This window comes from Carassius auratus, chromosome 1 (genome assembly GCF_003368295.1).
Source record: "Carassius auratus strain Wakin chromosome 1, ASM336829v1, whole genome shotgun sequence".
NCBI lineage: Eukaryota > Metazoa > Chordata > Actinopteri > Cypriniformes > Cyprinidae > Carassius > Carassius auratus.
This window is the reverse complement of record NC_039243.1, coordinates 16935400-17007488: the sequence shown is the minus strand read 5'-3', so window position 1 is coordinate 17007488 and position 72089 is coordinate 16935400. Positions and strand designations below refer to the sequence as shown.

Genomic DNA, 72089 nt, shown 5'->3' with positions numbered 1-72089 from the left:
TAGAATATCCAACTTTTAGTGTAACAAAGTTACACATACCCACCATGAAGAAACGTGCAGCCATCCTCACAATAGGTAGAACACCTGACACTAAGTTAAGGTTCATGACACACTAGCTGCACCTGACATCCTAGCTCAATAGTAGTTGTAACCCATGCTAGGAAAACCCACAGCAGCCTTGTTTTGTTTTGTTCTTCTTCTACCTATCCTTCTCCTTCCCCTCTTTCCTGAGTAGGTGAAATGCCTAGACACCCTGCGAGGGTCGAAGGTCTGATATTAGGATTGACTCGCAACACCTAATATCCGCCAGCCACTCTAAACTGAATGGAAGCCAGAGAGCTCCATGCATGATAGGTCAATTCATTGAATTGAAAATGAAATTACTAGAAAACTAATGGTAAACATGTAAAGTAAGACAACCTAGAAGAACCAAACAAAGTTAACCACAAATTTGATTGATGAATCAAAATAAAAACAATTTCCAAGACGATCTAAACTATCCTCAATGTGCTAAACTACATTGACTAATTGAACTTAACCACGTGTACCTAAATAACCTGATGCCTGCACCAGTACAGTAACTGTCATGGAGGTGTTGTCTTGCTGTTTGCTGTGTTTGTCTGCTTCTTCTGCCTTTGTTTCTCCAGCGATCGACGATGTCTTCACCTAAACACCTCGCCGATCGAAAGGGGGATATATGTAGCAGAAATGAGTCAAATCAGACAAATCAAAGAGTCTATCAGAGCTGTGTGCATTGAAACATGAGCTGAATTCCTCAGGAAGTCATAAATCAGTTCTAGTGCCACAAGAACCAAGCAAGATAACCAACCAACCAACTTGTTCACACAACAGCTTTCAACATTAACACCAATAGAACAATTATTGACAATTTTAATTCGAAGAAGAGATTGTCAAATTTATTGTTCGTGATTGGAATGCAACGCTGGACATCACATGTAAACCCAGGAGATCAAGTTAAATACTTGCATTGACTTTCCCCCCCAGCCAGTGAAACCAGACTGAAATTCCTAAGGGGGAAGGGCTTTAAACCTTTGTCTTCACAGAAAAGTCCTTTGCCAGAGAATGGCAAAGAAACCCTTTTTATACATTATATATGGACCAGAATGAACTCAAAAAAGACTTATGAATGAATCATTCCATTGCTTAACTCCATATTCATTTACGTGTAACCCACACATTTGACTATCATGTATAATCACTTATTGTGTATGTCTTTTGATAACTATAGGATACATAGTCATGTCTAGTATTGAAATAATCGCATTTTCTTGCTTGATATTGTCCTGACAATCATTTATTTGTAAAATATATCATAATCATGTTATAGGAATCATGTCCAAAATTAGACCCTGTGAGGCAAGAACCACATGCTTGGTAAGATAAACAAATGATTTATGATACCCACCCCAAGAACATATCTGATTGGTCAAGGCAACATTTGAGGGGTGGCCAACAGGAAAGTTTAAATACTTTGGATACGATTAAATTTTTGCTTTTAGTTCTAGTCTAGCTGCTGCTATTAGCCATGTCGGCTTTTAGTCTAGCATTGCTTGTGCTATCAGTCATGCGGGCTTTTAGTCTGCTTTTAGTTCCAGCCTTGCTCGTGCTATCAGTCATGCCTGCTCTTAGCTTTTAGCTTGTAGCTTTGCTACCTAGCTTTAGCTATAAGCATCTAGCCATGCGGTTAGTCGTCATTGTTCTTTGAGCGCGGTTCCAGCGTGCCTGCCTACTGCTTCTATGCCACAATGAGAAGGAACACAACCTAGTCTCGTCAAACTTTATTTATTTTCTTTTCCGTTTGAGTTTCGTGTTCTGAGTTAAGTTTTGTAACGTCGAGTCTCCGACGCCTGACCTCGGATGCCCGTTCAACTTCAACCAGCGCCCACGACTCTGCACTTTCAGTCAACGCCCAACAACCACGGGCTTCCCAAGACGTCACTTCACTACTGAACTTCCAGCCAATCAGCGACACCGGGATACCCCTTTCAACGGGAGTTCCTTTCACAGGAAACTAAGGCAACGTATCCCCAGATATTTGTTGTGCTGGTGTATCTAGTATAATTTTAGTCACATTGAGGAACTCAATGCAAGGGCTAATTACGTGATTGATGGTTGTTCATGTCTATGCAATTTAACGTATTGCTGTAAACTTGGGATTCCATATTTCCATTCTCTTAAACTCATCTTTCCCTAACTTTCGACCTTCCTGCAACTTGTGTGAATGTGTGTGTGCGTGCGTTTATGTGTCTTAGATTTATCTAATAAAGCCTTATTCATATTGAAAAGAGAAGTATCTTGTGTTTTGTGCTTACAAGTTAATGTCTTAAACTGCCGATCTTGTTACTGTGCTAATTGATAGTGGTTTCACTATAGTTTGGATATTAGTATCCAGCGCAGATTTGATGTTAAACGGCTCGTTCACTGAACCGCAGGCGCGTCTCCGTGAACAGCCGTGAAACAGTGATTCTGTTCAAATTCCCTTTAAAATCTTAAATGATTCCCTTTGAGCTAAATTGACCTGTTTCCCTTACAGAAGAATGGAATCTACACTAATATTTGTCTGTTTCTCTCTTGTTCCGAGGTCACCGTGGCCACCAGATTCAGTCTGTATCCAGATCAGAGGGTCACTGCAGTCACCCGGATCCAGTACGTATCCAGACATGATGGTGGATCAGCACCTAAAAAGGACCTCTACTCCCCTGAAAGACAGCGGAGACCAGGACAACTAGAGCCCCAGATACAGTTCCCCTGTAAATACCTTGTCCCAGAGGACCACCAGGACAAGACCACAGGAAACAGATGACTCTTCTGCACAATCTGACTTTGCTGCAGCCTGGAATTGAACTACTGGTTTCATCTGGTCAGAGGAGAACTGGCCCTCCAACTGAGCCTAGTTTCTCCCAAGGTTTTTTTCTCCATTCTGTCACCGATGGAGTTTCGGTTCCTTGCCACTGTCGCCTCTGGCTTGCTTAGTTGCTTAGATATCATTGACTTGATTGCAAATAAATGCACAGACACTATTTAAACTGAACAGAGATGACATAACTGAATTCAATGATGAACTGCCTTTAACTACCATTTTGCATTATTGAGACACTGTTTTCTAAATGAATGTTGTTCAGTGCTTTGACGCAATGTATTTTGTTTAAAGCGCTATATAAATAAAGGTGATTGATTGATTGATTGATTGATGGTCAACAGGAGCCTGACTCGACTCTGGATAGTCAACAGGAACCTGACTCGACTCTGGATAGTCAACTGGAACCTGACTCAACTCTGGAGGGTCAACTGGAACCTGACTCAACTCTGTAGGGTCAACGGGAATATGACTCAACTCTGGAGGGTCAACCAGAACCTGACTCAACTCTGGAGGGTCAACGGGAACCTGACTCAACTCTGGAGGGTCAACGGGAATATGACTCGACTCTGGAAGGTCAACCGGAACCTGACTCAACTCTGGAGAGTCAACGGGAACCTGACTCAACTCAGGAAAGCCCACTGTAGCTGCCATCCTCTGCAGTGGCTCCGGGCTGGTGGCCACCTTGTGCAGTGGCGCTGGGTTGGTGGCCATCTTGTACTGTGGTGCTGGCTCAGCAGACGTGATGTGAACAGTCTCTGGATCGGCAGACGTGACGTGAACACTCCTGGGAATCTCTAGGATCTTTGACAGCATGAAGAAATAATCCACCGTGGCGCTGGGCTGGTGATCACTTTGTGCTTTGGCACTGTGCTAGCGTCAATCTTGCCTCGTGGCGCTGGGCTGACGGCCATCTTGTGCAGTGTTGCTGGACCTGCGGCCATCATGGGCAGTGGTGCTGGGCCAGCGGCCATTCTGGGCAGTGGCTCTGGGCTGGCGGCCATCTTGTGCTGTGGTGCTGGGCTGGCGTCCATCTTGCCTCGTGGCACTGAGCTGGCGGCCATCTTGTGCTGTGGTGTTGGGTTGGCTTCCATCTTGCCTTGTGGTGCTGGGTTGGCGGCCATCCAGTGCAATGGTGCTGGGTCGGCGGCCATTCTGCGCTGCGGCGCTGGGCTGGCGGCCAGCTTGTGCAGCGGCACTGGACTGTCAGCCATCTTGTGCAGCGGCGCTGGCTCGGAAGACTTGCGCCTCCTTTCCCCTCTCCGTCCACAATGGTGTGACGGCGGTTCCCATCCGAACTCAGGGTCGACGGGGGGCCATATTGGAGAGTGATGCCAGACCTCTTCTCGACCACTCACTCCTGAGCGACCTCCCCTGGTCCCACGAAACACGACCAGGCGAGTACCCTCGAAACCATTCCTCACCTGCTCTGTGAATGGGGAGGAAATATGAATAGACATATCTCATGGATCTCTTTTTGATGGAGTCCTTCTGTGTCAAATCGTGTACCAGAGAGACACAGGAGATAGTAGATCCAATCGCAAGTATTTATTGATGGGTAATCCAATTCTTGGTCGAACAAACAGAGGTCAAAGCCAAACAGACAGTCCAAAAATAAACAAACAAATAAACAAGAAGGGAACAGGAAAATGAACTCGGAATACGAGAGGTTAGGGTCAATCTCGGGAGACGAGAAGATGAAGGGGCATCTCGGATGACGAGAAGGCTGATAACACGAAGGGTAAAGACTCCATACAAATGAGCCAGTTCTACAGCAACGTGAGTCAGAGGAGTCTGAAGGTCTGAGATGAATTTGGTGGAACATTAAAGTTCTACTCGGTGCCAATTACTTTCATAATAAATAATAATAATGTTTAAATATATGTTGGCTTTCTCAAACCCAACAAAGAAGACTAAGAAAAGAAACATCAACCAATTTAGTATGTGATAAAACTAATATTCCTAATTTAATTCATAAATTTAACTTCATTAATTTTCACAATTATTTATTAATGTCACACACACCTACAGTGCCTTTTGACTTAAAAGACGAGAGTGGTAAATGTTACAGACATATTATCATGGAACTGTTCAGTCTATTTTTTGTTTTTATTTCCACTTCACTTTTATCCATGGAGACAGAACTATTTGCACCATATTTATCAGTGGCACAATATTCATACAATACTGTAACCTAAAAATAATTTAAAGGGGTAACTTGCAAGTCACAGCAGTATGAATTATGTGCCAAATTACCAAATTTTATGGTAATTAATGGTGAGTGGTGGTTTCAGACATTACTCAATAGACTCTTATTCTGTCTGAAAGAATGAAAAGACAGAGCTGAATGCGGAGCGATTCGACCAATCAGATGAGAGTGTTCCAGCGCCGCCCACAAGTGCGAATGAAATATTGAAGCCAAATCCATTTGTAAACCTCAAAAAAAAAAAAAAGAGAAATCGAGCCAAAATCTAATTTTCCGTTTGTCAAACTAAACAGAAAAATGAATAAAAGAGCCATTTTTCCATTTCTTGTTATTGCATTCTAAATAAGAAATGAAATGATCAAAACGTACATGGACCTGGTCCGTGTATCTTTTGGTCATTCGATTTTCTATTTAAAAATAAATAAAGATAAATGAGAAACGGTTTGATTTTCGTTTTTTCGTTTTGTTTAAGAAACGGAAAACGAAAATTTAGCTGGATTTTTCGTATTTTTGTTTGTGGGTAAAAAATGAGATTATTCTTTAATATTTGTTTGAATGTGTGGGCGGCGCTGAAACGCCCCTTAATCAGGGTAAATCAGGGTATCTTCCGTCCATTCCAAATCCGTTTCAAATTAAAAAACAGAAAACGAAAAACTCAAGAGGATTCAAGTGAGAGAACATGAATTAAATAACCAGAAATGGAAAAATGGCTCGTTTATTCGTTATTCCATCTAGGTTAACAAACGGAAAATGAGTTTTTGACTTGATTTCTCATTTTGTCGTTTTGGGTTTAAAAAACGGCTTATGGCTTCAATATTTCATTCGAACTTGTGGGCGGAGCTGAAACGCTCCTTTCATCTGATTGGTCGGATCGCTCCGCCTACAACTTCTTCTTACATTCTTTCAGAATAAGAGTCTTATAAGAGTAGTGTCTGAAACCACCGCTCACTGTTAATTAACATAATATTTGAGTCAGATGTTGCTGCGCACATAATTCGTGCTGCTGTGACTTGCAAGTCACGCCTTTAAATTATTTCTAGGTTATAGTATTGTATGAATATTGTCCCACTGTAAATACAGTGCAAATAGTTTTGTCTCCTTGGATAAAAGTGAAGAGGAAATAAAAGACTGAACAGTTCCATGATAATATGTCTGTAACATTTACCACTCTCATCTTTTAAGTCAAAAGGCACTAGGTAGGTGTGTGTGACATTAATAATTAATTGTGGAAATTAATATAGTTAAATTTATGAAATAAATTAGTAATATTCGTTTTATTACATACTAAATTGAATGGTTTTTCTTTTAGTCTTCTTTGTTGGCCTTGAGAAAGCCAACATATATTTGAACATTATTATCATTTATTATGAGAGTAATTGACAAGGACTAAAATTTTAATGTTTCACCAAATTTCCTTCTCAAAAAATCCTAGTGACTTTCATTATCTGAGCAATGAAGGTCTTACACTTAATGTCCACTAGAGGGGGAGACAGGATTTCTATTTACGTAAAATGGCAAATAAATACATTAATTTCATGTGTACTACCATGAATATGCCATATCTGTGTACAAGAATAAACTTCACACTTCAAGCTGTACTTTAAAACTTCCCATTCTGGCTTTTTCAACCTACCTCCAAATGTATTTTAATATATTTTTTATTCACACTGGTTTATGCATTTAATGTTTGTCCATCTAGAACTTTTATTTTTCATGAGCTGTACATTTTAAGATGTACTCAGTGTTGATAAATCACATGCACTGAATGTAAATGGATGGCTAAACTTAGCTAAACTTGTCCAGTGTCCTGCAAAGTTTAGCTACCCCAAATAAGCACACCTAAGCTAAGCAAGGTCTTCAGGATCAGTAGCAATGTCCAAGCAAGTGTGTTGGAACTGAACTCTGCAGAACATGGTTCTCCCGGTTCAGGACTGGGTTTTAAATCTATAAATGAATTTGTACAGTTGGGTGTCTGCATGCAGAGGTGTACTTCAGTAAGTACAATGTAAACTGTAATCTATAAAGACAAATCTTCAGATAAGCATTAAGGCCACTGCCTTGAGGTCTCCATCCATTGGTCAAAACAGACCTCGCACCCCACCACACTCCTGCTAGCTGTCAACATTAATTGCGGCTGGTGCCAAATAAAAATTATTATGTATCCCTTGTGCATTGTTCAAATTCACTACCCTTTCGTTATGTTCGGGATGAAAACATTCACTCAATTAAACTGCTATAAGCATTAGATAAACATTTTTTCCCCTAATTTATTGTTGGTGGATGTTTTTTTTTTCACTGACTTCCATTATAATTACATTTTTGATTGCAAAGCCATGAAACATAATCATGCATTCTTGATTGTTTGTGGTTTTCCCTGTTGGGAAGAGGTAAAATTTGTTATTTTTTTTTTACAGTTGATCACTAGGTGGGACCATCAACCCTTTAGATAGGCCTGTGCAAAAAAAAGCTTAGTTTCTGACTTGTATATAGAGTTATGTGGAGTATAACAGCAAATTATATTGTGTGTATGTGTGTAGGAGAGAGAGAGAGAGAGAGAGAGAGAGAGAGAGAGAGAGAGACTTTTGCGCACTTATCTTGATGTATTTGAGAAAATCTAAATGTACACCTCAGCTCTCAGAACTACATGGGGTAAACAAAAGTGTATTTATGCACCTGCTGCCTTTTAATGGTGGTGATAAGTATAGACTAAACAAAAACAGTACATGGATTTAAACACTTGCATGCCATCCTTCTGGTCATTTGATGGTGAGAAGAGCAGCAAGCAATACGAGAAAGGGCTTGACTTGAACCAGAGTTTTAGAAATGATTATGCAGCTTGACCCCTCCAGCGAGTTGCTGCTTATTTGAAGTTGGTATTGCATTTTGGTCCATAATCAATTATGTTCAAAGTAGTTTTTTTATAAGATTTAAAGGTTTTAAACTGGCTTCACCATCAAGAAAAGACAAGTATTTCACACATAGGCCCTCCGTTCTTTTCACCATCAAAAGTCAGCAGGTGCATAAACACACTTCTTTTTTTTATTGTTTAGTCCATGTAGTTCTGAGAGCATGAGGTGCATATTTGGATTTTTTCAGATACATCAAGGTAAGTAAACAAAGGTCTCTCCCACACTCTCTCTCTCTCTCTCAAACACACACACACACACACACACACACACACACTATAATTTGCTGTTAAACTCCATATAACTCTATATACAGGCCAGAAACTAAGCCTTTTTTTGCACAGGCCTAAAGGGTTAATGGTCCCACCTAGTGATCAACTGTAAAAATAACAAATGTTACCTCTTCCCAACAGGGGAAACCACCAACAATCAAGAGTGCATGATTATATGGTGTCATGGCTTTGCAATCAAAAAATGTCGTTATAATGGAAGTCAATGGGACAAAAACAGCCACCAACAATAAATCAGGGAGAAAAAATTAAAATCTAATGCTGCACAAAACTAACAATACATCAAATTTAATCTACAGTTACTAATCTTTGACATGCCCAAGACTGTCATAAAAGGTAAAAAAAAAATATCCAGTCCACAATTACTTTTTATATTGAAAATATGTCATTTTGTGTGTGTTTTTTCTTCCCAAATCAGTGACATAATTTATGAACTTGGTAATTAAAGAGTTAAAATCTTGGATTTTCTTTTTAAACATTTGGTAGTTTTGATCAGGACTGAGGGTGATTAATAGATTTATGCAAAAAAAAAAATCTTTATCTGAGACATTTTTACAGCATTTTAATTTAGTGGGTGTTTTCATCCCAAACATAACAAAAGGGTAGTGAATTTACCCACAGTATACTGTTGAGTTTTTGAAAAATTTCAAGCATTTTCCCAAAATAAGTGTAAAAATAAGATTTGTCACCAATCATTCCATTAGCTGCAACACAGAGAAAGTTGTGGCCAAAATAAGACTCAACTTTACCCCCTAGTGGACGAAAACGTCCCCAACAACGCATATGGGGTACTATGTAACAGCAAGTCATTTGTGCAAGTACATTTGACTTGCAGTTTTTCCAAAACTTAATCATTTTTATTTGGTACCAGCTGCAGTAGTTAATGTTGTTTTATATTATACAGCTATCATTGAGCTAAGGTATACCCCCCTACCACCCCATCTATCATTGAAGAACCTGTGTTACACATATATGGCATATTCATGGTAGTACACATGAAATTAATGTATTTATCTGTCATTTAAACTTACATAAACAGAAATCCTGTCTCCTCCTCTAGTGGACCTTAAGTGTAAGACCTTCATCGCTCAGATAATGAAAGTCACTAGGATTTTTTGAGAAGGAAAAAGTCTGACCAGTTACAGCAACGAGTCAAACGAGTCTGAAGATCTGAGCTGAATTTGGTGAAACAATAAAATTTTAGTCGTTGTCAAGGCCAACAAAGAAGACTAAAAGAGAAACATCATTCAATTTTGTCTGTAATAAAACTAATAATTCTAATTTATTTAATAAATTTAACTATATTAATTTCCACAATTAATTATTAATGTCACACACACCTACCTAGTGCCATTAGACTTAAAAGATGAGAGTGGTAAATGTTACAGACATATTATCATGGAAATGTTCAGTCTATTATTGATTTTTATCTCCACTTCACTTTTATCCCAGGAGACAGAACTATTTGCACTGTATTTACAGTGGGACAATATTCATACAATACTATAACCTAGAAATAATTTAAAGGGGTGACTTGCAAGTCGCAACAACGCGAATTATGTGTCTACATCTGGTTTCAGATATTGCTCTTGTAAGACTCTTATTCTGAAAGACTGAGGAGCCCGAGTAGAAGGCGGATCGATCCGACCAATCAGATGAAAGAAGCGTTTCAGCTCCGCCCACAAGTGCGAATGAAATATTGAAGCCATAAGCCGTTTTTTAAACCCAAAACGACAAAATGAGAAATCAAGTCAAAAACTCATTTTCCGTTTGTTAACCTAGATGGAATAACGAATAAACGAGCCATTTTTCCATTTCTCGTTATTTAATTCATGTTATCTCACTTGAATCCTCTTGAGTTTTTCGTTTTCTGTTTTTTAATTTGAAACGGATTTGGAATGGACGGAAGATACCCTGATTCAGTTATCTGTTAAACTCCATATAACTCTATATACAGGCCAGAAACTAAGCCTTTTTTTGCCCAGGCCTAAAGGGTTAATGGTCCCACCTAGTGATCAACTGTAAAAATAACAAATGTTACCTCTTCCCAACAGGGGAAACCACCAACAATCAAGAGTGCATGATTATATGGTGTCATGGCTTTGCAATCAAAAAATGTCGTTATAATGGAAGTCAATGGGACAAAAACAGCCACCAACAATAAATCAGGGAGAAAAAATTAAAATCTAATGCTGCACAAAACTAACAATACATCAAATTTAATCTACAGTTACTAATCTTTGACATGCCCAAGACTGTCATAAAAGGTAAAAAAAAAAATCCAGTCCACAATTACTTTTTATATTGAAAATATGTCATTTTGTGTGTGTTTTTTCTTCCCAAATCAGTGACATAATTTATGAACTTGGTAATTAAAGAGTTAAAATCTTGGATTTTCTTTTTAAACATTTGGTAGTTTTGATCAGGACTGAGGGTGATTAATAGATTTATGCAAAAAAAAAATCTTTATCTGAGACATTTTTACAGCATTTTAATTTAGTGGGTGTTTTCATCCCAAACATAACAAAAGGGTAGTGAATTTACCCACAGTATACTGTTGAGTTTTTGAAAAATTTCAAGCATTTTCCCAAAATAAGTGTAAAAATAAGATTTGTCACCAATCATTCCATTAGCTGCAACACAGAGAAAGTTGTGGCCAAAATAAGACTCAACTTTACCCCCTAGTGGACGAAAACGTCCCCAACAACGCATATGGGGTACTATGTAACAGCAAGTCATTTGTGCAAGTACATTTGACTTGCAGTTTTTCCAAAACTTAATCATTTTTATTTGGTACCAGCTGCAGTAGTTAATGTTGTTTTATATTATACAGCTATCATTGAGCTAAGGTATACCCCCCTACCACCCCATCTATCATTGAAGAACCTGTGTTACACATATATGGCATATTCATGGTAGTACACATGAAATTAATGTATTTATCTGTCATTTAAACTTACATAAACAGAAATCCTGTCTCCTCCTCTAGTGGACCTTAAGTGTAAGACCTTCATCGCTCAGATAATGAAAGTCACTAGGATTTTTTGAGAAGGAAAAAGTCTGACCAGTTACAGCAACGAGTCAAACGAGTCTGAAGATCTGAGCTGAATTTGGTGAAACAATAAAATTTTAGTCGTTGTCAAGGCCAACAAAGAAGACTAAAAGAGAAACATCATTCAATTTTGTCTGTAATAAAACTAATAATTCTAATTTATTTAATAAATTTAACTATATTAATTTCCACAATTAATTATTAATGTCACACACAGCTACCTAGTGCCATTAGACTTAAAAGATGAGAGTGGTAAATGTTACAGACATATTATCATGGAAATGTTCAGTCTATTATTGATTTTTATTTCCACTTCACTTTTATCCCAGGAGACAGAACTATTTGCACTGTATTTACAGTGGGACAATATTCATACAATACTATAACCTAGAAATAATTTAAAGGGGTGACTTGCAAGTCGCAACAACGCGAATTATGTGTCTACATCTGGTTTCAGATATTGCTCTTGTAAGACTCTTATTCTGAAAGACTGAGGAGACCAAGTTGAAGGCGGAGCGATCCGACCAATCAGATGAAAGGAGCGTTTCAGCTCCGCCCACAAGTGCGAATGAAATATTCAAGCCATAAGCCGTTTTTTAAACCCAAAACGACAAAACGAGAAATCAAGTCAAAAACTCATTTTCCGTTTGTTAACGTAGATGGAATAACGAATAAACGAGCCATTTTTCCATTTCTCGTTATTTAATTCATGTTCTCTCACTTGAATCCTCTTGAGTTTTTCGTTTTTTTGTTTTTTAATTTGAAACGGATTTGGAATGGACGGAAGATACCCTGATTCCCCTTTCATCCGTTTTGTACTGCATGCACAAGCAGCAACTGCAAGCTCAGTTTATTTTCACCAGGAGAGAAGCGGCAGACAGCAGAGTTTATTAATCCTGCGAATTCTTTGCTAGTGGTGCTTGTAAATTAAAATAAGTTAAGTTTTCCCCGTAATTAGTCTTCTTTAAATGTTTTAATTATAGGCTATAGGCTACTTAGAATTATGAACTGAATTCACGAATTCCAGATAATGAGTTCAGACTGGAAACACTGCACCTCTGGTTGATTTCATTTGAATTACATAGGCCTAAATATAAAATTATTGTTATTATTATTCTATTTAAATGGCTTATTTTAAAAGTAGGCATGTCCAGCTAGACATGGTTCGTCTGATGCATGAGCCTGGTTCAATTCTGACGTTTCAGAAAGAAGTTAATGTAGACCGAGATGGCAGAAAGCACATCCTGTTGAGTTTTGTAAGGTTTTCATGTTATTCAGGGTGTCTTACGACCCAAACTGACGTAGCTGAAGCTCTTTCCTCTTGTTATCGGGATGGAAGCTGTGGATCGGGATCCGCCGATCGGAGAAGTGCAGCAGACTACACTCTACAAGATAAAGCTTCAGTTGCTGTTGTTTGTATAGCAAATGAAAACATGTTAGGCTGTGAGGTTTTTCTTAAGCAGGCATAGAATAAAATTAGAAGGCTAAATAAAATCTGCACATTTCATGTCATTGTAGATCTTACAGTAAAATTCAAATGTCATTGAATAAATTAATTTCTGTTTGGTCAAAAAAAAATAAAAATAAAAATAAAAATATATATATATATATATATATATATATATATAGCTCTTATGGAGATTAAGTCTCGGTCCGCCTACAACAGGAGACCCACTGCCTGTTTGAATAGAGCTCTGGAGCGCACGCCGCCCTGGCGATTTATGTACGAGACCACAGACATGTTGTCGGTTTGAATCAGTACATGTTTCCGCTCCAATTTTGACTTAAAGGCTTGCAGGGATATTAGGACACCGCTTCCATTATTCCAAACGGTTTATGTGCCACCTTCTCTGTGACTCTGACCACAGGCCCAGACGCACTGCTCCCCAGTCTAGATTCGCAGAGAAAAGAACTCCTGGGCTGAACATATCCGGGCTGTTCCACGGTCTCAGAGTGCTGACGCAACTGTGAATGACCGTATGTGCTTGTGGACCGAAGACCACGTCCTCGGCGGAACTCGAGTTACAGCCAAAACTGTAGTGGCCGCAATGTAGCAGACCCAGATGGCACACCGAAGAAGCTGCCGCCATCATGAAATGCTCTAGAGAGAGATGGGCTCGCATCGCCATCGAGTCCAAACATATTCCCAGATATGTTACAGTCTGACTTGTAAAAACACGCTCTTCTGCATATTCACACGCAGTCCCAGCGTATCCAAACGGCGAAGCATTGTTTCCACGTGACTGAAAGCACATCTCTTGAATGGGCTAAAATCAGCCAATCGTCCAGATAATTCAACATGCACATTCCGCTCGATCTGAGGGGAAATTTCGCTCTAACGCTCTCTCTCGAGCAGACTGAGAACTTCCTGTCGCAGAACAGGACGGTTTTGGGGCAAAGTCAGTGACGGGACCACGCCATTGAAGCTGGGAGGTCTGTGTTTGAATTGGAGAGAATATCCGTCGTGAATTATTCCCAGTATCCACGGTGAAACGCCCGGGATAGCCCTCTTACCGTCCATGAGATGACACCGCGGACACGTTACCTCTACAGCCACTGATGGCTTATTTTGATCAGGGCCCTGCCCCCGCGAGGCTGGAAGCATTGGCGGGAGGGCGGGCGCGTCGCGTAATGGTGTGACATTCTTGTACCATCGAGAGGCCATTATAATCATGGACTGTGGCTCTGCGCTGTTTGAGACAGGACGAGTGACACAATGTTGGGTGTAAGAATTTGTATACATGCTTCTATAGTACAATTTTTACTCACAAAAACATCATATAAACACATATAGCAATCATCACCCATAGTGATGTGGGAGACATGATGCATGTGTCTTTGTGGTGTTGGCATTCTCGCTCCTTCGCGAGGCCATTATAATCATAGATTGTGGCTCTGCACTGTTCTGAGACAGGTCGAGTGACACAGTGATGAGTGTAAGAGGAAGTAAAGCTCTTTCGTTGATTGTATAATGCTTTTATTGTGGAACTCACACAAACAGCATTTAAACAGACATAGCAATCGTCACCCGAAGAAAAATGGGGGACATGATGCATCTGAACATGGAGGGTGACACCGTGTTTATGTGGTGTTGGCACTCTCGCTAGGCCATTATAATCATGGGTTGTGGTTTAGCGCTGCTATGAGACAGGGCAAGTGACACAGTGTTGAGTGTAAGAGAAGAAAAGCTCTTTTGTTGATTGTGTACATGCTTCTATTGTGGAACTCACACAAACGGCATTTAAACACACATAGCAATCGTCGCCCGAAGGAAATGGGGGACATGATGCATTTGAACATGGCGCTTGGGGGCAGGGCCTCCCACGCACTCACTCTTTCACCGTCAGGGAGACGGCTCGATGGCGTGCTGGCTCTCTCCGGGTGCGGGGTCCTCAACTGACCCTGACGTTTCCTTCCAGGCTCTTACCATTGCTGGTTTCGGCCGAAACGAGTGTCCGGTTCAGAGCGGGGTGCCACTGTGGGCTATTTAGCTGGTTTTAGAGCCTGACGAGGTGCATAAGAACCTCGCAGAAGAAGACTGGAGTGAGCGGCGGGGCATCACGTGGCTCATCGCCTTGGCGCGCTTTCTGCATCTCTGAGAAAAGCTCCATGACGTCATCAATGAGGCCGGAGGGAGCAACTGGAACGTTTAGGGGCGTCTTATGGTCCGCGTCTTTCAGGACAGCTAGGGTAAGCCATAGGTGCCTGTAAGGACGACCATGAGCCCCATGAAACGGCTGAGCAGAGCGCTAGTAGCCATCAGCGCGAGATCATTTGCCGCGCGCAGATCCCTGATGACGTCAGCGCTACTGTGCCGCCGTCTGCCTGAAACACCTTGAGTATTGCCCTGGCATGAAGAACAGAAGCGGTCTTCCCACAGAAGTATAGGCTTTGTTCGTCTAAGGGCCGTAAACTGCACGGCTTGGAAGGCAGGCTGTGGTCTGAACCAAATGCAGAGGGAGACGGGCACAGGTGTCCGGTAACGGTCTCCTCGACGGGGGGAGGGTTTCAGCCCCATCCTCGTGCGTGAACATGGCCTGCGTAGCAGAGTGGGTGCGCGCCGATTGGGGTGCAGCCCACGACTTCACCATGAGCTCTTGCACGGCTCAATGCTGTCTGGTAGCAGCTTGACTGGAGGAGCCACGAGTCCAGTTACCTTTCACAGGCTCGTCAGGTGCGTTGTAAGTGAGACCCAGCTCCGTGACGGCCTTTCCGATGACCCTGATGAGCTCCTCCTGGGCATATCAAAGGCAGCAAAGGATACATCTATGCTGCCTTCAAAAATCGGCCAGATGAAGGCATCTCAGGAGACAGGAAGTGAAGCTAACATTGAATTCGGACGTGCCTTAATGCCTCACGGCCTTGGAATGCGTCCTCCGAAGGCAGCATTTTTCAGTTTTCGGATGCAGCCACAGACAGGTTGGTCACGTGACCCGGACGTAATAGTAAATATGGCCTATCAAAATAAAAGCCAAGCTTTTAGAACGGTCATAATCATAGATATACATAATAAAGGCCTAATGTATATATATGGTCATAATATGCAGCGCTAACGTTATACCAGAGTAACGTTAGAAGAAAAATCATTTAATAAATAGCCTTATATAAACCTGGACCGGAATAAATATGTTAGCAACAGTAGTTTATTACAGCTATTTAATATCGTGCCTATCCAGACATCACCAGTCACGTTTAATGAGCGCATTGTTTGGCTCAATACAGTTGGTAATATAGGTTAACCTAAGAACTTATTGTGTGTGCAGAGTTGTTACTGTTAGCGCTATATTATATAATTAAATTTATATTCAATGTGGTTTCCACCGTAATGGATAACTGTTCCCCCTTTCTACCAGCAGGTGGCAGTATTTAAATGACTGACTGTATGGTGTCTTTGGTAACTGTTTTAAATCAAGATTACTGATACAGATGTATTTATTGTTGTTCATTTTATTTTGTTTTTATTTGCCTAGTTATCATCATCATCATCATCATTCACCCAGCCCAGAGTTAAACCTGCTTCTGTTTTAACCTTTTTTTATAAAAAAACAAAAAACAAACTATCAAAACATACACGGACCCCGAAGACTCCCTCTGCTGTCGGTCAGAATTATAGCATTTGTCGTGCTGATTTGCAGCAGTATGACATGAGAGCATACGATTTGCTTTCCGGCAGTGTGCCATTGCTGGAGGAAGATGCGGAGGAAGATGTCTGAATCTCATGCCGAGGCGGGAAACGAGATGCCGAATAACAAAAAACAGAAATTAAGCAGTGATGAAAACAGCAACCCTGATCTGTCTGGAGACGACAATGTACGTTAATCGTGCACCGAATGTGTTTAATATGTGTATTTTTGCAGCTTTTCACGAATGAAGTTTCTCTTTGTCTCTCATAGCGTGTTTCTTATTAGCGTTAAATTATCTTTCGTTTACGCTGCTCAGTGTTTTTCATCATGATTTTAATGGACATTTAACATGCCCTGTGTTGTTATGTTATTAAACACACAGACGTGATTGTGTCATTGTTAAGAAGAAAGACCAGAATAATCTGACTACCTTCAATTAGTGTAGGTTTCATGATTGATGATGATTAAAACCAATAATAATAATAATATAAAGCATGACAGGTTTCTGTTAAGAGTTTATGTGAATACATTTGTTTCGGCCTCCATCGTGTGATCTGCTCTGGATCAGTCTATAAATTAAAAGTGTTTATTAAATTCTGCTCACATCGACTAAAGCGTGTTAATTCATAGTTTAACAATCGAATGTTTTCGATTTATCAGGATGATGCTGTCAGCATTGAAAGTGGCACCAACATGGAGCGACCCGACACTCCCACAAATACAGCCAATGCCCCGGGCAGGAAGAGCTGGGGCAAAGGCAAGTGGAAGTCCAAGAAATGCAAATATTCCTTCAAGTGTGTCAACAGTCTGAGGGTAAGAACAGAGCTTGTCTTATTATTGGGAGATGTGAGGGTCTGTAGTGCTTATTTTGGAAAAAGTGTAACAGCTAACTTTGATTACGTGAGGCACTTCATACAATCATACAATGTCCTCTGGTCTCCTTCCCTGCATACCACCAAAGCAGCGGCATTAACATTAGCCATTAACACTTCTTTTTGGCTTAAGCTTGCAGGCTTGCCTTTCTGTGGCTTTGGTAAGAAAGCCTGTGGTGTTTGTGTAGTGAATACTTGTGATGGCACTTTGATAGAGTTTTTTGTGATGTACAGGAGGATCATGGGCAGCCTTTATTTGGAGTGCAGTTTAACTGGCACAGTAAAGAGGGAGACCCACTGGTGTTTGCAACCGTTGGAAGCAACAGAGTGAGTGAAACTCAAGACTGTTAATGTTATTCATTAAACACTGTTTCTGCAGACTCCTTCATGGTGGGTGTATCTTGTTCTTGCAGGTCACTTTATATGAGTGTCATTCTCAAGGAGAGATTCGTCTCCTGCAGTCATATGTAGATGCTGATGTATCCTTTTCAGACACAGAGAATAAACTCGTTAAATGGTTGGGTTTTATCTTTGAGCAATGTCATTCTGCCTCTTTAAATCTGCCGCTGCAGATTTGGGCCAGTGTCTTTTGTTATTCCTTTGATTGTTGCACTGCCTAGGCAGATGAAAACTTCTACACTTGTGCTTGGACCTTCGACACGGGCACAAGTCACCCGCTGCTGGCTGTGGCGGGGTCACGCGGCATCATTCGCATCATCAACCACATCACCATGCAGTGTGTCAAAGTGAGTTTTGGAAGTTGCCACAACGAATTGAATGTCAATGCATATTGAATTGCTATTATTTGAAACAACCTTACCTGCATTAGTGTGCGACTGCTGCTACTCCAAACAAGTTTATGCAGATTTTTTCATTTTATCTGCAGCATTATGTCGGCCATGGAAATGCAATCAATGAACTCAAATTTCATCCAAGGGATCCAAACCTTTTGCTGTCAGTTAGTAAAGGTAATGACCTTAAAACCAACACATACACATCGTTTAGAGCATGTTATTTCATAATTTGCTGTATGTTTGTCAGATCATGCACTGCGCCTTTGGAACATTCAGACAGACACTCTGGTGGCCATCTTTGGAGGTGTTGAAGGCCATCGTGATGAGGTCTTGAGTGCGGTGAGTTTAATGAGGCTTTGGCTGGTTGATGTTAAACTTAATTCATGGAGTATCATTGGTATTCTTGATCAGATTCACTTTTGTCACACTGCAGTTTGATTGTAATCATTATAGTTATTGTCTAATTCTAATAAATACTTCTGCTCATGCACAATTTCTCAAACTGGGGTTCATGAGTACAAAAAAGTAAATTGTCACATATTGCTGGACTTTAGATTTAGCAATCCTCCTATGCGTTTAGCCCCCCCCCCCCCATAGAATAATATATATATATATATATATATATATATATATATATACAGAATCTGAATTAAAATGTGTTTGATTTAAGCCTATATAAATATATAAATAAATAAATGGAAAACAAAAACAACGAAAAGAAACTGCTGGCTGACCCCTAGAGGGGTGGGGAAAACGTCTGTGGTCATTACCGCCCACAACTATACCGCCCATCACATTAGGCAGATGAAAAGTGTCTTTTTGTCACAAAATGTTTCTGTTGTGTTTTTAGGATTTTGACCTTCTTGGTGAGAAGATCATGTCCTGTGGGATGGATCATTCCTTGAAACTGTGGAGAATCAACTCTGAGAGGATGCAGAAAGCAATACGTGGTTCATATGAGTATAACCCCAGCAAAACCAACCGGTGAGTCCTCACTATTGCTCTTCATTGGGTTGTTCAGCAGTCTGTGTGTTTAGTATGTGGATTTAACAAGTCCTTTCACCATACATTTTTAGGCCTTTTGTGTCTCAGAAGATTCATTTCCCAGACTTTTCTACACGAGATATTCACAGGAACTATGTGGACTGTGTCCGCTGGCTTGGTGATTTGATTCTTTCAAAGGTACTTTTAGTAACACAAGAGCCAAAAACAGTAGTCATTATTAGTTACTCCGCAATAATGCTTATCATTTGTTAACTCACCATCATTCTTTTTCGGTCATATTTCAGTCATGTGAAAATGCTATTGTGTGTTGGAAACCTGGGAAAATGGAAGACGATATTGACCACATCAAACCGAATGAGTCTAATGTGACCATTCTGGGCCGCTTTGATTACAGTCAGTGTGACATTTGGTACATGCGTTTCTCGATGGACTTCTGGCAGAAGGTATGAGGTTCTTGATAGACATTCATTGTTTCATTGTGCACTAACGAACAATGTCATTAAATAGCATTAGTAAGAACATCTTATGTTAGCACAAGAATGAAGAGTGTGTATCTTTAATTTTCTCAGATGTTAGCTCTTGGAAATCAAGTCGGGAAGCTCTATGTTTGGGATCTGGAAGTAGAAGATCCTCATAAAGCAAAGTAATAATACATGTTTGTCGGGCATTTGTGCTTGAACTATCCACAACACCATATACAGCTTAATTTACCAGCATTGTACTTTTTAAATTCTGCCTTCTGTTTTGCATTCAGGTGTACCACACTTACCCTCCCTAAATGCACGTCGGCCATCAGGCAGACCAGTTTCAGCAGGGACAGCAGTATTCTTATCGCAGTGTGTGACGACGCATCGATCTGGCGCTGGGACCGACTGCGCTGATTTTTTTCATGTCATTGATTGTTGAAATTATTGATCAACGGGTTCTGTAGTCTTTGCTTTTGCCTTTTTCTGGATTTTGCTTTTGTCTTTTTTCCTTGCCATTCTCTTGTCTGACTTTAATAAAATCTATTTTTCTAATCTATTCCTTTCTCCCTTTTAAATTGTTGTGAAATTGTTTACATAAACCCAACACTTTTTCACATCAGATTTTTAAAGGGGACCTATTATGCAAAATTAACTTTTATAAGTTGTTTGAACACAGATGTGTATCCACAGTGTGTGTGAACAACCAGCCTATAATGGTTCTGGTAAAAATCCACCAATTTCTTTTTTTATTATCTCCATAAATCATATTCTCTCCAAATGAACGGTTCCAGTTTTACCCATAACTGTGCGTTCACACTGCCAGTGTCGAGTGTAAAAAAATCGCTCTGACCGCCCTGCTCACAATGCTGCAGAAGGATTAATGAGTGCTCTGACGTAGATCGAATGCTTATCTTGTATTTAAAGTGGCCGCAAAGCAAACAAACTTGTTAAACTTGTGCAGACTAACCACAATGAGGGTAACATTAAAAAGTCAACCTCATTAAATATTGTTGTGGATGAAGTATTAAGGTCCATTACCTAATAACCCTTTTGAAAATTAACCATGGTTTTACTACAAATAAAAACAAAAACCATGGTAACCACAAATTAACCATTGTTTTGCTATATTAACCATAGTTTAACCACTGTATTTGTAGTAAATATGTGGTTATACAAATAGTAGTCAACATGCCAAAAAACCATGGGTTGCTACAGTTTTAAATTATTTGTAAGGAAATGTATAAAGCACTATAAAAATACTCTGATGCAAGTAAAAGTCCTGCATAGAAAATGTTACTTGGTTAAATATAATCAAGTATAAACTACTTAATGTACGTATAAAGGAAATTTGTTAAAAAGTAAACTGGGACTACTGTAGACTAGTATTATAGTAGTAGTATATCATTAGATTATTCTTCTTCTATTGTTACCCAGCCAACACACCCACGCAGTGGCGGCTCCAGACAATTTTGATTGGGGGGGCAATGGGGGGTCCTGGTCATTTCAAGGGGGGTCTCATGAAAACCAACAAAAAATACAGTGCACCAACTAATAAGTAATAACTGCATATTACTGCTACTAAACAACAAAAACAACACAGCACATCAACTACTTTGTTTATAATTAATTAATCAATTGCAGTTTGCAAACAATATGCTCAAACTTTAAAGGGTTGGACCTAATCAATAAGTCCACCTTAAATATAGATACAAAACATAAAAAACTGATACACTGGAATATAGTGATTCATATTATTATTACTGTTGTAGTTGTTGTTGCCTAAAATCGAACACCTTTGCAATGTAAACAAATGACAGGCTACATTTGTTATTCATATCCTTCACACTGCACTTGGATGTCAGGTATATTATGCATTTTTTTATTGCCATTGATATTTTTTACATTTATTTCCAGAGAGATATTATTGAGTTTACAGGCTAATGTGGTCTTGCTGTTGTAAACACTGTTGCTATTGTAGAAAAAAAATAATATTTGCGTCACATTTAAAATGTAATTATATTTTAATTCATTTCTGAATAGTTTTTATTTTTAATTATAATGATAATTCAGAGAATGAGAAAATCTGAATAAGCCTTACCAGTGTTGTGATAATTATTTTTAAGGCACTCTATTTGTTAAAAAATAAATAAGTAACGTTAGTTTAATATAATAATAGTGTAGTCAAATAACATAAAAAAGACCAGACCCCTCGATGTCTGTGAAACTTTTCTCCCTCAAACAGCACTCTAGCGTTACTTCTACACACAGCAACATATCTGCATGTTCTCACATCACATCGTTCTTGTAAAATAACAATAAGTAAATAAACATCAAAATCACTTCGCTGAGAATGAAACACCACTTACCAGCTGCCGCTGTGTTGAAAATATCCTTTAGCAATTAAAAAATGCGCGTCGGATGAGGTCGTCGTAAGGTGAAAGGTCATCATGTTGGTCATTTTATTTACAGCCAAATTATTATTAATAAATTGTACTAATATTATGATTGGGCGTGGGCAGGCATTCACAAAAGGGAATGTTATTACAAAAAAAATCGAGGAGATTTTGCTTTGACAAAAGGGCACTTAAGGGGCAAAGAAGCAGGTGCTCAAGTGAACCGGTTCTTTCGGACAGTTCGATCAAATAAAACTAGTTGGGGAAAAAAAACGGTTCACCGGTTGTTTTGCGCTCGATGTAATGTCATTCGCGACGACTGCCCTTCTTTCAAGCCTTCGATTTACCTGCGCTCATAACACTAGCACAGAATCAGTTCAGAATCAATCATAAAAATAATCAGTTCAGGCGAGCTGTGAGTCAGTCTGCTTCACGCTGAATCACACATGCGCAGTATCACCAGCTCCTCGGTTCTCGAATCGGACGCGTCTGTCAGAAACGATTCTCGTTCAGTGTAAGAATAAATGTAGAATAATTATTATTTATTATTATTCTGCGTAGTTTGAAGATATTTTTATTATATTTATCCCGGATATATATATATATATATATATATATATATATATATATATATATATATATATATATATATATAAAATCAGGAAGAGGGTGGGGGGTCAAATGGGGGGTCAAGGCCGGTGCACCCACGTGGGGCCCAAAGGGGTTGCACCTGAGCTCATATCTGGGGCCCACCTGGGACCCCAGATATGAAGGGTTAATGATGTGGCCCAGATCGTACTTATCTACGTCTCTTATGGGTCACAATTGATATATATATGGGCTACCATATTTTTTGGTTTGGGTTTCTTATTTTACAGAAAACCCCCAAATACAAACATTCCATGTAATCCACTAAACGGTAAATTCAAGTCAAGTCACCTTTATTTATATAGCGCAGTGATCCTCAAATCTGGCTCGGGAGATCCACTTTCCTGCGAAGTTTAGTTCTAACCCTAATCAAACACGCATGAGTTTGCTAATCAGTGTCTTCAGGATCATCAGAAAATCGTAGGCAGGTGTGTTTAATTGGAGTCGGAGCTAAACTCTGCAGGAAACTGGATCTCGCGAGCAAGATTTGAGGATCACTGATATAGCGCTTTAAACAAAATACATTGCATCAAAGCAACTGAACAACATTCATTAGGAAAACAGCGTGTCAATAATGCAAAATGACAGTTAAAGGCAGTTCATCTTTGAATTCAGTGACGTCATCTCTGTTCAGTTTAAATAGTGGCTGTGCATTTATTTGCAATCAAGACAAGTGACCCCAACTAAGCAAGCCAGAGGCGACAACGGCAAGGAACCATTGGTGACAGAATGCAGAAAAAAAAAACCTTGGGAGAAACCATGCTCAGTTGGGGGGCCAGTTCTCCTCTGACCAGACAAAACCAGTAGTTCAATTCCAGGCTGAAGCAAAGTCAGATTGTGCAGAAGAATCATCTGTTTCCTGTGGTCTTGTCCTGGTGGTCATCTGAGACAAGTTCTTTAGAGGGGATCTGTATCTCTAGTTGTCCTGGTCTCCGCTGTCTTTCAGGGATGTAGAGGTCTTTCTAGGTGCTGATCCACCATCTGGTCTGGATACGTACTGGATCCGGGTGACTGCAGTGACCCTCTGATCTGGATACAGACTGGATCTGGTGGCTGCGGTGACCTCGGAATAAGAGAGAAACAGACTAATATTAGCGTAGATGCCATTCTTCTAATGATGTAGCAAGTACATCGGGTGGTATGGGAAGTGTTCCCGGTTCACCTAATTAATACAGCCTAAAAATCCTTTAATGGATTTTGATATTAAAAGCATATGTTATGTGTCAGCCAGGTTAAAGAGATGGGTCTTTAATCCTAATTTAAACTGCAAGAGTGTGTCTTTCTCCCGAACAATATTAGGTAGGTTATTCCAGAGTTTAGGCACCAAATAGGAAAAGGATCTGCTGCCCACAGTTGATTTTGATATTCTAGGTATTATCAAATTGCCTGAGTTTTGAGAACATAGGGGACGTAGAGGATTATAATGTAAAAGGAGCTCATTCAAATACTGAGGAGCTAAACCATTCAGGGCTTTAGAAGTAATAAGCAATATTTTGAAATCTATACGATGTTTGATAGTGAGCCAGTGCAGTGTTGACAGGACTGGGCTAATATGGTCATACTTCCTGGTTCTAGTAAGAACTCTTGCTGCTGCATTTTGGACTAGCTGTAGTATGTTTACTAAGCGTGCAGAACAACCACCCAATAAAGCATTACAATAATCTAACCTTGAGGTCATAAATGCATGGATTAACATTCCTGCATTTGACATTGAGAACATAGGCTGTAATTTAGATATATTTTTGAGATGGAAAAATGCAGTTTTACAAGTGCTAGAAACCTGGCTTTCTAAGGAAAGATTGCGATCAAATAGCACACCTAGCATCCTAACATTTGACGAAGAATTGACAGAGCAGCAATCAAGTCTTAGACAGTGTTTCTAGGTTATTACGAACAGTTTTTAGGTCCTATAATTAATAACTCTGTTTTTTCAGAATTTAGCAGTAAGAAATTACTCGTCATCCAGTTTGTTTTATATCGACTATGCATTCCATTAGTTTTTCATTGGTGCATTTCACCGGGCCGTGAAGAAATATAGAGCCGAGTATCATCAGCATAACAGTGTAAGCTAACACCATGTTTCCTGATGATATCTCCCAAGGGTAACATACAAAGCGTGAAGAGTAGCGGCCCTAGTTCTGAGCCTTGAGGTACTCCATACTGCGATCAATATGATACATCTTCATTAACTGCTACGAACTGATGGCGGTCACATAAGTATGATTTAAACCATGATAATGCACTTCCATTAACACCAACAAAGTGTTCAAGTTGATGCAAAAGAATGTTGTGGTCAATTGTGTCAAACGCAGCACTAAGATCCAATAAAACAAATAGAGAGTAACAATCACGATCAGATGATAGGAGCAGGGATGGGTAGTATTTCAGATACATGTATTTAAAATACGTATTTGCAATACAAAATACTATTTTGTATTTTGTTTTTTAAAGCCTTTGGAAAAATCAAATGTAATTTGTATTTAAATACATTTAAAACGAGTATTTTTGTATTTTCAACATTCATCCACGTGACCCGCAGTACAACCCAGCCTTGGATCGGCAACTTTTCTGGAATAAAGTGAGGATGTGCTACTTGTTGATTAAAGTAGCTTGTCAAATGTGTTTGAATCATTAACGTTACTGCATGTTAGGGATAGACCAACGCTACTTTTGCTTCATCGAAGGGTAACGCCCCTTTTTGGGGGAAAACAAACGGATTCCTGATACAGAACTCGCTCCAGGGACCTTTTGTTTTTCAGTGTTTCTGATGTGTACAGGCCTGTCAGACACAATTACAAACAGATATTGTATAATATTTATAATGTTTAGTCCTAGCCTGCGAATATTTCAAACTTAAAATCAGTTAACAGCCAAGGTAGCATGCCTAACGAGAGCTAACTTTAATCACGCTACTAGCAGCTTCGTATTTCTAACTACAACAAAACTGTCAATAGCTTAAATAAAGTGAAATATGATTCAAGTAAACCACCATGTAAACCAGACATGGCCTCATCGTCTAGTTTATCATACTGTGAGTGTGTTAATGACAAAAATAGGCTACTTGGTGATTCCACGAGATAATGGTAACGTTAGATGTCCATATTTGGCCACTGCATGGGGTTATTAATCCAGTTTTCGACAATTTCAAAGGGAAACCTCTGTAAACACCGTATCCAGTAGCTTCTTTAAATACCTCTCACGGTCCTCGGCCCGCAAAGAGAGTGTGTATGTATCTGCCATTTTTGCTATCAAGAAATTAGAGCGAGTTCTGGGGGTATTCCAGAAAGCAGGTTATGTGACATACCTGGGTATGTTTAAGAGTAAGTAAGCGGATAACCTCAAATTTCGGTTCCAAAAACGGAGGTTACTTTCAGGGTATGTTAGTAGTCATAGCAACTCACTCTCTGAACTTAACCTGCTCCAGAGCAGGTTATGTTCCAGGGTTAGATCACTTCAGCGAGCCTTCAGTGGGCGTGACAGAACATTATATAATATTACAAAACATTATATAATATTACAATATGTAATATAGCCTATTATATATATATATATATATATATATATATATATATATATATATATATATATATATATATATATATATATGATATGTTAATGAGGAAGCGCTAATATAAGTAATAAATAAGGTAATATATTATTCTAATATGATTATTTCTTTTATTGGCATATATAAGAGTTATCTATAAATTATGTATTAAGACGTATACATAAATTATAAAACACAATGACAAGGTCATGTTAAACTTATATATATTTTATTTATTACATGTAATATCTCACACATGGAGTGGTATTTTCTATAATTTCTAAATTCTAAATCAAAATACATATCTGATATGACTTAATGTATAATTAGCATAAAACAAACAATATAATTTACATTCTCAAGGATTAAAGATTAAATGGAAATAAAAATAAAAATGATTGCACATCCATCAATTAGTTGGCGATATGCACTAAGAATGTAAACAACTAATGAACAAAAGAAGAAGAAAGAAACAGCTTGGTGCGCTTTTTCTTAGCGTCCGTTTCTATAGTGACTCGTCGATTCGTCACTCTGTTGAGAATGTCTTGAGTCTTAACCAGGAACATACTCTGAGTTGAATGAACTTACTCCCGGTAGCGTTTTTGGAACCACATACCTCGAGTAAGCAAGGTTTGGGGTTAATCAACCGAGAGTTCAGGGTTTAGTTCACGGTAAGTTAACCCTGCTTTCTGGAATACACCCCTGTATCAGGGGAATCCGTTTGTTTTCCCCCAAAAAAGGGCGTTAACCTTCGATGACGCAAAAGTAGCATTGGTCTATGGGTGATATCATATGACAATATCATAGATTCGTAGCAATGGTATAAATTGTGAATCGATGGAACTTTTTCTAAATCTTTTACATAGGACTTTCCGCTTTCTCTTAAGCTTTGTGCAGTTGAAGCCTTGTTTATACTTTCCCAATTCGCACAGCTCTACCCATGAACCTGCTTACTGAGTGCGCTCCTCAGTAAACCTACAAGGCTTTAATGCTTGACGTGCTCTCCGTTGTATTATTCTGTGAAACGACAGAAGGCGACTCTGAGTAATTGTTCTCCAAACCACGAAAAAGCAGCGATGAGAGGAAGTAGTTTGCCGAATAATTTGTCAAACATCTCTTATACTATGTCAAACACTCGTCTCATGAGAAGTTTGTGAATAAATGGATTTCTTCACATGTAAACTGATTAGGTTGGGAGTCATTTTGACAACAAGTAAAAAAGTTTTTTTGTACACTTCTTAAGCCCTAACCAAATAATCAAGGTAAAACCAGTAAACTTGAAATTGTGACTTGTGACATTAGAACAAAACATATTTATATGATAACATATGTATAACACTAAATTGAACAATACTGTGTTATATATGTTTTTTAATTCATTAAGTATTTTATTTCAATTAACGAATGTATTAAACACCTACCACTACTTTATTCATTATTTCTGCTATGCAGGCTCATTTTGTAAATGTAATAATTTTAAATTTTACAAACATGGTGCTTTATGAAAGTGTAACTGGAAACATTTCCAAATTGTGATTGTGTTTACCCATCTATGCAAATGTTTGTTTATGTAGAGATTGTATAATTAGGTTAATCATTGTCTGTCTACATCAGTTTAGTGTAGTGATTGTGTGCATTTGTGAGGACAATGATGAAAGATACACTACACTTTTTTTATTTTTTTTAGTTTTATTGTTCACCAAAAAAATTGTGCCAAATGATTTCTAATTAAAAAAAATATTTTAGCTAAACTTTATATTTTCTAATTATGTATATGGAAACAAATAAACTTTACATTAAACAAATATAAAAGTTACTATACTACTTGCGTAAAAAAAAAAAAAAAAAGCATCAAAAGAGTTTGAAATTCAGTTTTTGCTGTGGTATCAAAACTGATATTGATAATTGTGAAACCATGCCATATATTGTTACTGTAAAGTGAAATTAAGATTTTGGTCATATCACCCATCAAATTTCCACCAACTAGTTCAACTGGGCAGGTTATCAGCAATATTGGATGACAAATACTTTAAGATTGTGAAACAATCAGAACTGGGCCACACTGGAACGCCAGTCTGTCACATTGGCTTTTAATGATGTTGATAAAACATAATAAAAGTTAGTTTTTGTAGTTTTTTTTATTTCTTACACTGCAGGGGAAGGAAAGAGGTATATAAAATTAAAACGAAAGTTTCTAAGCAGTTGCACACATCTAAATGCTTTTTGGCATTCAGAATAGGCCCAGATAGATTTCAGCCTAATAGGAATACCTGCACTGAATCTTCAATTTCACATGTATTTTGTGTATTTTCAAAATACAAAACACTGTATTTGTATTTAAATACATTTTTCCACACAGTATTTTGTATTTGTATTTAAATACATTTTTCCACACAGTATTTTGTATTTGTATTTTAAATACGTTTCCATGTATTTATGCCCATCTCTGGATAGGAGCAGGTAAATTTGTAACTGTAATGGTATTCAATGAACAGAAATCAGTAGTTCATGCTTTACTTTATTAAGCAATGTTTAATTTAAGCATGACTATTAGGACTTGTACATTTACAACTTAAAACACATTTGTTAAAAAAAATAAAAATAAAAAAATTTGTCATTAATCACTCACCCTCATGTTGTTCCAAACTCGTAAGACCTTCTTTCACCTTCAGAACACAAATTAAGATAGTTTTGATTAAATCAGAGAGCTCTCTGACAACTGTAGTCACATAGACTATTTTAAGGATGTTTTTATTAACGTTCTAGGATTTGAAAATGTTAGGTAAATTGCGGTCTATGAGAGTTGTCTGTCAGAGAGCTCTCGGATTTCATAAAAAAAAAAAAAGAAACCTTAAATTGTGTTCTGAGGGTGAACAAAAGGTCTTGCGGGTTTGGAACATCATAAGAGTGAGATATTAATGACAGAATTAAAATTTTGGGGTGAAATAGCCCTTTAAAACTCCTGAAAAACGTTTTGGTAAAACTTGTATTGTTTTTATATGCATATCTGAAATCTCTAAAATACAGGTTTTTCACAAAACATTAGTGCAGCTCCTCACAATCAGGGTATCTTCCGTCCATTCCAAATCCGTTTCAAATTAAAAAACAGAAAACGAAAAACTCAAGAGGATTCAAGTGAGAGAACATGAATTCAATAACGAGAAATGGAAAAATGGCTCGTTTATTCGTTATTCCATCTAGGTAAACAAACGGAAAATTAGTTTTTGACTTCTCATTTTGTCGTTTGGGGTTTAAAAAACGGTTTATGGCTTCAATATTTCATACGCACTTGTGGGCGGAGCTGAAACGCTCCTTTCATCTGATTGGTCGAATCGCTCCGCCTTCAACTCGATCTTACATTCTTTCAGAATAAGAGTCTTATAAGAGTAGTGTCTGAAACCACCGCTCACTGTTAATTAACATAATATTTGAGTCAGATGTTGATGCGCACATAATTCGTGCTGCTGTGACTTGCAAGTCACGCCTTTAAATTATTTCTAGGTTATAGTATTGTATGAATATTGTCCCACTGTAAATACAGTGCAAATAGTTTTGTCTCCTTGGATAAAAGTGAAGTGGAAATAAAAATCAATAATAGACTGAACAGTTCCATGATAATATGTCTGTAACATTTACCACTCTCGTCTTTTAAGTCTAAAGGCACTAGGTAGGTGTGTGTGACATTAATAATTAATTGGGAAAATTAATATAGTTAAATTTATGAAATAAAGTAGTAATATTAGTTTTATTCCATACTAAATTGAATGATATTATTCTTTTAGTCTTCTTTGTTGGCCTTGAGAAAGCCGACATATATTTGAACATTATTATCATTTATTATGAGAGTAATTGACAACGACTAAAATTGTATTGTTTCACCAAATTCAGCTCAGATCTTCAGACTCGTTTGACTCGTCGCTGTAACTGGTCAGACTTTGTCCTTCTCAAAAAATCCTAGTGACTTTCATTATCTGAACAATGAAGGTCTTACACTTAAGGTCCACTAGAGGGGGAGACAGGATTTCTGTTTATGTAAGTTTAAATGACAGATAAATACATGAATTTCATGTGTAACACAGGTTCTTCAATGATAGATGGTGTGGTAGGGGGGTATGCCTTAGCTCAATGATAGCTGTATAATATAAAACAACATTAACTACTGCAGCTGGTGCCAAATAAAAGTTTTGGAAAACTGCAAGTCAAATGTACTTGCACAAATGACTTGCTGTTACATAGTACCCCATATGCGTTGTTGGGGACGTTTTCGTCCACTAGGGGTTAAAGTTGAGTCTTTTGGCCACAACTTTCTCTGTGTTGCAGCTAATGGAATGATTGGTGACAAATCTTATTTTGACACTTATTTTGGGAAAATGCTTGACATGTTTCAAAAACTCAACAGTATACTGTGGGTAAATTCACTACCCTTTTGTTATGTTCGGGATGAAAACACCCACTAAATTAAAATGCTGTAAAAATGTCTCAGATAAAGATTTTTTTATTTTGTTTTGCATAAATCTATTAATCACCCTCAGTCCTGATCAAAACTACCAAATGTTTAAAAAGGAAACCCAAGATTTTAACTCTTTAATTACCAAGTTCATAAATGATGTCACTGATTTGGGAAGAAACACACAAAATGACATATTTCCAATATAAAAAGTAATTGTGGACTGGATATTTTTTTTACCTTTTATGACAGTCTTGGGCATGTCAAAGATTAGTAACTGTAGATTGGCTTTGATGTATTGTTAGTTTTTGTGCAGCATTAGATTAATTTTTTCTCCCTCATTTATTGTTGGTGGCTGTTTTTGCCCCATTGACTTCCATTATAACGACATTTTTTGATGCTAAGCCATGACACCATATAATCATGCACTCTTGATTGTTGGTGGTTTTCCCTGTTGGGAAGAGGTAACATTTGTTATTTTTACAGTTGATCACTAGGTGGGACCATTAACCCTTTAGATGGGCCAGTGCAAAAAAAAGGCTTAGTTTCTGGCCTGTATATGGAGTTATATGGAGTTTAACAGCAAATTATAGTGTGTGTGTGTGTGTGTGTTTGAGAGAGAGAGAGAGAGAGAGAAAGAGAGAGAGAGAGGGTGAGCGAGACCTTTGTGCACTTACCTTGATGTATCTGAAAAAACCAACAGGGAAAACCACAAACAATCAAGAATGCATGATTATGTGTCATGGCTTTGCAATCAAAAATGTAATTATAATGGAAGTCAGTGAAAAAAACATCCACCAACAATAAATTAGGGGAATTATTTTTTTTTTTTATCTAATGCTTACAGCAGTTTAATTGAGTGAATGTTTTCATCCCAAACATAACGAAAGGGTAGTGAATTTGAACAATGCACAAGGGATACATAATAATTTTTATTTGGCACCAGCCGCAGTTAATGTTGAAAGCTAGCAGGAGTGTGGTGGGGTGCGAGGTCTGTTTTGACCAATGGATGGAAACCTCAAAGCAATGGCCTAAATGCTTATCTGAAGAATTTGTCTTTATAGATTACAGTTTACATTGTACTTACTGAAGTACACCTCTGCATGCAGACACCCAACTGTACAAATTCATTTATAGATTTAAAACTCAGTCCTGAACCGGGAGAACCATGTTCTGCAGAGTTCAGTTCCAACACACTTACTTGGACATTGCTACTGATCCTGAAGACCTTGCTTAGCTTAGGTGTGTTTATTTGGGGTAGCTAAACTTTGCAGGACACTGGCCATCTAGGAGGAGGACTGAGAGTCCTGACATTAGCATTTACATTCAGTGCATGTGATTTATCAACACCGAGTACATCTTAAAATGTACAGCTCATAAAAAATAAAAGATCTAGATGGACAAACATTAAATGCATAAACCAGTGTGAATAAAAAATAAACCTTAAAATAAATTTGGAGGTAGGTTGAAAAAGCCAAAATGGGAAGTTTTAAGTACAGCTTGAAGTGTGAAGTTTATTCGTGTACACAGATATGGCATATTCATGGTAGTACACATGAAATTCATGTATTTATTTGCCATTTTACGTAAATAGAAATCCTGTCTCCCCCTCTAGTGGACATTTAGTGTAAGACCTTCATTGCTCAGATAATGAAAGTCACTAGGATTTTTTGAGAAGGAAATTTGGTGAAACATTAAAATTTTAATCGTTGTCAATTACTCTCATAATAAATGATAATAATGTTCAAATATATGTCGGCTTTCTCAAGGCCAACAAAGAAGACTAAAAGAAAAACCATTCAATTTAGTATGGAATAAAACTAATATTACAAATTTATTTAATAAATTTAACTATATTAATTTTCCCAATTAATTATTAATGTCACACACACCTACCTAGTGCCTTTTGACTTAAAAGATGAGAGTGGTAAATGTTACAGACATATTATCATGGAACTGTTCAGTCTATTATTGATTTTTATTTCCACTTCACTTTTATGCAAGGAGACAGGTTCGCATTGTATTTACAGTGTATTAATATTCATAGAATACTATAACCTAGAAATAATTTAAAGGCGTGACTTGCAAGTCACAGCAGCACGAATTATGTGCGCAGCAACATCTGACTCAAATATTATGTTAATTAACAGTGAGCGGTGGTTTCAGACACTACTCTTATAAGACTCTTATTCTGAAAGAATGTAAGATCGAGTTGAAGGCGGAGCGATTCGACCAATCAGATGAAAGGAGCGTTTCAGCTCCGCCCACAAGTGCGTATGAAATATTGAAGCCATAAACCGTTTTTTAAACCCCAAACGACAAAATGAGAAATCAAGTCAAAAACTCATTTTCCGTTTGTTAACCTAGATGGAATAACGAATAAACGAGCCATTTTTCCATTTCTCATTATTGAATTCATGTTCTCTCACTTGAATCCTCTTGAGTTTTTCGTTTTCTGATTTTTAATTGGAAACGGATTTGGAATGGACGGAAGATACCCTGATTCCTCACTCACCCAAGGCCCTTTGAAGAAAAAAAAAAAACAATCATTGTGCCACTTTTTTTATTCCCTTTTTTCACAGTTCAAACAGATGTGTCAAGTTACCCTTTGGTGCCCCACATCAGGTCGATATGGATCAGGGGTTTCCTGGAACACTCCCAGCACTGCACATACAGGCTGTGCAAAATGTACATTTGACAAACTTTTTATACTTTTGAAGTAATTTCCAGTCAGTGTTAATTTCGTTGACTAAATATTTTCGTCATTATTTTCGTCACGAATATATTTTTGCGGACGAAAACGAAACGAAAACTAAAAAAGAAGGCACTGATGGAGACTAAAACTATGACTAAATTGATTGACATTATCGTCAACGAATAAAGGACGAGACGAAAATAGACTGTGACGAAAATCAAATCAGCAGACGGGAGAGATGCGAGGAATGAACAAAAGAACCGGCAAAATGGAACAGGCGAGACTGCATGAGAGAAGAGAACCAATCAGAGCCTGACTTATTGAGACGTGAAGCGAAGGTTTTCAGTTTTTAAATGAGCTCCCGGGAAGTCGGCATTTGAAGAGGTGATGTCTAAAAGAGCGACAAAATGTCCACAGCTCACTTCACGTTTGACGACGAACAAAACAAAACAAACTGTAAAGCACGCGGAGAGCTCATTCGTGGCAAGAACACAACCAATTTGAAAAGACATTTACAGACGAGCCACCTGGACATTTTCTCAAATATAATTTCACAACAATGTTCTTTTGTTTATTGAGCTAAGCAAAATTGGAAGACTGCAATGCGTAGATGTTGCAGCATTAAATATTACGAACTGAAAAGTACTGTAAAATAGCCCCTTCTTCAAGTTAGATGAGAGCACAATACTAATACGTAATATGATACATACATTTGATTAATACTAATGTTTAGTATATTTTATAATGTTCTACTTGTTGACAATATCACAAATGTTTCTATATTAGTCATGTAAAACGTGAATGTTCACATCCTATCATTATACATACTAATCTAGCAATATTGTAGTATTTAAAACATACAATATTGCTAGACAAATGAATACCTTATAAAATCTTGTTACTTTTTTTATCCACCCAACTTATTAAATAGTTACTTTAAATGTATGCACTTATTGTTCAGCTCAGCTGTAAGCTTTAAGGTCCTGGACTTAACTTTATTTTTCTTTTATTGATGGTCAATTGGCAGCTAGTTATTGTTTTACATTATCATGACAGTGTTTGTTGCTGCATAGAAGCTTTTGAATCGAAATAAAGACACAGTTGTGTTGAAATAAAGTTGAATTTGTGTTTTATATATTTAGGTTAAGTTTGTTTCCTATACCAGCTGTAAAAAATTGTCTAGTAAATCTGTTATTGATTTTAGTCTTATTTTAGTCGACTAAAATACCAAGCAATTTTAGTCGACTAAAATAAGACTAAAATTAAAACAAATCAGATGACTAAAACTTGACTAAAACTAAAAAGAATTATAGTCAAAAGACTAAGACTAAAACTAAATTAAAATTTCGTGTCAAAATTAACACTGTTTCCAGTGAGAAATTGGTATTGTACTAATTAAATATTCACTTTGTCACCAATGATTTCTCTCTTTTGTTGTAGATCATTAAACTATTACCTCATTAGTTTGTCCAAAAACAGTTTTGTGAGGTACCTTATGAGGTCACACTGCACAATCTTCAAAGTACCGTATTTTCTGGACTAAAAGGTTGCACTTTTTTTTTTTTTCATAGTTTGGCTGTCCTGTGACTCATAGTCAGGGGCGACTTATCAAAATTAATTTGACATGAACCCAGAAAAATGAACCAAGAGAAAACATTACCATCTACAGCCGCCCTCTCGCCGTGAAAAATACGGTAGTCAGATCACAGCTTTTTCAGACTGCATGACTATCTGGGGTATCGTTCAGACACTGTTCAGTCTGCATGCTGGACAGGGGGTTACATATTGCATGACTTTTCAATAGGAACAAAATTGCTGACAACTCTGTCCTTTCTACAAACTATGTTTCACAACAAAACACGTCAGAAGTGTCAAGGAAATAACAAGATCACGACTGTGTGACCTGAGTTCTCATGTGAGACCAAATAGTCTGTGCACTGATTTGTGAAAAGTATAAAAAGAAAAAAAAACATGATAATTAAGTGATAGTCTCTCTATTTTCACTCGGGTGAACGAGCACCGATATGCCTATGATGACAGGCATTTGCAATTTTGCCGAACCTGTCGGAGACTGTCGATCGGCCCTAAAATTGTGTAGTATGAACTCTGCATTAGTGTAAACACTGCCATGTTGTTGCCTGATAGGGCAGTGAGGCAACAAGTCAGTTTTCAGGTGCAGCCTTTGTATGTCTCCCTAATCGAATACACACAATTCATTTTATTAGCTCATAAGTACAAACTGTAAGACTGGAAGTAGATGTGTAGTGCTGTGGGTTCCCAGGACAAGTTTAAAAACCCATGATAAATGTAGCCATGACAAAACTAAGTGAACAGATCATGTCCCCTCCCGGTCACTGTATGTAATAGCACACAAATGGTAAAACATTTTAGAATCATTCTTGTCTTTTTAAATTTTGTATTCCCGTTAAATCTTAATTCATATCTTAAGACTTTTACCTATCTTGCTCTCCAACACGTGCCCTTGCAGTATATGATTTCCTCCCGTCCCTGGCAATTATTAGACACTTTGACACTGCTTTTTCTGCCTATCTTCTGGTAATTGGGTTTGTAAGGGCACTTTTTCAAGCTACCTGTAAAATACATAAAGAGCATTAAAGTGAGATTAAATTACATATTTGAGCTCTTGCAACAAAGGAGTTCTCAACTTTGACATTTTTCAGGAAATACAATAGCAGTATCGAATTTAATTCTGTCACACACAAATGGTTTCGGTTTATTTTTGTGTGTGACTGCCTTCGTATATTTTCGGATAAACTCAATCGTGACATGTGCAAGGGCTCACGAATTTCTGACCAACCGCCTTAACTGAGATGTTTGTTAAACACTATGCTTTGAAAACAATCTTTCTCATTAAGATTTTCATATTTGAATATATTGTATGAAATTATTAAGTTCTTACCTTGAATATAATGACATTAAAAATCACAGAGAAATTACAGCAGAATGACGAAGAGTGATGGCGCCTGGATTCAGGAGGAGGGGTGGGGGATGGGATAAAGGGAGAAAAGAGCACAGAAAAATTAGTCTAGATGGAAATGGGGTCCACGCGCACCCCCCGGCTTTTTTTATGCCACCTGATTTTTTTAAATCCTTAAAGGCAGGGTAGGTAAAAAATTTATAAACAACTTTCTTCCAAATTCGTTTAAACTTTCTATATATATCAATGCATAATTAAAATGTAAGTACTCTGATAAAAAGAGTATAAAAATCGAGTGACTCGAGTTTAATCTGTATTAAACACAGCTCATTATTTCCATTCGGGACGAAACATAGGATAGGCTTAGGCGACTGTCACTCTCTCGCAACCATGGCAACCACACTTTTGCCACACATGACCTGCCCACTTTCGCGCGTACGTTTGATTTGAGGAATTCAAGAGGCACGGATCCTAGGAATACCAAAACAATTGTAGAGAAACAGCAAGCAAAATTCACAGTACCGGCCTATGCAGTTAGTGAAGGCAAACCAGGCAAAAAAAGGAAGACAGTAACAGTACAAGAAAAGGCAATGAACAAAAATCTTTGGATAAACAAAGAAATAAAACGTGAGTTAATATCGGTGTGGCTTTCCAGCGATGCGAGAACTGAGGGAACTCAAGGGGCTGAAAAGTGACTCCTTGATGGCTCTATTTCTGCTGGACAGGTAAATATTTATTTTTGTATTTTGATCATACATATTTTTTTTTTTTTTTTTTTCATGAAGCATGTGTCATTAGCACACGTAGCTGCATAATATAGCTAACATAACATTACTTAGCGAGCCGTAGTAGAGACGATAAATAATCTATAGGCCTAGCTCAAGATGATAGCTATAGCGTGGCTTTGGAAGGAGCCCAGAAGGGAGGGGGTGGAGTGAATGGAAATAATGAGCTGTCTTTAAAACAGTTGTGAGAGGTCTACAGACACTCGATTTTTATACTTTCTTTTTCAGAGTACTTACATTTTAATTATGTATTGATATATAAATAAAGTTTAAACAAATTTTGAAAAAAAGTTTTTTATATATTTTTTACCTACCCTGCCTTTAAAGTGTCTATTTTCATAATCTGCCAGGTGCCAAGCTGAAATAATGTCCCAAAGGGTTCTTTTTTAACCCTTTGCTGCACCCGACCGGAACCCGAAAAATAAAATTATATAGAAAGTGGCATAACATTAGAAGTAAACAACATACAGAGACAAATGAACACATTTTCCCATACAATTCTGACGCCAGGAATTTAATGGAATGGTTATTTTTGACATTTGACAACATATTGACCTTATTTCTGGACAAAAATAGCAAAAAATGGCCAAAGATGTGTAGAGGATCAACTATTTTTTTTCGTTTTCTCAAGCGCATAGGGTGATTTTTTTTCCACAACATATTATTTCTTTATCATTCAAGTGTCTATTTTAAGATTAAATTGGGTATCAAGCTGAAATAATGTCCAAAATGCTTATTTCAACCCGTTGCACCAAATTGTTATTTGTCATGTTTTATAACATCTTGACCATCTGTGGTCAAAAAGAGCAAAAAAAAGTTCATTTGACAGTGTTTTTATTATACTTGGCAGTCTGAAATAGGATTTATTTTAACCTTTTACTTCACCTATCCTGAACCTGAAGATATTTAAAATAGTTTTAATTTTTAAGTTAACAAAACAAAGCAAATTAACTTAAATTTTAATAAATAAATAACTACAGAAAAAAAATCCAAAAAGGTCCAAAAAGTTGACTGAGCATAAACTGTAAGTTTTTGAATTTTGGGGCTTTGCATTTGGCAGTTGATGGTCGTCGGTTCATACCAGCAGATCGCCATCTCCCACTGCTCTCTCTTTTGGAAAAATTTCAGTAAGTATTGGAAACTATAATTAAAATATACCTTTGTAGTCATAACTTAAAGTGATTTTTCAACAGTTTTTACTATAGTAGCTTAGTTGGTAGCTACTAGCTAAAGTTTTTTTTTTTTTTTTTTTTTCAGGCTCAATACTTCATACATACTTACCGAGGGGAAAATTAAACATTGTAACACAGCTGAAGTGCCTCCAAAGAGGATTCGTTCCCCAACACGTATTTTACATGTCTCAACTCTTTCTGAGTATGGTAATTTTACAACACTCAACACATGCAGGTGGGGAGGGCAAGCAAGAAGCCATCATATCTACACAGTATATGAGATATGAGACTCTGTGAAGACGTTAGTTCACCATACCACATGAGGGATATTTGTGAACAGGTTCCATTGAAATTAGAGGACTTGTCTTTGGATACAATTGGCTATCACCAATACTGCTAAAAAAGCTTTACAGGGAAAATACACTCACCTAAAGTATTATTAGGAACACCATACTAACACTGTGTTTGACCCCCTTTCGTATTCAGAACTGCCTTAATTATACGTGGCATTGATTCAACAAGGTGCTGAAAGCCTTCTTTAGAGATGTTGGCCCATATTGATAGGATAGCATCTTGCATTTGATGGAGATTTGTGGGATTCACATCCAGGGCACGAAGCTCCCGTTCCATCACATACCAAAGATTGGGTTGATATCTGGTGACTGTGGGGGCCATTTTAGTACAGTGATCTCGTTTTCAAGAAACCAATTTGAAATTATTCAAGCTTTGTGACATGGTGTATTATCCTTCTGAAAGTAGCCATCAGAGGATGGGTACATGGTGGTCATAAAGGGATGGACATGGTCAGAAACAATGCTCAGGTAGGCCGTGGCATTTAAACGATGCCCAACTGGCACTAAACGGCCTAAAGTGTGCCAAGAAAACATCCCCCACACCATTACACCACCACCACCAGCCTGCACAGTGGTAACAAGGCATGATGGATCCATGTTCTCATTCTGTTTACGTCAAATTCTGACTCTACAATCTGAAAGTCTCAACAGAAATCTAGACTCATCAGACCAGGCAACATTTTTCCAGTCTTCAACTGTCCAATTTTGGTGAGCTCATGCAAATTGTAGCCTCTTTTCCTATTTGTAGTGGAGATGAGTGGTACCTGGTGGGGTCTTCTGCTGTTGTAGCCCATCCGCCTCGAGGTTGTGCATATTGTGGCTTCACAAATGCTTTGGTGCATACCTCGGTTGTAACGAGTGGTTATTTCAGTCAAAGTTGCTCTTCTATCAGCTTGAATCAGTCAGCCCATTCTCCTCTGACTTCTAGCATCAAAAAGGCATTTTCGCCCACAGGACTGCCACATACTGGATGTTTTTCCCTTTTCACACCATTCTTTGTAAACCCTAGAAATGGTTGCCCGTGAAAATCCAAGTAACTGAGCAGATTGTGAAATACTCAGACCGGCCCGCCTGGCACCAATAACCATGCCACGCTCAAAATTGCTTAAATCACCTTTCTTTCCCATTCTGACATTCAGTTTGGAGTTCAGGAGATTGTAATGACAAGGACCACACCCCTAAATGCATTGAAACAACTGCCATGTGATTGGTTGATTAGATAATTGCATTAATGAGAAATTGAACAGGTGTACCTAATAATCCTTTAGGTGAATGTAGATTGTTTACAAGTGTCAAAGGCTTCTATATCTGGTGAATCATTATCATTGAAAAGGGACTCTGCACCATGTCAAATCACTGTCAGTTCAATCTGAAGGAACTGCAAGAAGGTGTTCCTCTTTGTTTCCCAATCAGTGCATTTTCTGTGACAAAGTAAACTCCAAATTCAAGGGCAAAACTGAAGAGCTTACAAAGTTTCAGAGTTGGAAACACAAGGAACCAGGCTTGAAAGTTATTGAACCTAGGGCACAGGAATTAAAGAAAGAGGCTTTTTATCACAAGGTGCAGGGCAAGGACCTATTTGTAATGGAAGCTAAGTATCATCCATCATGCAGAAACAACTTCAACACAGAGTACCAAACCCATGAGCGTGGAAGGGAGAGAGTAGAAAAGGCAGCAGACAACACTGACAGCCTGCAGGCCCAGAAGATAGCAGCACATAACAAGCCATATTGTGTGGTAAAGGATTAAATTCTTAGGAATGTGACTGAATGCAAAGAGGTTGTCCAGCTAAGATCCATCTGCAACTTGTACATGAAGACATTGGAAAATCAAGGTTTTCCTAATCCTGAATATCGCAGTGAGAAATTGACAAGACGGTTACAGGGAGACAAAGAAATCTCTCATGAACTCACATTCTCCAAGGTGCAACAACATGAATGTATTAAGTCGAATCTCATATACAGCTCAGCATTACTGTAGTTGAAGCAGTTGGATGTGCATACAAACTTGGAACAGCTGACCAACTTCAAGAAGCAGCACTCACCCTCCACCCTCCAAAGAGTCAAATGAAGCTACCATCGACACCTCTATCGAAGCAAATAGGTGAGTTATAAGTTAACTTACTGCTTTCGAGGTCCTAGATTGTCAATGCTGAACTCTTTTTGATACAGGCATTTGATTTTGATATTTACTAAAGCAATTTTCTGTCTTTCTAGCTCACATCCATCCTTTCACATCTAGGACACTCAGAAACATATGACTTCAGTATGAAACTTGAAACAGCAATGACAGAAAAGACAGAAAGACAGAAAAAATTGCTTTAGTAAATATCAAAATCAAATACCTGTATCAAAAAGAGTCTGTGTCTTCTCGCACTTTTCGCCAACAAGTGTCCCAGTCACCAATGAGCTCGGAAATTGTACAAGATGCTCTGGAAGAAGCATGTCCATCTTCACAGCATCTAGCTCCTGTGCTGTCGAGGGCCATGGTAGCTCCTTTGGCTCTTTGAATGCCTTTATAATGTGAGAATGGAGGGTGGGTGCTGCTTCTTGAAGTTGGTCAGCTGTTCCAAGTTTGTATGCACATCCAACTGCTTCAACTACAGTAATGCTGAGCTGTATATGAGGTTAGACTTAATACACCCATGTTCTTGCACCTTGGAGAATGTGAGTTCATGAGAGATGTCTTTAGCCCTATTCGGACGGGACTAGTTTTACAGGGGGTCGTTAGAGAAATCTGCGTTTCACAGACGTACTTGGTGATTTTAATCCCGTCCGAATCTGCCACGTCTGTGTTTTTCTCACACAACCTCTGTGATAATTCCAGAGCAAATTACCTACCGTTTTTCAGCAAACTCAGTGATCCTCTGAGAAAACTAATCCCGTCCGAATGCGAATGTCTGTGATTGCCGGTGATATTTTATTTCACAACGCGTTTCCTTGTGTGTTTTGGCCAACGTGATTACCGTAGATGCTCTTGTAGTACTCCTGTAAGTAACAAGACAATGAAGAGAAGAACGCATTTGTGATGGCTTCTCGTCTTTGCATTTACTACGAATCTCAATAAGCAATGCATATTACAACTGCTCAAGACACTTCATTGTCAATACACATCTGACGTTTCCATGCCTGAATATTAACTTTACAACCTTAACATTTTGCATATTCAGCATTTACAATTGCCAACGTGACACTCTAATTGATCATTTATATATATTACACTTCCACTAAACTTTACAATTTATCTAAAATAATAACATGAGAATGATAATGTAAAACATATTCAGAATCTAATCCATCTTCTCAGTAAAGAACATACACTCTGTTTGTTATCTGATGCATTACATTGAATGACGAGACATATGAAATTAGCTCATTTACATTCACTCAACTGTAATGCTTAACACAGTTTACAGACATCACTGCCGAATAAATGACCACGTATGTAAATTAAGAGATAATTTATAACATGGAACAATATTATCTCTTATATATTCAAATATTATGTATACTTTACAGTTATAAGGGACTTTCGCGCTAATCGCGGGGCACTTATGCTAACCATGTGCTCAACATGACGAACTCATGACTCACTATTCAAATAACTAAACAGCTGCGTTAAACACACACACAACTCGTTCGTATTATTAACAATGTTTATGCTTAAATCGAAAATGTGTTTTGCATTATACTTTGCAGTTACCTGTAAGTAACAAGACAATGAAGAGAAGAACGCATTTGTGATGGCTTCTCGTCTTTGCATTTACTACGAATGAGCATCACTGGCGCGCAGGCTGCTATGAGATGCGTGCGATGACGTCATCACACTGGTAGGCTATGCCAAGCGAAAATAATCAATTTATAAATGCATAAACACTCTTTCTTTTTAAACATAAAGTACAATAAAACATTTAAACCATATTTAAAACAATTTGAAAATTAGCATCACACTAAAAAAAATGTACAAACACAAACTGCCTGTACTCACTATTACACTCTCCCCTACAGGATAAGATGTCGTCCCGACATCTACCAATGCCCTTCTCAATCGAGCTCAATCAATAATGCTTTCTGTTAAACAAAGTTCTTTTTTTTCTTTTAGTCCATATAAATCAATTGGTGAATGTCATATATTGACAAGAATCTCAAAGTTCAGCAACAATAGTCCATTTGGGGGGATTGTTGTTAGGAATTGACAAAAAAAAAGAATATCTCTTTTACGCTAAACAAAAACAGTCCATTTAAACAGGGGTCACCAATCTAAAGCTTAGAAGAGCTTAACGTGGCTGTGTTCAGAGTCCTAAAACAGTCCATGTTCCCTAAATATCCATATCTGCTTTGCTGTTCACTAGAGTTCACTATTGATTGTCCATTGTTCATATTATGTTTCCCAGCTCATCAGTGTGCATATTAGAGAGGCAGTTCATAGCTGATCAAATGTTCCAGTATGTGTGACCACATATCAACAGTCCATATTGTTTCACCCCAAAGGTAATTGGTAGTATAACCAAAACAGTAGATCACTTAAAGATATGGTAGATTAAAGTTAGTAGCAAAAAGGTGGGGCTTGGTGATAATAAAAGGGTATTGTTGACCAAGTGTTTGGGACTCTGAAATCCTGATAGTAGTCGCCACTCATGCTCTGCACATTGCGACATACTGGTGTCCCAAAGGTGTCGTAAGTGAACGTTTTTGGGGGCCGTCGCATTCTCGTTGTTAACTTGGAACTGTTTTGTTCTCCTGAGTCCATGTTTCTCTGTTCTTGTATTGCAGGTGCTCCTCTCTCAACTAACTCTATTTCTTCAGACTCAATAGTTGATCTGACCTCTTGAGCCTCCTGTCTGTCTCTCGTGTCACTGACTTGTCTCTGTTCTCTAAGCTCAGTTTCCAATTCATCTTGGGTTAACTGTGGATGTTGTTCACGAGCTAGATCATGGTTACCTACTGATGATTCAGGGAAGTCTGACTCCCTTGATAACACATCTCTATTTGTCCCATGTTGTCCATCAGTCCTTTTGTCTCTTTGTTGGCATTCCACTCTGAAGCTGTACTCATCTTCCTCACTTTCACTGTTGGCCTCTGGCACATACTCTCTGTTTCTTCCAAACTGACCCCTCTTTTTCCTCTGTTGGTTAGGTGCGGCTTGCTTTTCCTCTGCAATGGCTGGCTGTAAATAATCACATGGTAGAAGTAGATTTCTATGTAAGACTCTTGACCTCCCTTTCCCCTGCTCAGGTTTCACCTCATAAATAGGGACATCCTCCATGGCTTGACGGATTACAACGTGTACTTCGTCCTCCCAGTAGTTCCTTAGCTTTCCAGGACCTCCCCGTGGGGTGAGATTTTTCACCAGGACACGGCTTCCAGGGTACAGGTCAGCACATCTTACTTTGTGGTCATAGTTCCGCTTGTTCCTTTCAGCAGACTTTTCTGCATGGTCCCGTGCGATCTCATAAGCCTCTTGCATTCCCTTTGTCCATCGTTCTACATACTCTCGCTGACTAGTGGTGCCGCGGCCCTGGTCAAGTCCGAACAAAGCATCAACGGGGAGTCTTGGGGACCGACCAAACAACAGGTAAAATGGCGAGAAACCGGTAACCTCACATTTAGTGCAGTTGTATGCGAAGACTAGTTTGTTAAGTGCCTCCTTCCAATTGGATTTACCTTTCTCCGTCAGAGTCTTGAGCATCTGTAGTATCGTTCGATTAAACCTTTCCACCTGGCCATTTCCTTGGGGATGGTAAGGGGTTGTTCTTGATGCTGTTATACCACTGTACTTCCTTAGTTGGTCAAACAACTGGTTCTCAAATTCTCCACCTTGGTTGTGGTGTATCCTCGAAGGGAATCCGAACTTGAGGGCAAAATCATTGAACAATCGGTCTGCCACCGTTTTGCCGGACTTTGATGTGGTAGCATAGGCTTGAACAAATCGAGTAAAGTGATCGATGACGACGAGAATGTACTCATATCCACCTTTGCACTTTTCCAGATGGAGAAAATCAATTGAGACCAGCTCAAACGGGTAAGTTGTCTTGATGCTCTTTAGCGGTGCTCGTATCTCCCTAGATGGTTTTTTTTGCTTAATGCACGGACACGCCCTTAGGACATAATGCTCAACTTCCTTTTGCATCTGTGGCCAGAAAAAACGGTCTCTAATAAGGCTTGTTGTCCTATCCAACCCTTGGTGGCCCATCTTATCGTGTAGTTCCCGCAAGACGATGTGCTTGAACTTGGCCGGTAACACAAGCTGAGTTCGCTGTGACGTTTTACGGTACAGTATGCCATGTTCATCTAACTGTAACTTGTCCCATTCTCGGATTAAACCTCTAAGCTTTGGTTCGACTGCCCGCCACTGTTTTGAACCTGGCCGCGACCCAGACTGTAAGTGCTCGACGATCACCTTGATGTCCTTGTCGTCACTCTGTGCCTGTCAAATCTCCTCTTTTGACAATAAAGTTGGTGATACTTCATCTGTGTCTCTCCCTGCCATTACGTCCTCGCATTTGACAGTCATGTTGGGGCCCAGCTCATCCTGGATTTCAACAGCTTGTATCATTGCTCCGATGCAACTTGATGGAAGCTCCTCTGTGTACTTTTCCATCACAGTCTCTACATCCAACGGTATCCTAGACAATGTGTCTGCATCCACATTCTCTCTTCCTGGCCGGTAGCGAATTGTGAAGTGGAAATCCGCTAATTCACCGACCCACCGGCACCCAGTTGCATTGAGTTTTGCAGATGAGAGTACATAGGTCAAGGGATTATTATCGCTGTACACAGTGAAAGTTGGGGCGTAATACAAATAGTCCCTGAATTTTTCAGTTACAGCCCACTTTAGGGCGAGAAATTCCAACTTCCCACTGTGAAGATGGTAGTTCTTCTCGGCTGCTGTCAATGTCCTGGACCCGTAAGCAATCACCCTCAACTTTCCACCTTGGCGTTGGTATAGAACAGCTCCCAGGCCTTGATTTGATGCATCCGTATGCAGGATGAATGGTTCAGAGAACTCTGGAAACCCTAACACAGGCGGTTTAACCAAACACTCAATCAATTTCTCCAAGACTTCTTGGTGGTCCGTTGTCCATTCAATTTGCTGGTTTGATGGCACCACAGAACCTTTCTTGCTCCTTTCTGGCCTTTTCTTTGCCTTTGCTGGACTTTCCCCATCATTGACTTTGCCCTTCAAAAGGTTATACAGCGGACTGGCAGTTCTTGAAAAATCCTTTATGTACCGACGGTAGTAGCTGAGCAAGCCCAAGATCTTACGTAGCTCACCTACATTGCTTGGTCGCTTATCCTTCAAAGCTGTTACAGCAGCGGTGTCGGCTGGGTCCATGCGACTACCCTCTGCAGACACAATTCTGCCCAAGTATCTCACTTCGTTCTTGAACATGTCGCATTTCCGTGGCTTTAATTTAATCCCATGGGTACATAATTGCCTCAGAACTCTCCTCACTGCCTCCACTTGGTCATCGAATGATTTTGTGAAGACCAAGACATCGTCCAGATATGGCACACAGATCTCGTCTCTCATTCCCTCCAAACATTTCTCCATGAAACGCTGGAACGCTGCTGGAGCATTCATAAGGCCAAAAGGAATGCGAATCCATTCATATAAACCCCATGGAGTTGTGAATGCTGTTAGTGGCCTGCTCTCTGGGGTCATGAAGCCTTGGTGATATGCTTTCCCTTGGTCAAGCAGAGAGAACCAAGAATTGCCTCCCAGGCCATCTAAGACATCTTGCACTCGAGGAATCGGCTGGCGGTCTGGTACTGTCTTCCGATTCAGGTCCCTGTAATCTATACACAGTCTGAGGCTGCCATCCTTTTTCCGGACACACACAATTGGCGAAGAATAAGAGGAGTTGGACTTCTCTACCCACCCTTGAGCTATTAAGTCCTGTAGGTAGTCTTTCATCTCCTGGTACAAGGGCCTTGGCACTGAATTGTATGTCCGAGCTACTGGTGTATTGTCATTCAAGGAGAGACTCATTTGAAGTCCCTTTGCACAACCAATGTCGTCGTCGGATTTTGAGAAAACCTGGCACTCCTCCCTTAACATCTGCTTTACTTGTTGTTGTTGCCGTGCAGTTAGATGGCTCAAGTCAACTGGTGGGTCCCACAGGCTGTCTTCCTCTGTTTCCCTTGGTGTCTCCTCGACCATAATCTGAGTCACAGATCCTGTTCCCCTTGGAGATATCATCATCGCCGGTAAAACTGATCTAACTGGCTGCACTACGCCCAGCTCCACTCTACCTCCTAGGATAATATCGTGATCGGTCTCGTTCTGCACGCTCAGAGTGACTGAAGGGCGGCCACCTTTTTTCACCTCCAGCAAGGTGTCAAACAGTTCTAGGCCCTCAGGGTGTTGAGGGTTGACGCATGGCTCAAACAGCAACACACTGTCTTGTCTCACATGTGGCATTTTTATCTTGCACTGTATCTGCATGATTGTGTGCCTTGGTATGTTTACAGATCCCTTGCCCGTACTCACTGTATACTCGCCAAGATCATCAGCTGTCACCAGATTGATGAAGGTATGCACTTTGCCTCTTTTCAGGTTGGGAAAGGCGCTTACAACAGTTTGATACAACTGCCTGTTAGTCTCTTTGTCCGAATTGTCCGTATCTTTTTGTTTCATTACTTGCTCGATTACATTAAATCCAATTATAGGTTTAGGGAGTTGCTGACCTTTTAGAACAAGCATAGGAATGACTAATTCTTTCCCTCTTTCAGCAGGGGAGGCCAACCTGAACGTCACTTCAACCCATCCTCCGTACGGCATGTCAGTACCATTGGCCGCCACAAGATGTAGGCGTTCGGGTGTTTCTGTGGCTTCAGAAATATCCCTAAGTCTAATTTCCGGTATGTAGCTATCTTTCCACTGCTCATCAATAATACACACCTGGGAACCTGTGTCCCATAAAGCTTCTGTCTCATGTCCTTGCAAATAGCAGGCCACCAGGCATTGCCTGCCAACTAGGGAGGTTACTGGGGAGTGCTGATTAACTCTGCATTTGGCTGTTATTATGCTGTCTACCTCATGAGGCACAGGGTATTGCGGTTTGGTTATGAATTGTCGTGTCGTGTGTCGTCGGGACGTGCTTGTCTCTTGGGTCACTCCCTGTCCCTTTGGAGCAACCCTTCCCCGTTTAACTGGATCTCCCTTGAGTTTCTCGTACCCCGTACTCTGCACCCGGCTGCATAATGTTCGCTGCTGCTGCAATAATAGCAATGGGTGCACAGCTCCGTGCTTCCCCTCTGTTGGCAGTGAAAACATTGTCTAGCTTGCTGACGTTTGGGCTGTTGAAACTGGCGTTGGGATTGCGACATCCGTTCAGTTGGGTATTGTCGTGAGACTGGGTATAGTGACTGACTGGCTGGGGGGGGTATTTGAAAGTGATGGCGCTGGGGCTGCTGTTGTTGAGCGAAGCGTGTCAAAGCATTGGGGGGCTGTGGTGTTGTATACTGTTGCTGTGAAATAGCACCAAACCGCGGCTGTTGTGCTTGAAATTGATAATGTTGTTGCTCTGAATCCGGCCTCTGGGCTTGATGACCTGGCCCTGGGCTCCACTCTGGTGGCAACTGGCTGATCTGTGTCATGTTCTGCGGATGGTGGCGTGCCGCTGTCACTGCAAATTCTTCATTGTTAACTGCAAAACACTGCTGTGATGCAACTAGCGGTTGTTGAATTTGCTCTTTGATCAGCATGATGTCATCGCTTAGTTTTTTTAGCTGAGACATTAAATCAAGTTTTGACTGTTTAGGCTGGCATTTCTGTTCAGGGACAGGCTCCTCCAGCTGGGTGGCATGAACAACAGCCTGACGTTCTGTTTTCCGCTTGTTCTGCCTCTCTGACTCATGAGAGCATGCAACATTTAATTTTTCCAGCAATACTTCGTCAGAAATCGCAGCATCAGAAAGATACGGCTGTAAGTCGCTCTGAACACGGTCGTTTTGCAAGCCCGTTAAAACTGAGTGCAGAAACATGTTCTGCACTAAAACAGGGTCATACTTCAGCCCAGATTCATCTTCTTGTGAGGCAAACAGAATTTTTTGTCTCAGGTCAAGAGCACGTATCAGGAAGTTTTGGGGGGTCTCTTTGCTGCGCTGGCCCTCGGTGGTCAATTGTTTGTATAATTCAGTTGCATTTTTTTCTTGATAATGAGAACGGAGAATGCGTCTCAGAGTGGGAAGAGTTAAGCCAGTTTTACCTTCAAGATAGCTACGCAGCTGAAGCCCAGGTGTAATGGATCTGATTACTGCATCTATGATTTCCTGTTCAGGATACCCCTTGTCCAGCCCACTCTCAATTTGACGAGCAAGACTAGAGAATGATAATCGGTCCTTTTGGCCTGGTTCACCGATCAAGCCTGAGATTTTAAACTCTTTATGCCAAATGACTGGCGCGCTGTGTCTCTGGAGCAGTTGTGAACGGTCTGTATGCCTCCCATCTGATGTTGCCTGCGCCCCTGATGTGCTGTTTGCCACAGCAGTATTAATGTGCATGGCCTGAAATGACTCAGTTACAGTACTAGTTCCCTTCACTGGTCTCTTTGCCGTGTTTATGTCTCTCCCCACTTGTCCTGGCTCCCCCCATTTTTCTGTATTGTCAGCAGTGGCCGCTGTGAGTTCACTTATTTTCTCTTGAATACACAATAACTCCGCCATACCACTATCCTCTAGTTCTTCCAGCTCACTCCTCAATAAATGACTGCTGATATACTTTATGAGTGAGAGGCGGGTCACATCTTTCACTGACGTGATGTGTAAAAAGGAACAGAGTTCTATTAATTTCTCTCTTGACAGTGTGCATAACTTTTCTCCTATCTCCTCCTGAAGAGTCTGAAGCGCATCCATTCTTGTTTTGTTTTCTCCACAGTATTTAATGTTGTTAGAAAGTAGTGGTTACCTCACTGACCTGGGTGCCGTCGCTTCTGAACTCACTGTCTCAAGCGCACGCACCACTAAATCAGCCTTGTCTCTCCACTTCACTCTACAGCCTCACTGCTGTACGTCTGGGTAAGAGATGAATGTGACTGGGTGGTTCTCGCTGATGAAGGAGTCAGTCCACCCAACAACCATCCCAGCGGTGCCTCCAAAACTGTAGTACTCCTGTAAGTAACAAGACAATGAAGAGAAGAACGCATTTGTGATGGCTTCTCGTCTTTGCATTTACTACGAATCTCAATAAGCAATGCATATTACAACTGCTCAAGACACTTCATTGTCAATACACATCTGACGTTTCCATGCCTGAATATTAACTTTACAACCTTAACATTTTGCATATTCAGCATTTACAATTGCCAACGTGACACTCTAATTGATCATTTATATATATTACACTTCCACTAAACTTTACAATTTATCTAAAATAATAACATGAGAATGATAATGTAAAACATATTCAGAATCTAATCCATCTTCTCAGTAAAGAACATACACTCTGTTTGTTATCTGATGCATTACATTGAATGACGAGACATATGAAATTAGCTCATTTACATTCACTCAACTGTAATGCTTAACACAGTTTACAGACATCACTGCCGAATAAATGACCACGTATGTAAATTAAGAGATAATTTATAACATGGAACAATATTATCTCTTATATATTCAAATATTATGTATACTTTACAGTTATAAGGGACTTTCGCGCTAATCGCGGGGCACTTATGCTAACCATGTGCTCAACATGACGAACTCATGACTCACTATTCAAATAACTAAACAGCTGCGTTAAACACACACACAACTCGTTCGTATTATTAACAATGTTTATGCTTAAATCGAAAATGTGTTTTGCATTATACTTTGCAGTTACCTGTAAGTAACAAGACAATGAAGAGAAGAACGCATTTGTGATGGCTTCTCGTCTTTGCATTTACTACGAATGAGCATCACTGGCGCGCAGGCTGCTATGAGATGCGTGCGATGACGTCATCACACTGGTAGGCTATGCCAAGCGAAAATAATCAATTTATAAATGCATAAACACTCTTTCTTTTTAAACATAAAGTACAATAAAACATTTAAACCATATTTAAAACAATTTGAAAATTAGCATCACACTAAAAAAAATGTACAAACACAAACTGCCTGTACTCACTATTACACTCTTACCGCGTGGATGTTTGATATATTTGCTTAGCGGCAAATAAATAATAATAAAAAAATACTACAAATAATAAAATCAAGAGCAAGATCGCATAAACTGTTAATACCGGCTATTTTAATATCAGCATCAGGTAAGATTACTCACGTTCATTTATGTACTCAGTTACATAATGTTTTAATAAAATTTAATAAAATAAAAAAAAAGGAAAACAAGTTAAACTAAAGGAACCACACATTAACATGGTTTTGCTATACTAGCCATTTAGTATTTATTGTGTAATAATTCTAATGGCAATCATTCTGAATGAATGCAATGCACGCATACAGAGCGCGTGATCTCTGTGACGCACAAATCAGACCCTCCCACCTCTGTAATAAACACGGAGATACTAGTCCCGTCCGAATTGGTACATGAAAATCACAGACGTCAGGTGGGAAGAATCGAAACTCAAACGTAGTTTAGAAAACTAGTCCCGTCCGAATAGTGCTTTTGTCTCCCTGTAACTGTCTTGTAAATTTCTCACTGCGGTATTCAGGACTAGGAAAACCTTGATTTTCCAATGTCTACATGTACAAGTTGCACATGGATCTTAGCTGGACAACCTCTTTGCATTCATCACATTCCTAAGAATTTAATCCTTTACAACACAATATGACTTGTTATGTGCTGCTATCTTCTGGGCCTGCAGGCTGTCAGTGTTGTCTGCTGCCTTTTCTACTCTCTCCCTTCCACGCTCATGGGTTTGTTACTCTGTGTTGAAGTTGTTTCTGCATGATGGATGATACTTAGCTTCCATTGCAAAAAGGTCCTTGCCCTACACCTTGCGATAAAGAGCCTTTTTCTATAATTCCTGTGACCTAGGTTCAATAACTTTCCAGGCTGGTTCCTTGTGTTTCCAACTCTGAAACTTTGTAAGCTCTTCAGTCTTGCCCTTGAACTTGGAGTTTGCTTTGTCACAGAAAATGCACTGATTGGGAAACAAGAAGGAACACCTTCTTGGAGCTCCTTTAGATTGAACTGACAGTGATTTGACATGGCGCAGAGAGTCCCTTTTCAATGATAATGATTCACCAGATGTATAAGCCTTTGACACTTGTAAACAATTTATTTTCCCTGTAAAGCTTTTATAGCAATATTGGTGATAGCCAATTGTATCCAAAGACAAGTCCTTTAATTTAAATGGAATCTGTTCACAAATATCCCTCATGTGGTATGGTGAACTGATGTCTTCACAGAGTCTCATATCTCATATCCCCCACCCAACTAAGATACCAACACTGCTAGTCAAGAATACAGGTTCGATTTCCGAAAGCCTGTGATTATACTAAAAACTGTTGAAAAATCACTTTAAGTTATGACTACAAAGGTATATCTTAATTATAGTTTCAAATACTTACTGAAATTTTTCCAAAAGAGAGAGCAGTGGGAGATGGCGATCTGCAGGTACGAACTGACGACCACCAACTGCCAACTGCAAAGCCCCAAAATTCAAAAACTTGCAGTTTAGCTCAGTCAACTTTTTGGACCTTTTTTAAGTTAAATTGCTTTGTTTTGTTAACTTCAAAAGTAAAACTATTTTAAATATCTTCAGGTTCAGGATAGGTGAAGTAAAAGATTCAAATAAACCCTATTTCAGGCTGTTAAGTATAATAAAAACGCTGTCAAATGAACTTTTTTTTGCTCTTTTTGACCACAGATGTTATAAAACATGACAAATAACAATTTCTGGTGTCAGAATTGTATTGAAAAATTGTTTACATCAAAAGTTATGTCACTTTAAATCATATTTAGATTTTTCAGGTTTGGTGCAAAGGGTTAAAAATAAAGCATTTTGGAAATAATTTCAGCTTGGTACCCAATTTAATCTTAAAATAGACACTTGAATGATAAAGAAATAACAGGTTGTGGAAAAAAAAATCACCATATGCGCTTGAAAAAATAGTTGATCCTCTACACATCTTTGGCCATTTTTTGCTATTTTTGTCCAGAAATAATGTCAATATGTTGTCAAATGTCAAAAATAACCATTCCATTAAATTGTATGAATATTAAATATTATGAATAGTAGTAAAAACAACAATAAACTAAGCATAATGTCATAATGTCTAAAACATACATTTTTTTAAATCGTTTATATTTCAGTGACAACTAATATTTTCTGAGTTGCTTTAACGCGAAACAGGAAACTCACAAATATTCATGTATGCTCTGTTCAGCGTCACCGAAAATCTCAGAAACCGAATATTTCGGAACACCGGAAGATTAGGGCCACTTTTTTTGTCCCAGTCGAGTCAGCCCCTGGACATAGTAAGTAACGCCGTTGGTAGGCGCATCTATAGCAACAGATTTGCATACACGAACACGAGCACAAAGCGTTCTTTACTTTTATTAGCAGTAGCACCAGTTGTTCTACACTACACTTGTTCTATACTGAGTGGTGTACGCTATTGTATCCTGCTTCTGTCATGATGGCTCAAATAGCAATTTCTGAATATGAACGCAATCATCTGTCGACTCTCTCGAGACTTTCTGACGATGGTAAGTTCTAACTAATCATCACTACTGGATTAACAGTAATTAATGTATACAATATAAACACACGTCTGTATGGAGCGAGAGTGTCACATTTCACTCGTTTTGCCTGTTTTCTCACAGATATCGATCATATTTGGTCGCTTGTGTCCTGTTTTATTGAGAAACAGATGCTCATGCGAAAGGTACGAACGAACCATGCTCTTACTCTCGGGTTTATGAGTGTATGAGATTCTTAGGTTCGTCTATTTTCTAATCTAATATCCTCATTGTTTTTATGTTTGTGAATTGAAAGGTTGTCATTGCGCATTCCTGTTGACATTCTATAATTCGTGTGTTTTAGGGGGTTTATATCTTCGGTTTAGGGACTTTCACGTTCTGCCAGGAGAAACTGAACCTCGGAAACAAACATATTCTCATACAGAGACCCATTTTCATCCTGTCAGAGAAACTCTCTCAGTATTATGGATTTAAACAGATCAAACAACAGGTTACAGGTCAGAACAAACAACCAAACAATAATTGCTGTTCATATGCATTTAGCCTACAATAAATTAAGCTCATATACTATAATAGCATAGAATTTGGGCATTGTTTTTCACTATCCTACTAACTCTTTTGATTGAAATGTGCCCAAATGTTTGGCATGTAGTGTAGATGTAATGAAACTGTCTCGTTAGATGCGCCGGTGGTGCCGCTCAACTTCTCAGCTCTGAGCGTGGAGAGCCCTCATAAGCGAGACGTTCTGGAGGGATGCGTGCGTGAAACTGTTCAACTGCTGGTCCGTGCCGCATCAACACGACAGTCTGTCTTTCATACTTTTCCTGGTATCGGAGTTCTTACATTCCGGGAAAGCCGAGTAAATGTGCTGTTCTACCGTGATTTTATCTCAACCTTAGAGAGCACTGGGAAACTTCCATCCGCTTTAACCAACGTGAGTCACAGTGACTGAGACTTGATAATGTCTTAACTTTATGAAATCAGTTTAACTATTCTGTGTTGATTTGCAGAGACCGGAAACAAGTAATTCTAGTGTATCAGAGAGACTCTTCAATAAGCTGCCACGACCTGCAACCATTAGTGGCATCAGACTTCCCAGAATATCTGCAGGAGAACCACTGAGAAAAGAGCCATGGACTGAGCTCTCAGGTTCCCATCAGACTGATGATGATGATGATGGACTGGGTTTGTAAAAAGGAGATATGGGGTTATGATTTCAGTTTAAATAAATTCATTATAACCAAACTAATGGACTTTTGTAAAGAACTGCTATAACAGGGCCAGCACAAAGGGGAGTTATTTGTGAGCCTTGCCTCTAAAGGGAGTTGCTGTAAACCCCCACCCTCCTCAACGCTCATATGAAAGTTAATTCATAAGATGGCAGATTGCATGCTATCCCCTAAAAATATAGATGAAATAAATATAAAACACCCCCAACGCCCTCTACCCCCCAGATATAGGTGCCCTGGCTCTGTATCTGTATCCCCTCTGTGACCTGGCTCTGTAGCCGGGGCTCTGCTATAACAACTGTATTACACTCACTCTTGTTTAATTATATCTGCAACAGAGAATCAGCAGCAAGCAGACAGAGTGACTGTGATTGACCTCACAGATGGGTTGGAGGACAAACGTTTGTCAAACATTGACAGGTAGATTTCAACAGAAGACTAAGAGAGAGAGAGTATTCAGCTGGCTAAACATTATAAATATAATCATTATAATATTTTCCAATGACTTAAAACTACATTTAAACCGAAAAAACATTCACAGAAACTGTCCAGTCTTTGTTAAAATTCCTCCTGGGTGGGAAAACTAGTTACAAATCTCCTGGGTTATACGGCTCTTTCCTCATAGGGTGGTTTGTTTTCATTCAGAGTTGCCTAACAGCATCATGACTGATGAAAGAAAAGGCGCTCAGATATATCATATGACAAACCCTAGCAAAGACGCTCAGAATAGAGGCTTTATGTTACCGTGTCATTCATGCCCTCAAGCTCTGGAGGAGAAAGTTGTCATTGGGTGTAATGTAAGACTAGCTTTTCTAACTGAAATGTGTGCTTTTACCAGTGTAACTGCTTTAGTGAAACTCACTGAGGATGGAGACTGTCAGCAATGTTTCATCTCTCAGTAGACAAGCATTAAACATTCACACGCCTCTCATAGTGTTATATCACAACGTGTGACTGAAGGAATTGAGCTTCAGATTTGGATTTAAGAATTTGTTTGGCCTAGTGGTCTTATGGTAAAAAATTTAATGATAATAATCAAATATATTATTAAGAATAAATGTATTACTAAGTCACTAAAACAGCTGTGTTAGGTACTTGTATCACCCAACAGACAGACTGAATGGATTTTTTTAAAGTATCTTCCTTTTGGTTCATGCTTTTTCAACAGTTTCTGTTTGTATTTGTTTTTAAATAAAGAATACAGGAGTGTTAGATTATCAAGAGAAATCTGACACTTTCTCTGTTATAAACATAGAGATGTCGAGGTCTCATTGCCACTAGGTGGCGCAATCAACATCACAACAGTAAAGAGAAGTGCCACAGATGTGAATATGATGTTTTGTGACCACAGACGTGCCGGACAGGTGAACCTTCTTCACATCCATTCTTTGCATTTGTCTCTTTTAGCTCTTGAAATCAAGTTTGGTCTTACTGAAACATGGATCTTTTGTGTTTTACAGGAGTTGTGTTATGTCTGCATACAGAGAGCACAGAGAAATGTTCCTTTATACCAGTCTGATGAGAGGAGAAAAGCAGAGCAGGAACAAGAACGAGTTTTAATGCTTTATGAACATCAGAAAGATCAACAGTATTTCCAGAAAGTTGAGGTGCCTAAACTAACACAATCATTTCCTAAAGGACTCCTTTCAATAGGAATCACATTATACTTACATAAAACTTATACTTATCCTGACAGAAAAAATTGTGAGCACAGCACATTTGAGAGTTAGCATGACAGATGCAGTGATCAGGTGTGTTTCCATCACTGACAGATGGACAAACAAAAGAAGTGGGAAGACAGCCAGAAGGTAGCAGCGTTTAATCTGGCTGTTGCAGAAGCTCAGAGAAACAAAAAGGCTGCCGCAACTAGCCAATCACACGTGAGTGTAAACATGCCACCCAGGATGTCAGCTGGATCTGTGTGTTTTATTGTTTTTTTGTTTATTGGTTATGTGATGTGTGGGCTTTTTAGGGCTCAAACATGTTTGCGGGTCGACCCTGTACTCCAGACCGTCTGTCGCAGCAGAGACACTGCTTGCAGGAGCTGATGCAAGAGGCTGCCAGACGCAGACAGATGCAGTCGCAGATGCAACAGGAACAACAGCGACTAAACAAATTGCATCTGCTGCATCTTACTGAAGAGTGAGTGCATTCGCTTCCTGTGTATCATCATCTCAGCACTGTATAAATGTGTGATGTAAGTATGATGTGATTTTATGTGATGTTTGCATCAGGATTGCATTAAAACAGTCCCAGCAGCTTCATGAGAAACACGAGATGGCCAAGAAGTACCGAAAGGCACTTGAAACACAAGTGAGTGACTTAATTTTGTTAAGTTTGTGCAGGAGATCAAGATAAAACTGCTTAATATATGTGCTGAATTTGCTGAAACAGAACAATTTGGACTGCTCTATGTCTAAACTAGTGCTGTCAAAATTAGCGCGTTAACGCATTCGATTAATTTGAAATATTTAACGCGTAAAAAAAAAATAACGCAATTAACGCGGTTGCAGTTTTTTTTATTTCCAGTTGTGGCCTATGTGTGTTCAACGTGCAAAGAAATATGGATAAGACCAAGGAAGGACTTTTAGACGGAAAGTTTCAGTATAAAACTCTGCCGGATTACTCTTCAGTCTGCCACAAGAAACATTAGGCTACTCTTCATTCAGTCTGCCACAAGAAACAGCAGCGTTAAAATCGTGAACTCAAATGTCATTGTTTAAAAAAAAAAAAACAATGACTGTAACAGTGCGTAAATCAGACCTTTCTGTAACGCTAACGTTAATAAGCTTAAACGAAAATAAGGAAATAATTGTGTAGCGGAGTATTTTTTGTACACAGTGCCGCGAACTGTCAATCACTCCTGTGCGCGTGCATCACTGTCCTCCTCGCAGCTGCAGCAACTTGCGCTCTCTCTCTTCATCAAGCTTTAAAACAAAAAGGGGACAAAAAGATCATATTGTCTTTGTGCATAGGCTATAGATTAATTAGATAAATTAATATCTAAATTTGTGCCTTGCCGTCTACGGTATTTTTTAGAACTTAGAAAAAAGATGCTGCAGCCAATGAACAGCCAGCGGGGCCTGGCTGCAGGACGACTCAACCTCCGCAGACAGTTTTTAATGTTTATCAGACAATAAATACTCAAGATTTTGCTTTAGTATAACTCACAACGAGTTTCACACACCTTCTCCGGCCACGTTGAGTTGTTGACACTAACAGTGGGAAAAGTAACACATGCGCTATTCACTTGTATAACTTAAGGGTGAATGGGTAATGTAGTTTCTGCTCTGGGTGGGATGAATTAGGAAGCTTGCATTGTGAAGGGCGCTCTGAAAATCGGCAGTGCAGGTAAAAGATTAAAACCTCTATTAAAACAGATGTCCAAATGAGCGTACCGGTACGCTAAAAGCACGTTCTGGGCGCACGGAGAGGTGGCGGTACGCTCAAGAGCTATATTTGGAAGTGACGGTACTGAGTACTGGTGCGTACCGGCCCACTTAAAGCACTGGCAATGACTATACTTTGGAATTTTTTTGCAGTCCACTTAGAATTCAACATGGAAATCATTTTTGTTTTTTATTGGCATTGATTGTTTTGAAATTCAAATGGTACTTACATGCCTGTGTTTTTATTTCTGTAATAAATATGGCTTTCAAGCCAACAGTTAATTTGGAGGATATTGATGGTTTATTGCAGGTATGTTGTTTACATGAGAAAATCTGTGTTACAAGTTAAACAAAAATTCCAATAAACAATCATATTTTGAATTTAAATAGTTTCTTTGTCTTGAGTTTACATTAATTATTTACATTTTACATTTACATATCCAAAAAGTTCCAGTCTTTTAATTGCGATTAATCGCGATTAATTTTAAAAAATTGTGCGATTAATTAGTTAATTTTTTTTAATCGATTGACAGCACTAGTCTAAACATAAAAATGGTGAAAGAAATAGTGATAACTAGCATGAACACTGACAGCTGAGTGCATCATTCGCTCCTTAAACATTTGTTCATTTAGCAAACTTATGAGTGAGAAAAATTTCAAGCCATTTTCTCATTTCAAGGTGGCGCGGTTAGATGCAGCGGCTACTCTGGTTTCCAAAAACTGTGATTTTTTGTCTTTTAGTCTGATTTCCTCATCTTCGTACAGTCTGACCTTATCACAAAACCATCAGATAAACACTTGCAAATACATCTATGATCAACAGAGCCTTTTGGTAATCGGTAGTGTGTACAAACAACAGCTTTCACTGAAGACTAATGAGAAGCTAAGAGGCCTCTTGCCTGCTGCTGAAGCCGAACCCCGAGACAGCGGCCTTGCCTACTAATGCTGCCCGCACAATATGGCGACACCGGTGGTGTGAGAGGGAACAGAAGCGCGGCAAGCATGGAGGCACATGAGCTAGACTAAGGGCTAACCCCACTAGACCAGCGATTCCATCACTCATGCTCTCAAATTTTCTAAACTGAAACAGCTAAACGACAGCTTCCCAGACTCTGCTATGCAGCTACATGGACTTGCCTGCTATCGAGCGGGCAAAGACAAAGAACTGTCTGGTAAGGCTCGCGAGGGTGGTTTATGTGTGTACGTCAACAAAGAGTGGTGTAATAATGCTGTGGTAGTGTCAAAACACTGTTCATAGCTGGTGGAGTTTATGTTTGTGAAGTGTCCACTGTTCTATCTGCCGCCGGGGGTTCACAGCCATTGTTATTGTCACAGTTTACACCCGCCCCCCATGCTAAACGCAAAGGACTCACTTTGCGAGGTGTATAACACCATAAGTGAACAACAAACAAGAAACCCTGATGGCTTTTTCAGAATAGCAGGTGACTTCAACCACACATACTTAAAGACAGTTTTGCCAAAGTTCTACCAACATGTGGACTTTGCAACAAGGGGAAAAAACACACTGGATCTTGTTTATACAACAGAAAAGAGCACGTACAAGGCTGTACCCCGACCCCACCTCGGGTACTTGGATCGCATCTCTGTTATGCTTGTTCAAACATATAAACCACTTCTGAAACTCATCAAACTGGTTCAACAAACGTATCACAGATGATGCTAACTCAACATTAAAGGACTGTTTTCAGTGCACAGACTGGAACATGTTTAATTTGGCAGCAACCGACAACAACCTCACACAGACATGCAGGAATACACTGAAACTGTGAGTGCCTATATCACAAAGTGCACTGATGTTGGTTGTGACAGTCACCAAGACCATCAGCACATGTGCAAACCAAAAGCTATGGATGACAAAAGAGGTTAGTGGGCCGCTAAAGACCAAATATGAAGCATTCAGATCAGGAGATAAAGTAGCCAATCTATCCTGTGGCATCAAAAATGCAAAACGGTCAAATGCTCAAAAAATCAACTATCATTTCACAGAGAGCAGAGACACACTGAGCTTGTGGCAAGCCCTTCCCCAGACTGTAGGACCTTGGTTTCCAAATGAAATACAAAACTTGCTCTGATCTGAAAAAAGGACTTTGGACTACTGGTTAACAGTCCAGTTCTTCTTCTCCTTAGCCCAGGTAAGATGCCTCTGACTTTGTCTGAGGTTCTGGAGTGGCTTAACAAGAGGAATACGATAACTGTAGCCAATTCCTTGACACATCTGTATGCCTTGACCCCAGCCTCAGTCCATCCCTTGTGAAGTTCACTCAAATTATTCAATCAATTTTGCTTGACAGTCCTCATAAAGCTGGGGTTCTCACGGTTGGTTGTGCATCTTTTTCTTCCACACTTTTTCCATCCACTCAACTTTTTGTTAACATGCTTGGATACAGCACTCTGTGAACAGCCAGCTTCTTTGGCAGTTAATGTTTGTGGCTTACCCACCTTGTGAATAGGGATGTCCCGATCTGATCCACGACATCAGTATTGTTCAGATACTATCCCAGAATGCTAGATTGGAGATCGGAGAAAAAAATATGATCCAATACCTATGACATCTATCCAACACAAACCATGGGAAAATCTAGCTTAAACCATCACCTAAATGCTTGAATATTAGAATTTCCCTTGCTGCGACATCCAGTTAAGCATGCAGCCTGTCATGTGATAACAGTAGTATTTTAACCTTAAAGAAGAAAAAAGTCCAATGGTCAAATGCAAAATTTGCAACGCAGATGTTTCGAGGGGTGGCAGTGCTGTTCAGTGGCGTGCACAAGGGGCTTGAGCCCCTGGCCCTTTGAGGTCTGATGCTAAAGTGCTCTTGTGGTCCAATCTGCGATTTCTTCCGAGGAACAGGGGGTGCGATATTGCATTTGAAAAAGTGTTGTTGTGTTATGCTGCAGTTCACATTCTTGTGATGAAACAGAGGGGTCCAGAGACGAAAAGCAGGTACAGTCTTTTTAATGAGCAAAATAGGAAACACCACAAGGCTGATAAATAGAACTAAATAGTTAGGGTAACCCAGTAGTGTGTCGTTGCTTGCTTCTTTCCAAAACAGTAACTGAAGGTATCAGCCCCATATCCGGGCAGCTCTAGAACAGAGAGATCTGGACAACTGGCGAGATGAGGAGCCCTCTGCTACTCTCAATGGAGGCCACTGGGTACAGCATAGAAGAGGCAAAACAGCAGCAAAAACTGAGGCTCGACATGCAAAGACAGGACAGGTTAAGACAAGACGGTAAATAACTTCTAAGAAGTCACAGTTACAATCTGCTACGTGCATCAAGGCCAAACAATACCCGACAACACAGACATGAAAGAGAGAGCTAGATATAGCGAGGGCAAAAGAGGTAAATAGAGAACAGGTGTGATGATCTATCAGCATTCGGTTCACTCTGTCATCTTATCACAGACAGAAATTTCCTTCCGACGAAGAGATTTATACCGGGGATTTTTCAGATCTGCCGCATTTTTGCCAGATCCATGATCACTCCTATCCCGCCTAACATGACTGCTGAGCACCAACAAGCGTCATCGCGTCAGCTGCTCTTCTCGCCATGCCACACGTTGTGACCAATGGACCGTGCAAAGCCCCGAGCTCGCCTCACATCATCCCGTCTAAGACCAGGCTCTCTTCGAGTGCTGGATTGAAGCAGCAGCAGGCATTCAACCAGCCTGGGCCGGACCCCAGTTCTCACCACAGCAAGCCTCTCTCGCTTCGCGTTTCAGTTTGAGGCTGCCTCCACTAGCGGCAAAGACTGTGCATTGTAGTGATATGTCGTTCGTGAACGAATCTTTCTTTTTGAACGAATCTTTTAAGTGAACGAATCGTTCTCATTCACATACTCACTGAAGTTCCTCCCTCCACAGCGGCGCAATGCTGTTAGCAGTGCATGCGCAGCTCGGTGAACCGGGTAGCTCCGTGAACTGCTTCATCCTGTCAAAGAGTTACTCAACCTCGAGCCAATAGCCTTAGAGTATGACATGTCACATAGCGTGTGATTTGTTGAACAAATACGCCCTTCACTGAGTGAGTTTCATATGAGTCTTCGTGAACGAAATGACTGAACCAGTGTCATTAGTGAACGAATTGAATAAACTGACACTTGTCGTTCATGGATAAAATGACTGAACTGATACCCATGTCGTTCGCGAACGAGTTGATTGATTTAGTACATCTCATTTGTGAATGAAATGACTAAACTGGTACACATGGCGTACGTGAACGAGTTGAATGAATGGATGCATGTCTTTCGTGAATGAAAATAAACGGGTACATAGCTTATCTCATTTGTAAACAAAAATTAATGAGAGTAAACCGGGTCAATTTGGCCATTTAGCATGTCAATCTTGCAAAATGCAAATACGCTTGTTTTCATATTTAGCATACAAAACATAACTGCACATTTAATCCCCGATTTATGAATGTGAATATATAGGCTAATATATGTACTGTCTGACCAAACAATTAAAAACTATTTATGCGAGAAAACCTTGTGTTTTTTTTCATCTGAACAACTTAAATAAAATGTATATATTGAATGTGATTATGCACACATTGTAATAAAGCCAAATCAGTTTTTGTAACAAGTGAATATGTTCATTGACTTAAGACATAACACATATGACACTTTTTCACAAGTGTGAGTAAATTTTCTGTTGTCTTTTTAGGACTGTAATATGAAAAGCATGCTAAGTAAATATCTTTAGAAACCGCTTGAATTTGAATAACACAATTGACGTTACTGCTAAAGACATGTCTATTGATACAATGTTTTACAGAACTAAACATGCTTCATTGTTTTCAATTCCTCTATTTCCATAGTCCATACTACAACAGGAAAACAGCATCCCAAATTTATCCGCTCTGGAGGCAGTTTAAAAAGGCCTGAAGGCCAAAACGATAGGAAAAGATGTTTTTCCAACCGGAACGTATTAATGCGGACAAGGCTTGAGCAATTGTCAAATCAGGCAACCAATTGCTAAGCTGGCAACACAGTAGGCTACCCAGACATTTTTAGCTTGCCTCATCAAATGTTACTAACCTTTCTACTTTGCCGCAGCCAACAACTACAGCAGCCGAAGCAAGCACGAAGCTACTTTTACTTGCAACTCTGGCCTGCACATCCCATTAATTCCATCCTGTTACTAACCCCCTTTTTCTTTTCAGTGTCCTCCAGCTCACGTAGCATACATTAGCATAAGGCTGCCTCTGCTAGCAGTGCAGGCTACACAGGTTCTTCAAGACATCACACATCCAAGCCCCTTCACACGACCCACATCAAATGTGAGGCCGCCTCCATTCGTAAACACGCCCACAACTCTTCCGCTCCCTCATGCTACTCACCATTTTTCTTTTCAGTGGCCTCCAGCTCCAGATTTTCTCAGAAGGCAAAGGGCACCAAGACCTATTTGTGGTCAGACCGATTATATATCAAAGAAGTTCAACGCCAGCTCATTCACTCAAACTCGTTATCTGCCATAGTTAACTCTCCTAACATCCCCATATCTATCTATAACGGCCCATCCTCACTCCAGCCATCCCAGCAGTGCCCGCCCCCGCAGGAGCCTTTTTTCCATATTTCCTCTCTGCTGCAGAAGTGTCTGCTCCCGCAGGAGCCTTTCCTGTATCTCCTCACCGCCACAGCAGCATCTGCTCCTGCAGGAAACCCCTCTGTATCTCCCCACCGCCGCAGCAGTGTCCGCTCCCGCAGGAGCCTCAAAAAAAAAAAAAAATCTCTGATTCATCTATACTTGATAGCAAAACTAGCGCTTACTTCATTAAGTAAAGTAAGATAAACCAAGAAAGTAAAAGCCACCACATGTCAAATTGTTTATGTTCATTCTCCTATTCAACCTCATCAGGCTCGCTTTTCTTATGTCCAACTCCGGAACGTTCAATCTAAATTCGCGCTCGACCCTCTCTTCGTCAACGACTTTTGGTAAAAAAAAAAAAAAAAAAAAAAAAAACACGTACAACTGATCCTTGCTTATTCAGGCCTACCCGCAGAAAATTTCACAGGCACTCATTTTGCATCAGGGCAGCAACTTCAGCAGCTCAAAAAGGGCCTCTCACAAAATTAGATAGAGGCCCTCAGTTGTTGGTCATCAGACATTTTTAAAAATTACATCAGGTATGATCAACTCCACTTCAATAAAGGCAGCACATGTAGCCCTGATCGGTAAAAAATTTCAGCGTTTTAAATCATGTTGTTTACTTCATTAATTGGAGGCTCTCCTTCCCAATACAGTCAGCTATCGCTTCTTTGGTCAAAGTAAGGGCCCTCCAGCCGTTGTTACAAATCTCCTCACCTATTCAGCATCGGACAGGGCTCTCCCTTCCGGTGCAGCAGGGCAGTGGCTCCCTTCGGTCACAGTATGATCCTTTCGTCTGTCATTGAGGTGCGCTGCTTGTTCAGTGGCGGACAGGGTTCTCCCTCCTGTTGCAGCAAAGCCACAGGCCTTCATTGTGACAGCCCTCCATCCGATGCATCAAATCACGCCTCGTATCCAGTCTCAAGGGGGAGTCTCCCTTCCGGTGCAGCAGAGTGCAGCTCCCTTTGGACGCAATGAGAGTCACTTCATCAGTCGCGTTTTCTTGCTTACTCCGCATTGGACGGGGCTCCCCTCCTGGTGCAGCAGACCCATCGACTCCCTTCGGTCGCAGGGTCATTCTTCAGTCTGTCGTTCTGAGTATGATGCATACTCGGCAGTGGACGGAGGATCTCCCTCCCGGTGCAGCAGAGCCGTTGGCTCCCTTCGGTCACAGTGGGAGCCCTCCGTCTCATATTCAGTCAAAAGGGGGACTCCCCCTTCCGGTGCAGCAGAGCCGCAGCTCCCTTCGGACACCGCGAGAGTCCCTCCATCAGTCACATTTTACTGCTTATTCAGGATCGGACAGGGCTCTCCCTTCCAGTGCAGCAGGGACGTGGCTCCCTTCGGTCGCTGTGAGAGCCCTTCATCAGAAGCTTCAAATCATTCCTTCCAGTGCAGCAGAGTTGCAGCTCCCTTCGGACACAGCAAGAGTCCCTCCACCAGTCGTGTTCCATTTTGCGTCAATCAGGGCTCTCCCCTCCGGTGCAGCAGGGCCGTGGCTCCCTTCGGTCGCAGTGTGATCCCTCCTGTCATTTTGAGTCATGCTGCATGCTCTACAGCAGACAGGGTTCCAACTCCCGATGTAGCAGAGTCACGGGCTCCCTTCGGATGCTGTGAGAGCCCTCCGAGGCTTAAAACCATGCCTCTTATCAACTCGCAATGGGGGACTCCCCCTTCCGGTGCAGCAGAGCCGCAGCTCCCTTCAGATGCAGCGGGAGTCCCTCCATCATTCGTGTCTCTTTGCATTCTCAGCATCGGACTAGGGCTCCTCTTCCGGTGTAGCAGACCCATGACTCCCTTCGGTCATAGGGTGAACTCCCTTCATCTGAGTTATGTCGTATGCTCAATGTTGGATAGTCTTCTCCCTCCCGGTGGAGTAGAGCCACTGGCTCCCTTCGGTTGCATTAGGAGTCCTTCATCTGACACGCCAAACCCTGCTTCAATGCTCATTGCCTATTCAGCATCTGATGGGGCTCTCCCTTCCGGTGCAGCAGACCCACGGTTCCCTTTGGTCGCAGTGTGAATCCCCCATCTGAGTTATGTCGCATGATCAATGGCGGCCAGGGATCTCCTTCCCAATGGTACAGCCGCTGGCTCCCTTCGGTCGCAGTGAAAGTTTAAACTTCTTCTGGGGAGTTCTTTGGGTTCGGGCCCTCCCCCAGGACAGCGCGCCAAAATATGCTTACTATTCACTTTCAGATTAGATGTAAGGGTGAACTCGTGAATTATAAAAAATGCATTTCACAGTGAAGACAGTAGACAAGCGATGCACACGTCTCCCGCCATTCCCGTATCCGCATGCATGCTCGCTCTCACCTCATGTTTGCGGCTGATGGCCTACTGCAAATGATCATAACTGATGGAGAACTTTGCCCGGGGAAAGACAACAGTAGTCCGGCGCCGAGATAAGGAAAAGAAAAAAGCACAAGATGAGGCCAGTTTATCACTTTTAGGTACTTTTATAATCCTGTTTATCTTTTTTGGATTTTGATAACATTAAGTTAATAAAGTGTTTTAATATCGGTGATAATATCACTGCCACATCTGCCTTAATATTCTATTACAGTTTCAATGTTCCATTTAATAAATTGTATTCAAATATCCAATTAATCTGTCACAATTAATATGAGGTAGATTGCCTGGGGGAAGACACTGTTCTTGTGCCTGGTTGTCCTGGTATTTGCGGCTCTGAAGTGCCGGCCAGATGTCAAAAAGGGGATAACTTGGATGTGAGGGATCCAGAAAGATTTTCTGAGCCCTTTCCCTCACTCTTGATGTATACAGTTCTTAAAGGGTGGGCAGGGGAGCACCAATAATCCTTTTAGCAGTCCGAACCATTCTCTTTAGTCTTCCCATGTCTGATTTTGTAGCTGAACAAAACCAGACAGTTATCGAAGAGCACAAGACAGACTCAGTGACTTCTGAGTAGAACTGTTTCAGCAGCTCCTGTTTCAGGTTTAACTTCCTCAGTTAGCGAAGGATGTACAGCCTTTGTTGGGCCTTTTTAACAGTTGAGTCAATGTGATTGCCCTACTTCAGGTCCTGAGAGATGGTGGTTCCCAGGAATCTGAATGATATCACTGCCATCACAGTTCTGTCTATGATGGTGAGTGGGGGGGGGGGGGGTGCCGGGGGGTTTCTCCTGAAGTCCACTATCATCTCCACTGTTATGAGCATGTTCAGCTCCAACCTCTTGTCTGTAAGCAGATTCATCACCGTCCTGGATGAGACAGCTGACTGTAGTGTCATCTGAAAACTTCAGGAGCTTGACAGAGGAGCCGTTGTGCAATCATTGGTGTACAGGGAGAAGAGCAGTCGGTAGAGAACACATCCCTGAGGGGCACCAGTGTTGGTGGAGCGCTGTTTGACACAAATTTCCCCAAGGCTCACTAACTTTTTCCTATCTGTCAGAAAGCTGGTGATCCACTGACAGATAGAGCTAGAAAACAGAGAGCTGGGTTAGTTTGGTCAGGAGGACTTGTGGGAGGATGGTGTTGAAAGCTGAACTAAAGTACAAAAACAGGATCTTGTCCAGATTTTGCAGGATAAAGTGCAGTCCCATGTTAACTGCATCATCCAATGACCTGTTTGCGCGTTAAGCAAACTGCAGGGGGTCAAGTGATGTCCTTCAGATAAGCCAGAACCGGTTTAACGTTCAACTGGATCAACTAAACGCTGGATTTTCAAAAGTATATGAAATATTTAGAGGTTGTGGCATATAATCTTTAAAATACGGCAAAGAGTTTTACACACCGGTAAATGTGACGATGAACGAAACGAACTGTGATTGGTTGTTTGACATGTCAGTCAAACAGCCTCATTGGGGGGCCTTGGCCAGTGAAAGAGACTAAAGAGTTGGCTCTATCACTTCCCACCTATAGCTGGTGTGTGTCACTGGTGCCGTTTTACATTTGTGTTTCATTCTCATTTTGATATGAATGGTAATATATCTCCTGAACTTTTTGTTTTTCTGTTTGTGTCTGATTTAGATGGAATGTCGCTGGTCAGATATCTCTCAGTGTTTTGACACGCAGCCTGTGTTTGGGCTGATGGACTCCAATCCAGCAACTTTAGCAGAGCAGAGACAGAGAGCACAGAATATCGCTCAAGAACTTATCAATACAGCCAACAGCAGGAGGAGGGAAATGCTGAAAAAACGCTTGAATGAGCAGAAGAGTGGAAGAGAAATACTGCAAAGAGACCACAAAGAGTGAGTAAAGATATCCAATAATGACATCACATCTCCAAAAAAACAAGCACATAAAAAGCATTAATCCTGAGAGAAGAATTAGTTCTTGTCATTTAAGCAAATGCATGTGTCTCAAAATTGCACCATAGTCTGTTTGTTTGATGAATTCGATTGAAAATGGTTAAAGTCTCTTTCGTCGTTGTAACCATATGTTTGCAGAATGTTAAAAGAGCGAATCCATCATGATGAGAAGCTGCGATTCCTGCGGGCCACATGTGAAGAGAACTGGCAGCGCAGCGCTGACCTCAAACACCTACGAGACCAGGAGGAACTGAACGTCAGGAGGTACGAGAAACAAAATGATAGTTGATTAAATGTATAGTTGGAACAATGATGTGAAGATTGTCTTCAAGAATGTAATGAGCAATCAACACACAAAGCCAGAGTCATTTGTAGCAGGTGTCTGTAAATGTGATAATGTGTCCTCCAGGTTTGGTGGTCAAACTCTGACAGACCAACTTGGAAAATATGAGCGATGCAGCCAATGCAAATGCAACACTGCCAACTGTGGTAAGACCAACATCTTCAGAGACATGAATTATGTTGCTGGATCTCGATTAATGCTGTAAATCTTGGATTTCAACCAAGATAATAAAAGATAATAAAGATGAGCAAAATAACTTGACCAGTGTATCTTTTTTATATGAATTATGTGAGCTTTACATTTATCTTTTCAACAAATAACATCAATGAAGATAAAGAATTTGACAAACGTGCAAATGCCATTTTGTGCTTATCTGAAATTTTTTGAGCAGAACTTTAGGGGGTCATATGATGTTGCTAAAAATAACTTAATTTTTTATTATTTGGTGTAATGCAATGTTTATGCAGTTTAGGGTTGAAAAAACACATTATTTCCACATACTGGACATCACTGTTTCTCCTCTATGCCCCGCCTTTCTTTTTTACAAGGTTCATTGGTCTGGAAAGCAAGGTGTGCTCTGACTGGCCAAATATCCTGGGCGTTGTGATTGGCCAAATGCCTCAAGCGTGTGACAGAAATGTTACGCCCCTCACCATATTGTTATGGCCCGTCCAGGTCAGGACACTGGCGCACAGGACAAAAACAATAAAAGCCATTACAAGCGAGGAATTTGTTGCATCCAGTGGGTGTCACAGTGTCTGGTCTGTTGACGTCTCACAAGGTAGTCGCTGACCCAGCGCCACAGCACAAGATGGCCACCGGCCCAGCGCCACTGCAAAAGATGGCCACCGGTCCTGTGCCACTGCACAAGATGGCAGCCACAGGTGACCGTCCAGAGTTAAGTCAGGTCCCCACTGACCAGGTCTCCGTGGTCCCCCCAGAGTCGAGTCAGGTCCCCGTGGTCCCCCCAGAGTCGAGTCAGGTCCCCGTGGTCCCTCCAGCAGGGCTTAAAGTATTCCGGCACTGTGCCGGATCCCCTGTGTGTGGTCGTGAGGAAAAAAAAAAATATAATCATTTTTGAGAGCCTGTGTATGTGGCTTAATATTTTCAAGCGAATTTATTTCACCCACCAATCATATGAGATGAACGTAGCTTTAACTAACGTTACAAGCCTATCAGAAGCAGAGTGTCCTTGCAACACAGTACACAGTACGTAAATGTCACGTTAGCGTTGTCGGAGGGAAAAAAATGGAGCGCAAGATTATGAAGCTTGGGGATGATCTCCTAGACTCCTAGCAATAGATAAAGGACTCAAAAATAAATGGCGCTGGGCGTGGATTGAAGAAAGTAGAGAACCCGTAACCTGTGTTTTTCCAACCTTAAACCTGTGAAAGTGCATTGGAACTGCACAGACTTCCCACCCGTAAACTCATACTAGATCGATGTACTCCGAGTTCTGACGTCACACAGCACGCAAAACAACAATGACAGCCCCTACGGATAATAAATCAACGTGCGAGTTACATCATACAGTGTTTTTTTTTTCTTTTTTTTTGGATGGTTATATTTAGGGTTGGGTATCGAAACCTGGTGCCAATATGGCACCGATACCTATGGAACCATTATGCACTGAACTGAATCAGAATGCAGATTTCGGTGCCTCATTTCGGTGTCACTTAATGCCTGAGCAATCGATTGAAATATTTGTCCTGGTTTCATATGAAAACGGCGTCATTCATCTCCTCACTGTCTTTCAGCGCGCTCTTCAATCTGCAGACCACGTCGGCACTGAAACAGAAAGGACACAAGGTGTGTGTTTATCGATATATTAAGGTTAAGATTATTTTATCTCTATCTGTACAGTTCTTTTTCATGAATACGGTTTACAAACTGAGAGAGATTGAGAGAGCAATCGGTTTCCCATCTACTGTAAAGTTTTCACTGCTTTCCCGTCCCATTTTTAATGGTGAAATGATGCATCCCGTATCAAATCAATACGTGACATGATTTGTCCCGTATTTTACAAAGGCCAATACATATTTTAATAAACTAAAAGTATTCTGCACTGTTTATAATACTTATAGCAATTATAATGAAATCAGTTACATAAGTATTATAGTCTAGATCGAAATTGGGGTCCACGCGCATCCCCAGGCTTTTTTTATGCCACCTGATTTTTTAAAATCCTTAAAGTGTCTATTTTCATAATCTGCAAAGTGCCAAGCTGAAATAATGTCCAAAAGGGTTCTTTTTTAACCCTTTGCTGCACCCGACTGGAACCCGAAAAATCAAAAAATTATATAGAAAGTGGCATAACATTAGAAGTAAACAACATACAGAGACAAATGAACAAATTTTCCCATACAATTCTGACCCCAGAAATTTAATGGAATGGTTATTTTTGACATTTGACAACATATTGACCTTATTTCTGGACAAAAATGGCCAAAGATGTGTAGAGGATCAACTATTTTTTCGTTTTCTCAAGCGCATTGGGTGAATTTTTTTTTTTTTTTTTTCACAGCCTGTTATTTCTTTATCATTCAAGTGTCTATTTTAAGGTTAAATTGGGTACCAAGCTGAAATAATGTCCAAAATGTTTAATTTTTAACCCTTTGCACCAAACTGAAAAATCTAAATATGATTTAAAGGTGCCATCTGTAATGTTTGGCAAAAAAAAATCAAGTCATACTCCACATTCCATAACAGATGGGGGCAGTATGCCTCAATAAGGTGAATTGGTCTACTCTAGAGTGACAAACGAGAAACGGCATAGTCTCTGTGCTCTGCCCCTACTTTCACAACAACACTACAGCCATAGCCGAAGCCTAACTGTGCGTTCACACCGCCGGCGTCTAGAGCGTCAAAAATCGCTCTTGCTGCTCTGCTCACGACGCTGCAGAAAGATTTGTGAGCGCTCAGAAGCTCTAATGTAGATTGAATGCTTATTTTGTATTTAAAGTGGCCGCAAAGCAAACAAGCTTGTTGATCTCGTGCAGACTAACCACAAGGAGTTATAACCTCATTAAATATTGTTGTGGACGAAATATTAGGATCCTTTACTTAAAATGAACAATCTCAGACACCTTGGTCCACGTATCACTTTTAATTAATTTTTTTATGTCCCTATAGGCAAACAGAGACACATCATAGATTAATACAAATGCTAAACAGCAATAATCAACCTGTCCTTTATTCCGCTTGAGAACTAATGTGCCAACTCTCAAGCATTCACCGTGAGACACACGCAATTGACTCTTTTCACACGCTTTCACGCCACACATCAATTTTTTCACGCACAGAAAAACCACGAAGCAAAGAGGACACGGAGACCAACAGACTAGACAGAGCAGGTTAGTTATGATACATAGGGCTGTGCAAAAAATCGAATGCGATTTTCATGCACCTCTCATCAGTAAAGACGCTCCTGTAATTAGAAGTATATCTCCAGCATGTGCATTCAGATCAGGGTTGCCAGGTTTTCACAACAAACCCTGCCCAGTTGCTTCTTAAAACTAGTCCAAAACTAGCCCAATCGCGTTTCCGGGAGGTTCCCCGATAAAAATTGCTTCCCGGGGTTAAAATATACATTTTTGGGAAGGGTTTCCCTGGTAAAATTAGCAGCTAATTTTAGGGGCTAAATATCACATTATTGGTATTGGGATTGCTTCAAACCGCGGACATGAAAAACAACCGCAGACTTGGCAACACTGGTTCAGGTGGAGCGGCAGTAACTGCACAGAGCCTTAGTCTACCGACAACTAACACAAAATCGCTTTCAAAATCGACAAAGAGTCGCCTGCGATTTTAACATCAATGTTGTGTAGATTGTCAGTGAATTACGGCTCTGTGTAGTAAATGCCAACCAGTGTTGCCAAGTCTGTGGTGGTTGTTTTTCATGTCCGCTGGTCACAGCGACCCCAATACAAATAACGTGATATTTAGCCCCTAAAATGCGAATTATACCAAGGCAACCCTGCTAAAAAAAACTATATTTTAACCCCGAGAAGCAATGTTTTATC

General features: G+C 39.9%; 2 protein-coding genes across 2 annotated transcripts; both read left to right on the top strand.

The window, feature by feature from the left end:
- Window positions 1-16484: 16484 nt before the first annotated feature.
- On the top strand, window positions 16485-20149 carry LOC113090514 (polycomb protein eed). The gene is made up of 12 exons (XM_026256299.1): window positions 16485-16642; window positions 17116-17268; window positions 17562-17654; window positions 17741-17806; window positions 17948-18073; window positions 18214-18295; window positions 18369-18460; window positions 18972-19105; window positions 19198-19303; window positions 19411-19569; window positions 19696-19769; window positions 19881-20149. The coding sequence occupies exons 1-12, from the start codon at window positions 16526-16528 to the stop codon at window positions 20005-20007; spliced, it is 1329 nt and encodes a 442-aa protein (XP_026112084.1). The 5' UTR covers window positions 16485-16525; the 3' UTR covers window positions 20008-20149.
- A 32801-nt stretch (window positions 20150-52950) lies between these two features.
- On the top strand, window positions 52951-68310 carry LOC113043600 (coiled-coil domain-containing protein 81). Its single transcript, XM_026203444.1, has 14 exons — window positions 52951-53232; window positions 53350-53411; window positions 53570-53723; window positions 53907-54160; window positions 54237-54411; window positions 54794-54875; window positions 55711-55819; window positions 55916-56062; window positions 56228-56335; window positions 56428-56597; window positions 56690-56768; window positions 67444-67664; window positions 67863-67988; window positions 68134-68310. The coding sequence occupies exons 1-14, from the start codon at window positions 53160-53162 to the stop codon at window positions 68270-68272; spliced, it is 1899 nt and encodes a 632-aa protein (XP_026059229.1). The 5' UTR covers window positions 52951-53159; the 3' UTR covers window positions 68273-68310.
- The last annotated feature ends 3779 nt before the right edge of the window (window positions 68311-72089 follow it).

Excerpts from the sequence above, each read along its gene's own strand:
- LOC113090514 (XM_026256299.1), top strand. The coding sequence starts at position 16,526 with ATGCGGAGGAAGATGTCTGAATCTCATGCCGAGGCGGGAAACGAGATG. Across the intron at positions 17,655-17,740 it reads CAACCGTTGGAAGCAACAGA|GTCACTTTATATGAGTGTCA; the intron begins GTGAGTGAAACT and ends TTGTTCTTGCAG. Across the intron at positions 18,461-18,971 it reads GTGATGAGGTCTTGAGTGCG|GATTTTGACCTTCTTGGTGA; the intron begins GTGAGTTTAATG and ends TTGTGTTTTTAG.
- LOC113043600 (XM_026203444.1), top strand. The coding sequence starts at position 53,160 with ATGATGGCTCAAATAGCAATTTCTGAATATGAACGCAATCATCTGTCG. Across the intron at positions 56,063-56,227 it reads AGTATTTCCAGAAAGTTGAG|ATGGACAAACAAAAGAAGTG; the intron begins GTGCCTAAACTA and ends CATCACTGACAG. Across the intron at positions 67,989-68,133 it reads GAGGAACTGAACGTCAGGAG|GTTTGGTGGTCAAACTCTGA; the intron begins GTACGAGAAACA and ends TGTGTCCTCCAG.